This window comes from Stylophora pistillata, chromosome 4 (genome assembly GCF_964205215.1).
Source record: "Stylophora pistillata chromosome 4, jaStyPist1.2, whole genome shotgun sequence".
Lineage (NCBI taxonomy): Eukaryota > Metazoa > Cnidaria > Anthozoa > Scleractinia > Pocilloporidae > Stylophora > Stylophora pistillata.
The window spans coordinates 19,443,230-19,500,729 of record NC_142522.1 but is presented as its reverse complement, the minus strand read 5'-3'; the positions used below and the strand labels follow the sequence as shown (position 1 = coordinate 19,500,729).

The 57,500-nt window shown below is 39.2% G+C and overlaps 5 protein-coding genes, 1 long non-coding RNA gene and 2 pseudogenes across 14 annotated transcripts in view; 3 read left to right on the top strand and 5 right to left on the bottom strand.

The window, feature by feature from the left end:
- The first annotated feature begins 3,439 nt into the window (after window positions 1-3,439).
- On the top strand, window positions 3,440-10,376 carry LOC111344161 (betaine--homocysteine S-methyltransferase 1). 4 transcript variants are annotated; one of them, XM_088759090.1, is made up of 9 exons: window positions 3,440-3,717; window positions 4,405-4,543; window positions 5,729-5,844; window positions 6,517-6,708; window positions 7,260-7,407; window positions 8,060-8,242; window positions 8,780-8,910; window positions 9,126-9,223; window positions 9,584-10,376. In XM_088759090.1, the coding sequence occupies exons 3-9, from the start codon at window positions 5,773-5,775 to the stop codon at window positions 9,783-9,785; spliced, it is 1,026 nt and encodes a 341-aa protein (XP_088615216.1). In that variant the 5' UTR covers window positions 3,440-3,717; window positions 4,405-4,543; window positions 5,729-5,772; the 3' UTR covers window positions 9,786-10,376. The 4 variants fall into 4 exon arrangements, with proteins under 4 accessions (XP_088615216.1, XP_022807109.2, XP_022807108.2 ...); XM_022951374.2 differs by lacking the exon at window positions 3,440-3,717 and adding an exon at window positions 3,846-3,983; XM_022951373.2 differs by lacking the exon at window positions 3,440-3,717 and adding an exon at window positions 4,167-4,327.
- On the bottom strand, window positions 9,908-17,027 carry LOC148732760 (uncharacterized). The gene is made up of 2 exons (XM_088759089.1): window positions 13,006-17,027; window positions 9,908-12,888 (listed from the first exon to the last, which is right to left on the bottom strand). The coding sequence occupies exon 1, from the start codon at window positions 15,520-15,522 to the stop codon at window positions 13,540-13,542; it is 1,983 nt and encodes a 660-aa protein (XP_088615215.1). The 5' UTR covers window positions 15,523-17,027; the 3' UTR covers window positions 9,908-12,888; window positions 13,006-13,539.
- Window positions 17,028-17,092: 65 nt separating this feature from the next.
- LOC148732759 (macrophage-expressed gene 1 protein-like) lies at window positions 17,093-21,447 on the bottom strand (annotated as a pseudogene).
- Window positions 21,448-25,938: 4,491 nt separating this feature from the next.
- On the bottom strand, window positions 25,939-30,506 carry LOC111344166 (macrophage-expressed gene 1 protein). The gene is made up of 3 exons (XM_022951378.2): window positions 28,793-30,506; window positions 27,143-27,437; window positions 25,939-26,529 (listed from the first exon to the last, which is right to left on the bottom strand). Exons 1-3 carry the CDS (start codon window positions 30,504-30,506, stop codon window positions 26,211-26,213), a joined length of 2,328 nt encoding a protein of 775 aa, XP_022807113.2. The 3' UTR covers window positions 25,939-26,210.
- Window positions 30,507-30,623: 117 nt separating this feature from the next.
- LOC148732758 (uncharacterized) lies at window positions 30,624-33,972 on the top strand. The gene is made up of 2 exons (XR_016000018.1): window positions 30,624-30,755; window positions 31,484-33,972. It is a non-coding gene; the product is annotated as an uncharacterized LOC148732758 (long non-coding RNA).
- LOC111344163 (macrophage-expressed gene 1 protein) lies at window positions 33,079-38,694 on the bottom strand. The gene is made up of 3 exons (XM_022951376.2): window positions 36,461-38,694; window positions 34,284-34,578; window positions 33,079-33,660 (listed from the first exon to the last, which is right to left on the bottom strand). Exons 1-3 carry the CDS (start codon window positions 38,136-38,138, stop codon window positions 33,342-33,344), a joined length of 2,292 nt encoding a protein of 763 aa, XP_022807111.2. The 5' UTR covers window positions 38,139-38,694; the 3' UTR covers window positions 33,079-33,341.
- Window positions 38,695-40,386: 1,692 nt separating this feature from the next.
- Window positions 40,387-48,144, bottom strand: LOC148732757 (uncharacterized). 5 transcript variants are annotated; one of them, XM_088756997.1, is made up of 3 exons: window positions 47,999-48,144; window positions 47,107-47,306; window positions 40,387-42,087 (listed from the first exon to the last, which is right to left on the bottom strand). In XM_088756997.1, the coding sequence occupies exons 1-3, from the start codon at window positions 48,041-48,043 to the stop codon at window positions 41,964-41,966; spliced, it is 369 nt and encodes a 122-aa protein (XP_088613123.1). In that variant the 5' UTR covers window positions 48,044-48,144; the 3' UTR covers window positions 40,387-41,963. The 5 variants fall into 5 exon arrangements, 1 of the variants encoding a protein (XP_088613123.1); XR_016000017.1 differs by lacking the exons at window positions 47,107-47,306; window positions 47,999-48,144 and adding exons at window positions 43,180-43,244; window positions 44,011-44,324 and having other exon boundaries at window positions 41,909-42,087; XR_016000015.1 differs by lacking the exons at window positions 47,107-47,306; window positions 47,999-48,144 and adding exons at window positions 43,180-43,248; window positions 44,011-44,323 and having other exon boundaries at window positions 41,909-42,087.
- Window positions 48,145-53,221: 5,077 nt separating this feature from the next.
- Window positions 53,222-57,500, top strand: part of LOC148732755 (uncharacterized) — an 11,025-nt pseudogene continuing 6,746 nt past the window's right edge. The window contains exons 1-9 of the transcript XR_016000167.1: window positions 53,222-54,053; window positions 54,224-54,271; window positions 54,357-54,750; window positions 55,213-55,295; window positions 55,501-55,580; window positions 55,995-56,101; window positions 56,985-57,066; window positions 57,172-57,232; window positions 57,419-57,500. The exon at window positions 57,419-57,500 is cut by the window's right edge and continues 1,173 nt beyond it. The product of XR_016000167.1 is annotated as an uncharacterized LOC148732755 (transcript). The remainder of the gene's footprint in view (window positions 54,054-54,223; window positions 54,272-54,356; window positions 54,751-55,212; window positions 55,296-55,500; window positions 55,581-55,994; window positions 56,102-56,984; window positions 57,067-57,171; window positions 57,233-57,418) is intronic.

Genomic DNA, 57,500 nt, shown 5'->3' with positions numbered 1-57,500 from the left:
AGAAACTTTTCCCCTTTATTTTATGAGCTATTCGCTGTAATACGCGATAGCCGCGGACTTCAGGGTGAAAAAAAAAGTGAAAACAAAAAAAGAAACTCAAAGAAACCTACATTAATTAATTGGATTGAATCGTTACTTCGAACTGCAGATGAGATACTTTTCACGTGTTAAAACATTAAAGGACAAGAAATATCAGGTTATTAATGGACTTTAGTGTCAAAATCCATCACAACATAGTAGAGGGAGCTCTACTAACTATGATCACAAGAAAACAATTCCTGCTGCTCAAATTAGTCATGGCATGCGGACATGTTTTTGCAGTCGTGCTTCTATTGACTATTTTCAGCGTTTTACTTAGCCAATTTACTTCGATTACACCTGAATTCGATCGCTCTACAGTCAGACTCTTCATTGGGAAGGAAATATCTGCTCCACCTACGTTCAACTGTAAGTCAAAGCCTTCGAAATGCACACCTTGCGAATTGAATTTGAAGCTCCACGCGTTGTTGCGGTTCGTCAAACTTGGCCAATTTTGTCTGTGTATACTTTTATCTGGCGATATTGCCGTCAATCCAGGACCTAATAATCTTCAACCTCCTGTAGGCTTCAGAGGTTTATCAGTCTGCCACTGGAACATCCAACGACTGACTGACACCAAATTGGAAGAACTATCGCTAATGCTCACCTCGAACAACAACAGTGCTGCTAAACTCGACGTCTTAATTCTCACTGAGACGTTCGGATCAAGTAAAATTCCAGACAGCTATTACATGATACCCGGCTACACATTACACAGAAAAGATCGAATCGGGAAGAAAGGTGGCGGCATAATTGCGTATGTAAATGAGAAAGTTATGGCTTTACGTCGAAGAGATTTGGAACTGGATGATCTTGAAACTCTCTGGCTTCAAATTTGTCCTCATAAATCAAAGAGACCGATTTTGATATCTGGTGTTTACCGTCCACATTCAGCCAACAATTATAATGAGAGCTTGGGTAAAAATATTGAAAATGCCCATCTCGAAAACAATGAATTGATTATTCTGGGAGACTTCAATTTGGATTATATTGATTTCAACTGTTATTCAAAACATTATCTCGCAAAGGCACTGAACAGTCTTGGATTAACGCAGATGGTAAATGGGGTAACAAGACCTGCCTCTGATGCGTGCTTAGACCATATTTATTCTAGTCATCCTGCTAGAATTAGAGAAGTACCCATAGGTAAATCTGGACTTTCCGATCACCTTCCGGTCACCATCTTGAGGTGCTACAAAACCATGGATGCACAACGTAAACAACATTCCAAAATCAAATGCAGAAATATCGACAAAATCAACAAAGAGTGCTTTCTGCGAGACCTAAGAGAAGCCCCTTGGGATATCTCCTTTGTTTTTCGAGATGCCGATGACATTGTTGAATCTTGGTACAAAATCTTTAATGACATTCTTGATAATCACGCACCTTTGAAGTCCAAGAGTGTGAAGAAAATCAATCAGCCGAAATGGTTCACTAATGATCTATACAACGAAATAAATAAACGTGATAATCCTCTAAAGAGGGCCAGGAGAACACAAAATGAGCAAGATTGGTCTGCTTTTAAACTGGTTAAAAACAAAGTGACGAGGAAACTAAGAAATGCGAAGGAACAGTACTCTAAAACCCAGTTCAGTAAAAATCAAAAATGTCCAAAGAAACTTTGGTCTTTAATTAAAGACCTATCTAAAAATACAAAGAATAACGACGACTCCGTCCCTATTGCTGACGAAAACAACAACTTGATAAAGGATGACCATTCAATCGCTGAACGCTTTAACCGCTTCTTCGTTGATGTATATGAACGTCTCATAAATGCGACACCTGTACTTCATTATGATGCTCTTCCTGGTCCACCAGACAAATCTAACAGTCAAATTGAGAATCTTATTCCGCAAATAACTCCTAGTGAGGTTAACGATTATCTTCTAAGTATACCTACACACAAAGCCACGGGAATCGGTGGGTTTGGTGCCAGAGTTCTAAGGATTGCAGCTCCTGAAATATCATGCTCCATAGCTATAATTATAAATCACTGTATTGAAACTTGTACATTTCCCTCACAATGAAAAATAGCAAAGGTTAAACCTCTATTCAAGAATCAAGGAAACAAGCAAGATATTCAAAACTATCGTCCTATTAGTATTTTGCCCATTCTTTCTAAAGTCTTTGAAAGACACATCTTCAATGCTGTGAACACCTATTTAACAGAAAATTCACTTTTATACCGCTTCCAATCAGGTTCCGTAAAAACCACTCACGGATACTGCTTTGTTGTTTCTTCTTGACCAAGTCCTTCTTGACCTTGATAAGAACAACGTAAGCGGCTTAGTTTTTGTGGACTATAGCACGGTATTCGACTTGATCAATCATGACATTCTCCTGGTAAAGTTAAGATCATATGGATTTCCAGATAATGTTGTAAAGCTATTGCAGAGCTATCTACTCAATCGCAAACAGTGTGTTACTGTAAATAACTCGACTTCGTCACAACTTATGCTAACCAATGGAGTTCCTCAAGGTAGCATATGAGGACCTCTATTGTTTTTAATTTTCGTCAATGATCTTCCCGAAGCTGTTGGATCGGACTCAACTATTCATGCTTACGCGGATGACACCACATTTAAAGCCAGCGCTAATATCGATAATACACCTTTGGAATTGGAACGACGTCTTCAAGAATACATGGATAAATTAAGTAAATGGTCTAGCGAAAATGGGACGGTCCTAAACGCCGTTAAAACCAAAGCATTACTTATCACCGGAAAGAGGCTACATTCATCATTAGCTGATGGCAATCGCCTGTCAATGACCCTTGATGGGACCGAAATAGAACAAGAAACTTCTTATAAATTGCTTGGTGTAACACTCGATCAAGATCTTACATTTAGTGACCACATTTCTAGCCTAAAGGCCAAGCTTTCTCAGCGTATTGGTTTATTGAAAAAGATAAAGAGATACCTTTCAATAAAGGAAAGACTCTTATACTATAACGCCTTGATTAAACCCGTCCTTATGTACGGGAGCATGGTTTGGAATATCTGGAACGCTAAAGAACTCCACTGTCTCCTAAGGTTACAGAAAAGGGCTGCCCGAGTAATTCTTGGAGTGGACTCTTATTCTAGAAGTGTTGTAAACTTTAGTAAACTAGGCTGGTTGCCAAGACCGCATTGTTTTGATCACATATTTCCATTCGATGTTGATTGGTCGATGAAAACAATGCGGTCTTGACAAAACCTCTCGTGGGGACCACGAGAGCTAACTAGTTTGCTTGTCGACTGCAGGTCGCTGGCTACCCTCGCCGGGCTTATTTTTGTTACCCAACATACTGTGCGATCGGCCAATGGGCCCGCAAATGTTTTAAGTAGCCAAAGTCGAAATTGGAAAGCCGATCGATCTGGAGATAAAAGCATCGCTAGTGAAAGATCTGTGGGAGGAATTGGGAATCGAGTGAATGGAAATAAAACTGCAACATCTCTGCTTTGATTTTCTGGAGGAATCGAGACTGGTGGTAATTTTTTGGCGGAATTATTCGCTTCGGGCGACGGACACTTCTAAAATAGGTTTCCGGCCTTGTCTTTCTTTTAGCAGTTGAACACCAACATAGCGCTAACTCGCCGAAGACGCTTCAAAATGGCCTGAGACGCTCGGAATCAACAAATAAAACAACAAAGCAATAAGGTAAGCCCATTTTATTTCAAAACAAGACATTTTTTTCTCTCTTTTAAGGCAAACCGATAACATCCCTTACAAACCTTAAAAAATATAAAACGTTGCGCAATACGGTAAGAGTCACGTCCGCTTTTCTTGTAGTGAGCTTGGGCTGCCTGTGCTTGACGTCGTCGTCGTCGTCCCTTCCGTCGTGGTTGCTTAAGCTCCCTAATGTGCATTATAGCGGCTGAAGAAGCTTGAGTGACATTTCATGTGACCACAAAAAAGTTTCAGACGTTAGGCTCAAGTAAAATCCAATGTTTCTTCGTAACGTGACCACACGAAGAAAACAAAGAGATCACAAGTTTCCCATTCATTAAATCCTTGTTCATCCAGCCACACAAGACAAACTCGACGACGCAGGTTTTGGCGGGCAGTTTGAGCCAATTAGAGTGCGACTTTTTCAGGGACCGGTTTCAAACGGGGCACATACGAGTAAAACGAGCTACCGGGTGTTCACGAGTATTTACTAAACAGAAGGTTACCACGCACGTACTAACTTAGAACGCAACGAATTTGCAGAACCTCTCTGATCTGTTCTCCCTTTTCTTATTACTCTTACTACAGAAAAATGGCACCGGTAAGATGTATTTTTTCTCAGTTCTCTTGTGAGTTCAGTAACTGAGGTTTTTTTACGTCAATTTCATGTCTATTCAGAAACGCGGCATTCTTGAGAGACTTGATGCAGGTGAAGTTGTCATTGGCGATGGCGGGTTTGTCTTTGCACTGGAGAAACGAGGCTATGTTCGAGCTGGTCCTTGGACGCCAGAAGTGAATGTAGAATATCCATCGGCAGGTAAACGAATAAAGTTAGTCATTTTTTAATGTCGCGTCAATCCACCAAATTTAGCGGTTTCGCATCGTGTTTTGTTTTGGTCTGTGATCTGTGTGAACACACAAGGGAGGTAAAGATTACTGGTTTGGGAATACATCGTGCGTTCGCTTGAAAACACGCTATTTGAGACGATTTTATACGCGAAATCATGTTTCTTTAGATTCTTCACTATTTGTATAATTACGCAATGAAAATACCTCGTGTAACTTGAATATGCGGACGGCGCCCTTTTCTATTGTGTTCCAAGGTTACTACACGAGTTCAGATCAACGTCAACACAAGATCAAGTGAGCAAAACTTAATTGAGATTGTGGCGATCGTAAAGATTATCATATTTTCCTAATTCACTTAAACACGCTCTAAGTATGTCCATTTCTTTGGAGAGAATGACTAGGTTACGGGAAGACCAAAACAGTACTTGCGTTAAAGAAAGTCACGCACACAAGAACTCAACGCCAAAGGAAGTTTCGCGTATGGATTTTGGTTAGGGTTTATTTGGGAAACGGCATAATAGAAAATCAAGCGCAATTCGTCAAATTCGTTGTTTCACGACGCAGCAAATAGGTCAATGGTGGTTGGACGCCATAGACGTGGCATAAAATGCAATTTACTCGCAAAACCGGTTATGCCAGGCCGGTTTTGGATAACTAGTTCTGCTCAGCCCCCGAGAAGGTTTTTAGTATTCCAATTTTTTTATATGTTATTTTTTATTTTTTAATTAATATCAGTCATCTTTGTATAATAATGTGGACACGGATAACATTGCTGGCAGTAAGTCTTCAAAACAAACCTGCTACATCCACCAATCTGATCAGCCCAGTTCTTACCTTTCCAGTGATTGAGACAAAAATGTAACAATATGGTGATGTTAAACATCCTAATGTAATTGTTTGCCTTGCCAGCCTCTCTCTTTTCTACATGGACTATTCCACACATGAGATTATTCTAACTACTGGTTAGCTTAGAGAGAAATATGTTTTAGTTGCCATGAATGACCAAGGCTCTCTTGCTGTCAAAATGTTGGATGTGAAAGGTTTCATTTATTAAAATTTCTTTGGTCTTGGTTAGGTAAACCGAATGGTAAAATTGCATTGTGGTTTGAGAAATTTTGAAACTATTTTTATTGCCTTTTATTCTGATTCACAGTCAAAGAACTTCACAGAGAATTTCTTCGTGCTGGAGCTGATGTTATGCAAACTTTCACATTCTATGCTAGCGATGACAAACTAGGGAATCGTGGAAACACTGCTGCACAAATAGGAGTAAGTTATATTGTGCGTAATTATCATGCTTGGGGGATCACTGGGTTTTGAGTGCTCTCTGAAATAACTGCACCTGTGTAAAGGACACCACTCTATAGCTACTTCTGTCCTATCCAATGGTTCCAAAAAATGCTGAACTCTTAAATGCTGTTATGTTGTGGTACCAGGCCAAGAAAATTTACCAAGGCGAGTCTGTGATAGTTGTGGTGAATAAGTTTCCAAACAAATCAATTTTCATACTTAATGCTTCAGTGATGTAATCATTATCAGTGTTAGTGGAATGAACATATAACAGTGATATAGTGGCTGTTAAAGAGGGTCTGTCCCCTCAAGTATTTCAGCTTTTCTATAAGCTCATCATCATTTTAAGGTTTATTACTGAGATATATAAGGTGATATGGTTGAAGGTGCTCATGATGAAGGAAGACCTCATACATTTGCTGTTGATGCTTTGCTGATTATATTGAGACAGTGCCATGTTAAAGCAAGAAATGGATGCCTTGTGAACATGAACTTGCTGGTTTCCCCACTTTAATGTTTCTCTCATTCTCCATTGTATGATGGTACAACTTGTCTCCAACCTACAAACTTTTTGACAACCATGTGAAGGAGAACAAATGTACCCTCTGTGGTTAATAACTACAGCTGAAATTTCTTTCCACTCACCATTAGTGCCAAGCCATCAATCAAGCAGCATGTGACATTGCCTTTGAAGTAGCTAACGAAGGAGATGCTTTGGTGTGTGGAGGTGTTTGTCAAACACCAACATACTTAAGTGGCAAAGGGAAAGAAGCTTGTCAGAGAGAATTTGAGAAGCAAATAGAAATTTTCCTGAAAAATGATGTGGACTTTCTACTTGCAGAAGTAAGTTTTAACACTGAGTTGCAATAGTGGATTCTTCAATTAGAAATGGGTCACATGTAGAACAAATAATCTGTCAAGTTTGTATCAATGTGAAAATGGATGCAAAAACATGCAATGCACATCTTAATATTAGATGAAAAATGATAAAACTGATGGGTTTTAATTTTTGTTTATACTAATGTTTATCATTTGAATTGAACCCAAAAAGGATTATTGTCATGATTTTTGTTGAATATAATACTATAATTGTAACCTAAAATCTCATTGTTTAAAAAAAAAAGTACGTGTCATTGCTCCTGTGGTTTTTTCAAGGGTTTCAAAAACTTTTGAAGGAGACTGCAGAAACTGCAATGTAGGCAGCTAATTTAAGGTCAATTTCGACTAGACTGATTTTAATTTCAGAGGTAGTAAATGGTGATTTCACTCAACATAGAGAGTGAATTTTGCCTATTCCTGGCTCATATTGTAAAACCTTGGTTTTTTGTAATGCAAACATGATTCAAACATGATGATTGCTAAGGCGTGAAATGTTATTGTAAAATTGCTCTTAGTATTATGAACATGTGGAAGAAGCTGAATGGGCAGTGGAGTCATGTAAAGCCACAGGCAAACCTACTGCCGTTTCATTGTGCATTGGGCCCCAAGGAGATTTGCACGGCATTCCTACTGGGGAATGTGCAGTGCGCTTGGCTCATGCAGGTATAGAATGTAGTGATTCAAGAATGTTTAAAGTAGATGGCAACACAACTGCAAATTGTGTCACTGTTTATGAAGAGCCAAAGTTGCTGTTCTTATATTTTCTTAAATTTGGTTAACCTCAAACAGTCTATTCACCTTGAGATTCAAGACCTAGTGAGTTATTATTTACAGATTTACTTGTATTCTTAAATTTTCTCTGAGAATGTTAACAAAAACTTGTTGGTGCTCTAAAACTTAATTTCCAAACATCCATGCAGAGTTTTTGTATTTTTGTGGGCATACTATAGACAAATGTCTTTAAAAAAGTTCACAATCACAATTCAAATGTTTGTTCCCTATGCAAAAAGTTACACATTCCTAGTTTTATATTCACAACTCTTAAGTTTCTGCACAGAATGAACAAAATCTGTTCAAATCTTGTGAGGGGTTCAGTTATCTTTGTTAGATTGTTCTAAAAATCCTTGAAAAAAAAACATTCACTGTGGAAAGAATTCTAGAATGAATTTGATAGTAGACTGCAAGTCAGGCTGACTGCCTAGATATCTGATCAATATCGAACATGGGCTGGCTCTACCCTTTTCTTGTCCTTTCCCTTAGTGAATGCAACAATCTGTTTGCTCACAAGAAACAATTTTTTGCTTTGTTACACCAGGTGCTGATATTATTGGCATCAATTGTCATTTTGGACCTGATGAAAGCATTGAAGCATGTCGCTTGATGAAAAAAGCACTTGATGCAGCTGGGATTAAGAAACATTTGATGGTGCAGCCTCTTGGATACTTAACCCCAGATGCTGGCAAACAGGGATTCATTGATCTCCCAGAATTTCCCTTTGGTAAATACTGAATTGTTTATACCATTAACTCCTTTTTTTTTTTTTTTACATCAGAAAGATGGTGTAAAACAGAAAGGGTGGGTTGTAGTATCTCTTGAATGAATGCCGTACTTGCCATTCTATTAGAGCATGAGATTTTTTTGTAGAGGACCCACTTACATTCAAAGACCTGTCGCAACTTCTGAGGAAGTCCCATAGAGTTGTACTGTAATCCTTCCTCTAGTTGGCTCTTTTCTAAAATCTTGGGTATTGCATAAAGCATGGTTATTAACAAGGACATTTCTCTTGAATTGGTTTTAAAGTTTTTCCTTCATAGTTCTTTTAAAGAGTATGTAAGTCACTGCTGTCACAGGACATATTTTTCAACATACACCAGATACTGGCTGGTAAGATCTGAGTTTTTGATTTTCAGAGTGACGAGAGTAGGCTGGTAAATAGCATACAACATTTGGGTCTGTTTTACATTTCTGAACGACTATGGTTACCGCAACAGTTAAGTTCGACATTGATCAGTTGCAACACTCTTGTTTTGAACAGCTCTGGAACCCAGACTGATGACAAGATGGGATGCTCACAAGTTTGCTCGTGATGCATACAATGCTGGAATCCGTTACATTGGTGGTTGTTGTGGAATCGAGCCTTACCACACCAGGGCAGTGGCTGAAGAGGTTTGTCTTCTGTACATTTTTGCCCTAAATTGGTACTCTAGTTAAATCATTCAAACCCCATTCTTCAGTTTTATTACTTACTGGAAGATGTTAGTTTTGGATCAGTGGAATTTGCTTCAAGGGTTGTGATTTGTTATTTAATCCTGAGACTGAGAACACTAGTTTCATGTGAATAGTAATTTATGAATTTATTTTTTTTTTTTTTATTTATTTAGTTGGCCAAGGAAAGGGGAAAGCTTCCAAAAGCCAGTGAAAAACATGGGCCTTGGGGAGAGGGACTGAGGTTGCACACCAAACCATGGGTTCGAGCCAGGTAAGAAAAAAGGAAATTCATTAAAACTGAATCTTAATTAAACTCGGTAAACAAAACATACTCATCTTCTTAAAGTTATTGAAGCCAATACCAGGGTAAGCAAAGATCTACTTCATGGTTTACATAGAGGTAGATGTACAGGTCAGTGAGAGTTTGTGAGGCATTAGATTGATGGACAATTAAGCCTACCAAATTTACTTATTAGCCACTTGTATGTAACTCAAACACACTGTGGAACCTAGCTAATAGTTAAAGCAAAGGAATGAAACTCCTTCCTTGTATAGAGAAAAAGGCAGCAGTATGGACCTTTATACCATTTGGAAATACCAGTAGTTTCATTTTATTTTGGTCTTCTTGTAGGGCACGCAGATCCTATTGGGAGAATCTCAATCCATCAAGTGGTCGTCCATTTTCTTCTAGCATGTCTAAGCCAGATAACTGGGGTGTTACTGCTGGAGATAAAGACTTAGTACAACACAAGGAATCTACCACCCAAGAGGAAATGGATGCTGTTATTAGTCGAGCAGCAACTAAAGAACTTGTCCTTAATGGAGACCACTGAGAGAGCATTGATAGGGTGGTCATAGATGTGACCATAGTCACTAGCTTGTATATACGCTGTACAATACCACCAACCTGGAGTGCTTCTGATAACTATGTAATAGCAGTAACACTGTGTATATGTACTTGATAAAGGACTGACTAAATTTTACTTGGTTATTTGCATTTTAAATAGACTATATTTTTAGATATGAAATAAGGGGTTAGGAAGACTAAGTGTTAATCATCAATTTTTTGCCTATTTCATTTCCAGCTGTTTGTTTGTTTTAGTGTGAGTCTTCTCTTTTTTTTTTTTCATGATTGTATTTTTCGTACATGTATCTAGGATAAAACTGAGGATATTTGTTTAAGATGTCATCTTCAGATAATTATTGTACAAATCAATTGTACAAATCTTTGTTGTTGATAACCTCTGTGCATTACTCTCAATATTCAAACTTATTTAATACTGGTATTGACAGCTCAGTTCTTTAACTGCAAAAAATGGCTTATCATTCATGTAAAAATATGGTGTTAATAAAGATTAGTTTCAGGGAGTTTCACCTTGAAAATATATTAAACTGGGGGAGCAGAGAGAAACCTTTTGAAAGTATCTGCTTTGATCCAAGTTACAGTATTTTAGTTCTGCCCACAGTGCATTAGCCTTTATAAGTTCCCTCTGTCCCATTCACCATTTCTCTTCTTCTGTTGCCACATCTTCTCATATCAAGCTTTGTTAGGCAATTAAGACTCTTCTACTCTCTTTAGAACAGGTTACTCATTTTACATTTATGCTGTTTCTCAAAAGAAGCACCCATAGAAATAATCCAATCTTGAAAGACATGACAACTTTTTCTAGTGAGTCTAGAATCCTTACTTGCATTTTGCCATTTGAAGCGAAGGAACCGACAGGGACAAGTTTGGGTATGCTTTTGGGGCCTTAAAAACCTTAACCCCGAGTTAGAAAATTAGCTATATTTTAGAAATGAACTTGGGTAAATTGTGGGCTATCAACTACAGTCCTTACAGGGTTATCAACTTTACTTAAGGGTTACAGATTCCTTACTGAGTGTAAAAGTGCCCTTGCAGACCCAGCGCCTTGCTTAGAGTGTGAGTGTTGGCAATGTGGGGTGTGTGCAGCACTAAATGAATTTGAGCAGTTGCATCTGAATATGCCTAACACAGCTTCTCACAGTCAACATCCCACATCAGTATATACCACACTGCCCCCTGTTGTTCAAAGGGTGGAAAACAATATCCACTGGATGAATCTCAATCCAGTAGATAGTGCAATACACTTTGCTAACCCTTGTCTTCTGGATGGTGGTTTATCTGTTGTATAGTGTTCCACCCTTTGAACAACTGGCCACTAGTGAATAATACTCTTTGCCTTTGCTGATTCTTTAGTTCAGAAGTGATTAGCAAGAATTAGTATACACTAAAAGAGTGGATAGCATTGAAGGCGTGCTCTGGTTGGCTAGTCAAACTCCGAATATCCTTTGCTATTTACCTCCGAGCAACTTGGGGAAAAATGGCATCCCAATTTGCATCCGTGACAAGTGAAGAAATCACTCAAATTAATAACGAAGCAGTCCCTGAAAACACAAAGAAAGTGACTATATTCGGTTTGGCCGTGTTTAAAGGTAATGGTTCAAGTTTTTAAACCGGAGTTTATCGATAAAAACCAATGAGAAAGGTTTTGCTTACAAATGCAAATTAATAATGCAAATTGTTGCAACAGTCCTTTCTGCACGTGAAAATTAATGTTGGAATCATTGCTGGAATGTATGAATTAAAATCAATTTTTGGTGGTGTACATTATCTCACTGTTTTAGTATATACTAAGACAACTATTCACCTCAGTGTCAGTGGTTAGCAGTGGATATTTACTGAGCCGCGAAGCAGCTCGGTAAATATCCACTTTGGTGAATAGTTCTTAACTATTCACCTCTAAGCTGCCAGACAATATTTCACCAAATGAGTTTAATTTGTGATCAATTCTCAGTATATTGGAAGGAAGAACTAATTTTCAGGTTTGTCTGTTGTAGACTCTCAGTGTAGATGAAAGAAGTAGATGGATAATTTACTCGCCACTGTACAGCTCTAAAAACGTTCACCACTTTCCACGTCCACCTCGCTGGAATACTTGTTAAATACTGAACAATTTCAAGTTGAACTGAGTAGCAGAAAGAATCTATTTTGCCTAAGTTGGAGTTTCAAAGTCTCTGCAGTAATAACCCACTCATTCAGGTTTAAGACAACCTTGTGGGACCTTTTGTTTCAATTACATAGAGCTCTATGAAATCTATGGAGGTAAGTAAGCATCGGATACAAAGAGCTTGGAAATCTAAGAAACGGGAATCTTGGTTACATATTACCCATGTTAATGGCAATTGAGAAACCTAAAGAAATATTCACAGAAACGAAAACTCTGTTAAAACAGTGAATTTCGACGATAATGAATAGGCAAGTCTCGCCACTACTTCAAATCAAACCATTTAAAACATTGCCTTTGCTAAAAAAATCCTTCGTCTCCAGTCCAAATGAAGGAATCAGTTGCAATTTCCCTTCCATCTCTTGATTCCATTACTGTCGAATTAACTACCTTTAGGTGCTTCATTAATGTTCTCCTCTTTAACACTCCGATTATCTGTACAGTTTCCATCTGTTTCAAAATCCTCGTCATCGTAAACGTCCATTTGTGGAAGGTTGGTTAAAACAGTTGATTCAGAGCTGTTTAGTCTCGCCAAAAATGCGCCCAATAGCCTTCGATTGAGATGATCCGTTTGTGTAATCTGTCTCTTTGGGTCTTCCTCTTTTGTTTCGTTCCCATTTGTTCCTCGAGTCTCCTGTTGAATTTTTACCTCAGCGTTTTCTTCCGCGATGTCCATGATCGAGACCAAGTTGGAGAAGACTGTCTATGTAACCACGCTCAATTTTCCCAAGAGAAATAGGTCCGCAGCGCGTACATGTGTTGGAGAAAAATCGCAAAATTTTCAGACAAAGGGTAAATTTCGCAAACTTTAGCAGAGATTGTTCCGCGTAGAAAGTAATGCCGACGAACTGATCCACCACAAGTCGTATAATTTGATTGTTATTTATTGACGATATTGCAATTATTTGATCTGGCAAAAGGACAATACAAAAACCGTTTGTATCTATGTATAACTAAATTCTCATACAATAATTCTACTCCAAAATAGCTCAAAATATAATTTGACAATCATATCGTGTTTACTTACTTCTGTGGCTGGCCGTTGGCTACAGGTTAGCTTAAAGGCTTCTTTCGTGTTAGCAACTTATACTAGACCTTTCCCTTTGAAATTGATTTACTGACTGAAATGTGATCTAAAGTACAAAGCTTAAATGTCAATCAATGTTCTAAATCACGTGATTCTCATTCACTTTCAACGAAACAGAGATAACATGATAATTTGGTTTTATCAACTGAGTTGATAATGTAAATAGGCCACCTCTTACTTTTTCACGAACCACGAAAAAAACTGACAGTAATCAGGCTTGTACACCCAACTACTCTGGATGACTTCTGGGGCATGAAAAAAGCAAAAGAAAAAAAAAACACCTCAAAGAAGGCAGTAAATAAATGAGAAATATTCCGAAAAAGATGAATTTTAAAATACTTAAATAGGCTAAGAACAGAGACCAGAAAGTGAACTTCAAGTTTAATAACTTACTCAGGATACACTAATCATGTACAAACAAAAATAGAAATACACACAGTTTTGTTGTTATTTTTGAGTGAAAACAAGACTCTTTCAATTAATAAAGTATTGCGTTTCTGATAAGTTTGGACAGATGAGACAGGTTTGATCGTCACACCTGGGTGGTAGCCTGGGCACATTAAGACAGGAGTTAGAACAAGCTACATTTAGAGCCGACACGTCGATACACTTGCCAGACGAAAGGAAAATACTTTCCAGGCCCCTACATTTTACCATTTCCATCTCAGGAGTATGCTTCACGGCGCGTGACATCACTATATTACGCAAATTGTTGCATTCTTCAAATGACACTTGTTCCAATCTTTCTTGTCTAATACGAAGCTCCGCGCATTGTAGATGGTGACAGTTGACCAGTCGTAAACTGTCGATGGCCTTTGTGTGGACCTCTAGGCGTGGTATGGTTTCCCCGTCACTCTCCATGTCACATGATTCCAGAGTTAACCGACCGATGAATCTAGACTGTAAATAATACCGCGAAAACTTACAGTTGGTAGTCGCTACCATCGTAATCTTACCAGAGATAACCTCGAAGTCAAGCGCAGCTTTATTGTCGCTTCCTGCCTCGCTCATCTTCACACTTAAATAACCAAGCTCCTCGCATTTCACAGCAATGGCAGTTGCATTAGGCAAATGTATTGACACATGTTCCAGTTTTTTACTTCGGATAAAAACCGTACATGTGGATCGCTCGTTCGGAAATGCCTCGGGTTCGGTGTGCACATCACAGTGAAAATGTTCCAGCGCAGGACAGTCGATCTTTATACTCCTGAGTTTAAGCGCTTGGCAGAGTAAAATGTTCAACACTTTAAGATTTGGGCACATAGCGCCAAACAGCGTCAGACCAGTGAGCTCTCCGACGATAGAGAGCTTACTGATTGTTTGGTGTCGCTTAAGAAAATTGCGTAAGGTGGTGGTAGGCATAGAGTGGCACCCCACGAACTCCAAATGATTCAAACGTGTGGAAGTGGATTTAAGGTTGTGAATGTTTGCGAGATTACGCAAACACATTGATTCCAAGGAGTTGGAAAAGACAAAAGCAGCCGTCAGATCGAGACAGTTTATCAACTGGAATTCTTTCAATACTGGTGTGTTACAACGCAAACACTGCATTCGTAAGGTCGACAATCCATCTAACATCAGGGTGGAAAGCGAGGCAGATTCAATGGATAACAGACTTTTCCGGTCGCGATGAACCATACCAGCCCCAATAATCAGATGCCGAAGCGAAGCCATGAGCTTTAGCATTATTCGCAAGTGATCGCTCGTAAAAAAAAGTGGGCATGTTTTGAGCTCTAGGCGAGTGACTATAGCAGCGAGGCGCTGAGAAGAAGCAATGGTCTTCAAGCACATGTCTCTGTTATGGATGATCTGCGGGGGCAACGCTGAGCGGAGACTAAACCCAGTAAGTTCCAGTTCCCTTAGGTTTACTTTTTGGAGAAACGCGATGAAAGTAGGTGGTGGGGACGCGATAGAATCCAGTGCAACCTTTAAAACTTTGAGATGGGGAAATCTTAAAAGAAGCATTTGCAGATGTTGTGGTGAAACGAAACCTTTTTCCAAGGAATCTGTTGATTGTAACGGCCATTTGAATTCTGTCAGATCATCACGGGTAGCTTTCGTAAGATTCAACTCTTCCAATACGTTTGCGCACTGCAATGTCTGTAAGAATTGTAGGTCACATTCCAACAAGGGCACATCTAAGCGTGTTAAGTTTTTCAAACGACAAAGAAGTCCTTGAAAAGTTGGGTCGGTGAAAGTTTTTGTGTCATCCCTTAAACATGTGACGAAATTTCCGAACTTTAAGAGGCAATGCCGCAGCTTACGTCTATCCCTTTTGGTGGGTGACAAATGTTGCGGAAAGGAGGGTGTGAAATGAATGCACTTCCAAAGAGACGCTGTATTCTCTATGACGTCCCTCCAACGCTTACACACTATAGACAGCCGAGATAGTTGATCGTAAACAGGATGTAGAAACGCCAAAATATAGGCCAGTAACTCGTTTGGTAGGGCGTCCATTTTTCTTAACTGTCAACAATGGAGAAGTTGAATGCTCACGTCATAACTGTTCGGTTACTTTTCAAAGAAATGAATGCGCGCGCATTGCGCGATATACAGAGCATTTCACTCCAATTCTTTATTTTTGTGCTATGACTTACAGATTTGTTTTTTTTTTTTACTAGCTGGTGGTTAGTAACCAACCACTGAAACTTTAAGACTTAACTGGTTTTAAAGCTTGCGGATTTTTCTGATCGACCTTGATCAGAAATAATAAGTTCCAGCGGAAAACTGGACCCAAAATACAAAACGACGTAAAATTGGTAGCTTTAATCTAGGGATAGGGAGAAAAGGCTGTTTGTTTGATGTTACAATTTTGTCAGCTCTTTCTATAAAAATTATTAGCCAGGATTAAGAGAAAAGTTTAAAGTACGGTGGGTGTAATGAAAGTAAACTCAACAGTTCGACGAAAGTTATCTGGGATTGCTCTGGTTTTGCTTTACTTCACTCTGTGATTGGTCCAGAAAATTTACGGCGCCACTTTAATTCTCAAACAATCAGAACTTAAACCAATCACGACTTGGTTCCCAGCTTTTTCCCGCGCTTTAGATTATCCTCGTTCGATCAGCCATCTATATATAACCATCTCTTATCTAAACCTTAAGAGTACATTTACCAGCAACTGCAAAAATACGTCAGCTAAAAAGCATATAACAGTATTTCAAGTTATTTGCTAAATGTTATAGAAATCAAATTCTAAGAGGGTATTTGTCACACCATGTATCCCTCAAAGGGTAAGATGAGACCCTGAGTGATGTGTAAGATAAGCTAAGCGTGGGAGACATGAAAACTCGTCGTAGAACGGGAGACGGGGACAGGTCCTTAAGTTTGTTCCGATTTCACCAGCATCAAGTGACTAGTAACAGTCCCACTCAACCCAAGACAGGATACCAATTCATTGCAGATTTGTTTTTGCTTACTTTGGTATGTGATGGTCAGTAGTAGTAGTAGTAGTAGTGAACTTTATTTATGTATCGTAAAAACCTATCGCGTAGCACTAATTGGAGACACAGGGTAAAAGCTTTAAAAATAAGAAATCTGGAACCTATTTATAGAATTATTTACCTAACCTTTTAACAGTTAAAATTATTGATCAATGTCCTAGAGTTAAAAATCAACTATTACAGAGCGCACATTTTTTGCATCCATCATCAATCCTGACAGTCATGTCCGTTCTCCTGATTTTTCTCTCCTCCCAACCAATCAGATGCAAAATTAAAATCAATTCATGACTGTGTCGTCCGCGTTTTCCCACGCTTGTGGTAATTTGGTTCTTATTGGCTCTTAAAGGTAATTTGCTTACTTCTGATTGGCTGTTATCATTAATTTGGTTTTGGTCTACGACACTTAATCGAAAAGCGTGCCATCATCGAGTAAATAGGTGTAACTGTACTTTATCAAACATAACCATCACTTCTTTATATTCTCCTTGCCTCAAAAATTAGGGCTATTTCTTTCATGACGCTTACAACAGAACAAGCGCTTATTAGAGTATGTCAATTGAAAAACAGTTATTATAAAACCCATTTATGGCAAAATACCGACTTCAAAAACGTTTAAAGAGACACTAAGCTATGATCTGGACAAATTTCCTATTGACATTCGTTAACCTCGAATTAAAGGAAAAAGTTGTTGCGACATTCAAACTTGTGAACTTCCTTGCTCAGTAAGAGTGCCATACCCAGCGGAATTCAGTGGCTCCATCAAACCGCTGCTCTATCTTTGAATGGTCTTATGGCGACGCCAGGCAATGACCATGGCTGCGATCAGCAATCCAGCCAATGCCGTCACGCCAAAAGTAATACCAGCCGCTGTCCCAGCACCCATGGTATCACTGGAAGTCTGTGAGGAAGACTTTTGTTTGCCATGACTGGAGGCTTTCAAGTTTGCTCGTGCGGGATCCATACCTATTATTGCTGGACCTTCTAGGTTGATTTCAGCTGCTAGTTCTATAACAGAGCTACACGCAATAGATGCAAGAGAAATGTTTAATTAATTCCCTGGGAAGATCTAGCTCTTTGAAAAAACTTGATACCCCCATTCCGTTCCCCCTGAAAACCATGTAGTCCCCGACCCTCCCCACGGGTGATAACCATAACACGGTGCAGTCGTTCGACCGGAAACGACCCCTCACTTTACTCTGATGATGGCTTCATTGTTACCGACAAAATACCGTTTTAATACTACCCTCGCCTGGAAAATCATACTACCAGATTGACTCTTCATGCAGGTTTAAATCGCGTAATATTCTACTCAGTAAGCGAAATTCCCTTCACTTTCCTTTTACGTATATGAGAGCACGATCCTTCGCAGTAAAGCACTATTTGAGCAATAGTGAAAATCAGACCTGAAAAAAATTTCAGGCCTGTACGGGATTCGAACCAGCGCTGCACTAGTATCGCAGAGGTCAGTGGTTCGAATCCCGTACAGGCCTGAAATTTTTTTCAGGTCTGATTTTCACTATTGCTCAAATAGTGCTTTACTGCGAAGGATCGTGCTCTCATATACGTCTCATAACCGCAGTTCACACATAACTTTCCTTTTAGTCGCCAAAACCCAAAGCGAGTTTGATCGTTTAAATCAAATTTGTACAGAGTCATTGTTGATCACGAGCAAGGGCACCGTGTAGTTCTAAATTTTGGGCGCATTCGAGTAAGGAGGTCTTTTGATGATGGGGAATCCCTGGCTGTTGTATACATTCTACTTCACGCAGAAGTTAATCTCACAATTTTCTTCAACGGTTCCCAAATGCTGAGAATAACCAATTGGACAGGTTTTGGGCGATACAAATGGACCAGACTGTTTCACGAAGAACTCCAGGCTTGAGTGACCTGCAAGGTAACAAAGGGTAAAACGGAGAAGCAAAATGAAGGAAGCTTTGGATAGGTATCCGCTGTTTAATCTGTCTCGTTATGTTTGATGATAGAGAATGCAGTCCTCAGTGAGATATGAGCGACATGGACTGCGACGGTAGAAAAAGGATGGTTAAGGTTTTAACTTTTAAAATATTGGTTTGGCCACCCCACAGCAGGGGCGAGGATGAATGACATCATAGGTAAGTCGCATTCAGGCTTTACAGCGAAAAAAAAAAAAGAACCTAAGACTGATGTTGGTTCAGGCGCCTGATAAAAAAATTTCGTGAATGAAATCTTTCACTATGATCTTATTACAGTATATCACTAGATGTCAACAAGCATTCCCTTATGTAGATTCCGTCGATATTTACCTCCGCTGTTGCTTCGTTTTTTTGCACGAATAACTTTATCTTTCGGCACGAGATAGCTTCTGGAGTTATGCAACTCGAAAGGGCACGAAACTAGAGGCCCACTCTGGGACCTTAAGTCGCCTTAAGTTGTGTTAAGTCGCATAAAGTTTCTTAACTTGAAGTCACTGGTTGCGCAATATTTTAAGGGTTCCACCCTTTTAAGTTGATCCCAATTCACCCTACTCCAATCATAGGGTTCAGAAGAAGATGTATGGTGGCCGAATGGTTGGTGCATTAGACTCTAGATTAAGCAATCCAGTTTTGGTCTCCAGCAGAAACCTAGCAGATAGTGTGGGCGTATTTGGCAGAAGGGCTCGAATTTTCGCAGTATAGGCTGAAAGAAGGGAATCTCGCGACGTGTCCCGCTCCTCACTTCGAAGAATGGTGTGACGGGAAGTACTAGTTACGAATTAAGTCTTTAATTAAATGTCCTAGTAAATATTAAAAATATGACCAAATTGTAAAGGAGTCCGTAGTTGATTTACTGTAAGATAGATGTTGTAACTGCACGCGTTTATTCCGCCTAATAAAGAAGGGGAAACGTGCTGTTGGGTAATAAAAATTAAATATTAACTTCTTAGAGTGTTAAGTATTTAATTCTCTTCACAGTCTCACCCCTGGATCAAACATTAAGGTCACGAATATAAAGGAAACTATATTCATCAAAGAAGCTCGTGTTCGTTTAACACTATCTTATTCTTGTTACCATGTAAATGTCTGAGGACAAGTAGGAAGAATATGCTCACCGATGTAGGGGTGTAAAACGGGAAAGGGAGGTTACATACGGTTTGATCCTTTGGCACTTCTGGCATATGTCTTTACACCAAGAAGATTGCCAGTATCACAACTGAAGAAGCCACCAAAAGGTACAGACTCCTGGAAGCCTAACCCGTAGTCATCGCTCACACAGACATGCATGGTGGCCCCAAAGCGCAGGACGTAAAACTTTGGTGGACATCTCGATCTTGTGTGACTGGGTTCTTTAACACATTGCTGTAGAGTCCACCAAAGAGATATCCTGTGTTAGGAGTCACCGCACCCTTCGCAACACATCAGTAGGTGTAGTAATTGGCAAATCCACAATAGGTGTCGCAGCTTTTAAATATCCTTTGAAGCCAATTATGGTATACACGATGGCAGGTTTGTAGTGTGCGACCTTGATGTACCATGACTGCTTCATAACCATTGCTACAGGTGTAGTCGGCTGTGAGAGGGTTCTTCTGAACAAAGGACCCACATGGATTACTGGATGGAGAGCCCTCACATTGGCACGTTTGATAGACACCCCCAAACGTGTAGTTATTGGTTGGGCTCTCGCAAGATCCATCATCAAGGTTGGCCTGAAAGCTGAAGTCCGGAGAGTTCAGTTTGGTGCATCCTCTGGTGTTGTGCTCATAGTACTGCTTGATGGCTTTTTCGACGACGTTGGCTAGTTTAAAGACCAGTTCTTCAGACAGTTCCGGTACACTTCCAGGTGTAATTGCAAAATGAAGTGGGTCACCTGATCGATCAATTGCGACCAGCTCGTGTGCCAGTTAGTCTTCCCATTTATCGATGGTAAAATTCGCCCTGAATGGGGGTCCTCCAAATGTATATACTGTGGAACATGCAGTGTTCTGTGTATATTGATCCAAAACTTTTTTGTCAGTTGTCTGAGTATAGCTAATACTGGCTCTAAACACCCCGGAAAAAGAGGCAGTCGCTGCTACTGTGATCTTACCGTAATCTTCATCGAAATCAGCCAAAAATTTCTTTGTCAAGTGATCGACTTTAGCCAGGGCTGCTCCAGCCTTTACAGTTGTAACATAGTGCGTTCCGAAATCTCGAATCAATACCTGCGCGAGAAAACTAGCATAAGCAGTATTGTTGTGCTGGAAGTGAAGGACAATTTCAAGCAAACGTGACTTGAACGCTGGCTGTAGAGGGGCATCCGATTGGAGTTTCACCGTGTACAATTCATGGCGTAGTTGCGCTCGTGTGGTTATAGTCTTATATCTTTCACTTGATGTTTCTTCATTGATTCGAACTCAGAACAGAACGAACCACTTATGGTTCTAGAATCAAAATTTCCTCAAGCTTCGGCATTGATAGACTTCGTTGTGGTGGACGAATAGTTATTCCAGTGATCGTACATTTCAGCAAATAAATACCTTTTGCTTTCCTTGATGGGATATGGAAACACATCATCGGGAATGAGATACTTGACGTCGTCCGAGGTCTTACATTTGGAATAATTCATCACTGAAACAGCGCCAATATGGACATTTCTTAGGTTGTCCCAGCCGCCCCCCGGAAGAACCTCGAAGTGATAAACTCCGCTTGTAAGAGGACAGCCGGTTTCGTGGATCGCCAACTGGAAATCGGGTTGAAGAGTCATTTTCAGCGGAAACAAGACTACATGCAAGTAGGACCAACGAAACTTATAATAATAATAATAACAGATTTATACCGCGCCAGTATCCTACTGTTCAAAGGCGCCTACAAGAACTTTAAAATTAACGCTTAAGACAGCTAATATTAATTATAAAAGGCTTTTCTAAAAAGAAAAGTTTTTAATCTACTTTAAGCATCAAATCTTGAAACAATCCAAATGTTTGGTAAAACCCAGCCGAGAGCGCCATCACAAATAGTCTATTGGCCAAGTCTTTACAGCTTGGATGTGGTTGCTCAGAGACGGAATACCGCTGTACCCTTTATCGACAGTATGAGAGTTATTCTAGAAAGTATGATGATCATATGAACCACCGCAACGGAAACGTGATAAATCATAAGACTTTACAAGCACTTGTGCATGTTTTTCAACATTAGCCAAGTGTTCTCCGTAAAAAAACTCGAAATCACTTAGACTGCTGTTTGTTTAATTGGTTTTTTTGTTTGTTTGTTTGTTTTTGCCGAAAGTGATGAGTCCTTAAGAGTCTTAAAGAAAAATTTCTGTACTCATTTAATAAACACGGAAAGCACATGACAATCTAGATATGACATGACACGATGGTCATATCAATCACATGATGGAACTTTAGGCATCAAATCTATAAACATCGATAACTCATAAGAAAAAGAATCCCCTTGTCAGTTTCAAATTATTTTCGTTTTCTATTGATTTCCTATCCTATTTTCAGTAAGATTAAGCAAATACTGTTTTATTTCACTGCATTTCCATTCATACTTAGTGGAATTAAGGTATGGGAATAATCGGTGATGATCATATGAACCACCGCAACGGAAACGTGATAAATCATAAGACTTTACAAGCACTTGTGCATGTTTTTCAACATTAGCCAAGTGTTCTCCGTAAAACAACTCGAAATCACTTAGACTGCTGTTTGTTTAATTGGTTTTTTTGTTTGTTTGTTTGTTTGTTTTTGCTGAAAGTGATGAGTCCTTAAGAGTCTTAAAGAAAAATTTCTGTACTCATTTAATAAACACGGAAAGCACATGACAATCTGGATATGACATGACACGATGGTCATATCAATCACATGATGGAACTTTAGGCATCAAATCTATAAACATCGATAACTCATAAGAAAAAGAATCCCCTTGTCAGTTTCAAATTATTTTCGTTTTCTATTGATTTCCTATCCTATTTTCAGTAAGATTAAGCAAATACTGTTTTATTTCACTGCATTTCCATTCATACTTAGTGGAATTAAGGTATGGGAATAATCGGTGGCCAGCAGACTAAACCAGGCCAGAACAGCTGGGCTAAAGGAACACAGCGGTCTTCGTGCATGCGAATAGGTGCTTTCAGGTAGCTTTCAGGTTGTCAGGATCAAGTTAGTTTTTTTTTTATTTTTTAATTTTTTTATGCACACTTATTCTACTAAAAATACAACAACGAGAAAGAGAAAAAGAAGAAAAAAAAAAGAAGAGAGGTCTAACTATACATGAATTTACACAAAGCTTTCGAGTTGGCCACTACCACAGAGCAGTTACAGATGGGTGAAAGTTAAATACACTTAAGGAGATAGCACATATACTAAATAGTTAAAATAGTAAAATAGAGCTCTATGATAGGCTAAAGTTGTTCAAGATGTCTGCCTGCCAAACAGGAAGAGTTTATATTCTTTTTTAAAGCTTTTGGCGGGGAGACACTATTTTAATAGGTATCGTTTGCCAGATCTGTGATGCTACCACACTAAATCTTGCTAGACCATGATTGGTTCTAGAGAATGGTCTGTACAAGTTTTGATTAGTGGCGTACCTAGTAGAGTAATTATGGACAGCTGAAGCTGGTTGGGCCAGATCATAGAGGACTGGAGGTATATTCTTTTTTCGATATTGAATTTTATGCACAAGAGAGCCAATTTTTAATTTAAAAATATTTTCTAATCTTAAGATTTCTAGTAGTGTGAAATATGGTGTATAACTTTCTCTTTTGCTAGCAAAGAAGATGCTGCGGATACCTTTGTTTTGACTTATTTTGATTTTATTTAACCTGGCTTGGTATGCAGTTCCCCAGCACATCAATCCATATGTTAGATATGGATATATGAGAGTATAGTACAGTTTTTTGAGCGTGCTCACACGTAAATAATGTCTAAGCTTAGATAGAATTCCGATGTTTTTTGTTATTTTATTGTTTATGTGCTGGAGCTGAGCATCCCATTTTAAATGTTCCTCAATAAAAACCCCCAAATATTTTATCTGAGATTTTTGTTCCATATTGCAAGCTGTAATTCTGATATTTGTTCTCTTTTAAGTGAAGTAATAATCATATAATTAGTCTTCTTGAAATTAATTGACGGCATATTTGCAGCACAGTATTTTAAGACCTTTCTAAGTTCTTCATCAATAACTGATTGGAGCTGTTCAGGGTCTTTTGAAGAATAAAACATATCTGTATCATCTGCAAAAATCCTAAAAGCTAATTTCTCTGAAGACCTAGGCAAATCGTTAATATACAACAGAAACAGCAACGGACCTAGTGTGGAGCCTTGGGGTACACCGCATGTAATAGTTTTCAGGCTAGATTCTGTATTACCAACTTTGACATATTGCTTACGATTAGTTATAGTTATTAGCTCGAAAACCATGCATGGGGGACTCCTCGGATCGGTTTCCATTTTTTTCTCACGAGTTACAATCAAACACACTCGCCAGTAAGTCACGGTGTTTTAAAAGCGTATAACATGTTAGTGAAGCTCAAAAAAGAATTGTAAAAAAACAGGATACCCTTTAAGTAAGCTTTGTGTTCGTTAAGTCTGGGAGTTTTCTTTCCCCTACTTTTGTTTTCCCTTTACAGATTTCTGTGAACGTTTCAAATTTCTTTCGCTTTTTTTTTTTCTTTGCGAGACAGTGGTTTGTAGAAATGAAAATAAACAATTTAAAAAATCGAGTTTCCAGATGGGATTTGAACCCACGACCCTCCGTGATCTAGTCGGATGCTCTAACCACTGAGCTACAGGAGACTCTATGGTGAGCAAGGGTCAATTAGTGGGTATTGACTGGAACCGCATCACGCGGCTACACAGCCAAACATCAGCTAGCGCATAGAAGCTCACTAACAGCATCACGCTGTCACATTAAAGCATCACATGCATTAAAGCATCACATGCAGCCAACCAGCCTCCAAAGTGAGCATGTAGAAATGAAAATAAACAATTTAAAAAATCGAGTTTCCAGATGGGATTTGAACCCTTGCTCACCATAGAGTCTCCTGTAGCTCAGTGGTTAGAGCATCCGACTAGATCACGGAGGGTCGTGGGTTCAAATCCCATCTGGAAACTCGAGACAGTGGTTGTTTCTTTTTTGTTTTCTTTTTCTTGTTCAATTTGTGTTTCTGAGTGATTGTGTCTCACGGCCAAAAGCAATTCCAATTTAAAATAATTTCTTGCTTAGTGTTATGAGATGGCTTTTCTCAGTCGTTTTTTACGCCTTTTAATTTTAATTAAATGACGGTATTTGGTCTTTCAAAGTCAGCTATTTAAGAGGAGCCATAGATAGAACCAATCAGCAGTTTCGGGCTCCAAGTCTGTGGAGTCAAGCGAATGACAAACAGCGCGAAGGGGTGGGGAGGCGGCTTAATATGGAGACTAGCTGTGATCTCTCTCGCGGTAACAGGTTTTCCGGAAGCTGGTGAGTTAGGTGGAATGAGGTATTGAAAGAATACTTACGCCATTTTTTGGGCTGGGTGCTCCTTTTCACTCACCGAGAGCCTTGCACAGGCTAAGCAATCAAAGGTGAGCTGAACCACAGGGTGAATATTGAATATGGGCCGACTGCCTTCAAAATGCACGCAATAGTTACCAAACCAAAGGAGCTTTCCCTCCCATCCAAAACACCCCAACAACTTAATAAGAATTTTAAAAAAGAGTATCGTGTACTTGTTATCTTCCTAAAATTGCAGCCCTGAAATAAAGGTTAACATTATAAAACCCTAAGGTGCATGATTTGTATCTGGTAAGCCAACTGTATGTCTAATTGTTGGAAAACCTCTTTTTTTTGATGCTTGAAATCTCCAGCGATTTTCGTTCTCAAAGGATTGGGGAGAGAATGACCTTTGCAAACAAAAGGGGGTGCTTGCAGGCCACAAGTAACTCATTCAGAGAATGAGAAAATCTCGCGGTCAGGTTTGGAAGATTCTCTCCTTCTTTGTATCTGAATTCTAACTTCGTTAGAAGGTCTCTACCAGCTCACTTAATTAATTATTCATGTATTCATTTATCTAATTATTTGCCAACTTATTAATTTCTTTAGCGTGGTTCAATGCGAATAAAGTTATTTAAACCGACTACTGAAGAGACAGAACACCTTTTTGATAACGTTAACGACACAGTTGTAGTTATGAAGTTAGAGAGCTCAACATAATGATCCAGTGTATGTCCGATTCGATATGGAGGAATTGCCAAATGAGTGTCGAAAGTAATCCAGAATTGCTTTGTTTTTGCTTATTTCGATCTGTGATTGGTCTAGAAAACTTACACCACTCGTTCAACCAATCAGATGCAAAATGAAAACCAATTCATGACTGTGTCGCCCGCGTTTTCCCGCGCTTGAGGCAGTTTGGTTCTTATTGGCTCTTCAGTAAAGGTATTTTTCTTACTTCTGATTGGCTGTTATCATTAATGTGGTCTTGGTCTACGACATTCAATCGAAAAGCGCTCCATCACTGAGTAAATAGGTGTAACCGTACTTTATCAAACAACCATCATTTGTTTACATTCTTCGTGCTTCAAAAAATTAGGGTTATTTCTTCCATAACACTTACAACAGAACAAGCGCTTATGTTAGAGTATGTCAATTGAAAAACAACTATCATAAAATGCATTTATCGCAAAATGTCGACTTCAAAAACGTTTAAAGAGACACTAAGCTATGATCTTAACAAATTTCCTGTTGACATTTGTTAACCTTGAATAAAATGAAAAAGTTGTTGCGTAATTTAAACTTGTGGGCTTCCTTGCTCAGTGACAGCGCCATACCCAGCGGAATTCAGTGGCTCCATCAAACCGCTGCTTTCTCTTTGAACGGTCTTATGGCGACGCCAGCCAATGACCATGGCGGCGATCAGCAATCCAGCCAATGCTGTTACACCAAAAGTAATACCAGCCGCTGCCCCAGCACCCATGGTATCACTGGAACTCTGCGAGGAAGACTTTTGTTTGCCATGACCGGAGGCTTTCAAAGTTGCTCGTGCGGGATCCATACCTATTATTGCTGGACCGTCTAGGTTGGTTTCGGCTGCAAAGACAGCGACAGAGCTAGACGCAAAAGATACATGAGACGTGTTTTATTAATTTCCTGGGTAGATCCAGCTCTTTGAGGTAATGAGGAAAGTCAGTTCAGTTGTCTGTGCAAATAAAGTTAGTTCCCTTGTCTCTTAATTCGTTATTACTCTGTTCGATTGTTGATTTGTTGATGCTGTCTTCTGTCCAAAACCACCTTCAGAGACCGGCATTATTTATTGCGGGGGATGGGGCGGAAGAGTGGAACTCGAAGGATTTTGGTTGTGTCAAGATGAAATTTAAATGATCTGCCCCATAAGGATCTGTAGTAATCCGACGATCCCCCCTCCCCCCCCCCCTTTACTGACAGTCAATGTTCTTTAGTCCCCCTTTAAACTCTTTTACAAAAAGCCTGACCCCTGAAAACAAAGTAATTCCCGACCCTCTCCCCAGTGGTAACGAAAACACGATGCAGTTATTCGACTGGCAAACGACACCTCTCTTTACTCTGATGATGGCTTCATTGTCACTGAGAAAAGGCCGTTTTAATACTATCCTCGCCTGGAATATCATACTATTAGATTGACTCTTCAATGTAGGTTTAAATCGTGTAATATTCTACCCAGTAAGCGAAATTCCCTACCCTTACCTTTTGGTCGCCAAAACCCAATGTGGTGAGTTGGATCGTTTAAACCAAATTTGTCCGGTGTCATTGTTGATCACGAGCAAGGGCACAGTGTACTTGTAAATTTTGGGCGCATTCGAGTAAGGAGGTCTTTTGATGATGGGAAACCCCTGGCTGTTAAATACATTCGACTTCACGCAGAAGTTGATCTCACAATCTTCGTCAATGGCTCCCAAATGTTGAGAATAACCAATTGGACAGGTTTTGGGCCATACCGACGGACTAGACTGTTCCACGAACAACTCCAGGCTTGAGTGACCTGCAAAGTAACAAAGGGTAAAACGGATAACCAAACAACTAAAGGAAGATTTAGATGGGTAACCGCTGTCTTTACCTGTCTCTGTGTTCGATGATAGAGAACGCGGTCCTTAGTCAGATATGAGTAAGACTAACTGAGACATTTATTAACGGCGATTAACTGGAACGCGAATGATAAAGATTTTAAGGCATTGGTTTAGCCACCTCGCAGCAGGGGGCGAGAATGAATGACATCATTGCTAAGCCATGTTCAGGCTTTACAGCGAAAGAGAAAGAGCTTGAGAGCGATGTCGGCTTTGTTCCTCGAACAAACAAATTTCGCGAACGATCTCTTTCACTACGATCTCATCACAGCCTGTGATATACTGTATATCGCTAGATGTCAACAAGCATTTCCCTTATGTAGGTTCTGTCAACATTTACTTCCGCTGTTGCTTTATTTTCTGCACGGATACTTTTACCTGTCGGCAGGAGATGGCTTCTGAATTTATGCAACTCGAAAGCACACGAAACTTTCTCGCTCATATTTGTTTTCGTTCTCATGAACTCGGTAATATTCACCCGTGTTCTAAAGGTCGGGTATGAAAAGAAGTGTCGTACGTTTTCACCAAGCTGGAGGAAAAAAAAAAGTTATCGGATCACACCGATAAGGAAGTTATTGGTAACGCGACACAATCAAAGAAGCTGGAAATTACTTGAATGGAACAAAGTTTTAAGGGAAAATATGTAATAAAAGGTAAGCGAAAGAAACAACCTTACCAACGTTGGAAAACAAAGCGGCCCGAAAATTGTTAATGAGCTGTAGGTCGGCTGTTTGGTAATTGAAACCAAAATGCTAAGCTCCACATTCATCATGCCTGTAAAGCTTTCTAGAGGTCCTTTCATATAACTTTGCAACAAAACGATACATTGAGAGAACCCGGGCCTCGATAGACACAACTTTTTCAGAATTGTAACCATGAAAAAGCAAGAATAGAGTGCGCGTGCTGACCTTAAAGCAATTAGGCGTTATTTAGGTTTGAGAATTTGTAGCAATCAACAAGGATAAAAAAAAACCCAGTTCTTTAGAAGGAAAAAATAAAAACAAGGAAGAAAATAAAGCCATTTAGCTCAAAGGGTCTAGTTCAATGTAGCCCTTCAACCTTTAAAAGTGCTAAGTATGTAACTTCTCTTCGCAGTCTTAGCCCTGAAACGAACATTAAGGTCACGAATATAAAATAAATTGTCATTTATCAAAGAAGCTCTTGCTCGTCAAACAATTTCTCCTTGTCGTTACCATAGTGAATGTCTAGAGGAAAGTAGGGAGAATATGCCTACCGATGTAAGGGTGTAAAACGGGAAAGGGAGGTGACATACCGTTTGATCCTTTGGCACTATCTGCAGATTTCTTCACACCAAGAGGATTACCAGCATTGCAACTGAAGAAGCCACCAAAAGGTACAGACCGCTGGACGCCAAGCTCGTAGTCATCGCTCACACAGACATGCATGGTGGCTCCAAAGCGCAGGGCGTAAAACTTCAATGGGCAGCTGTGATCTTGTGTGACTGGGTTCTTTAACACGTCGCTGTAGAGTCCACCAAAAAGATACCCCGTATTAGGAGGCGCCAAACCCTTCGCAACACACCAGTAGGTGTAGTAGTTGGAGAATCCACAAAGGTTGTGACAGCTTTTAAAAACAAACCATCCGTGGCATTCGCGATGGCAGCTTTGTGGTGTGCGACCTTGATGTACCATAACTGCTTCATACCCATTACTACAGGTAAAGTCGGCTGTGAGAGGGTTCTTCTGGACAAAGGACCCACAAGGATTACTGGCTGGAGAGCCCTCACATTGGCACGTTTGATAGACACCCCCAAACGTGTAGTTATTGGTTGGGCTCCCGCAAGATCCATCATCGAGGTTGGCCTGAAAGCTGAAGTTCGGAGAGTCCATTTTGGTGCATCCTCTGATGGTGTTGTGCTCATAGTACTGATTTATGGCTTTTTCAACGACTTTGGTTAGTTTAAAGAGCAGTTCTTCAGACAGTTCTGGTACACTTCCAGGTGTAATTGCAAAATGAAGAGGGTCACCTGATCGATCAACTGCAACCAGCTCGTCTGCCATTTGGTCTTCCCATTTATTGATGGTAAAATTCGCCCTGAATGGAGGTCCTCCAAATGTATATACCGTGGAATAAACCGTGTTCTGTGTATATTGATCCAAAAATTTTTTGTCAGTTGTCTGAGTATAGCTCGCACTGGCTCCAAACACCCCGAAAAAAGATGCACTCGCTCCTGCTGCAATCTTACTTTTGTCTTTATCGAAATCACCCACAAATTTCCTCTTCAAGTGATCGACTTTAGCCAGAACTGCTCCAGCCTTGACAGTTGTAACATAGTGCGTTCCGAAATCTCCAACCAATACCTGCGCGAGAAAACTGGCAAAGGCAGTATTGTTGTGCTGTAAGTGAGAAGCGATTTCAAGCAAACGTGACTTGAACCCTAGCTGTAGAGGGGCATTGGGTTGGAGTTTCACCGTGTACAAATGATGGCGTACTTGCGCTCGTGTGCTGACAGTCTTACCTTCCACTTGATGTTTCTTCACTGATTCGAACTCAGAAGAATACGAACCACTTATTCTTGCAAAATGAAATTTTCCCGAAGCTTCATCATTGATAGACTTCGTTGTGGTGGACAAATAGTCATTCCAGTGATCGTACATTTCAGCGAATTCATGCACTTTGCTTTCCTTGACAGGATACAAGAACACATCATCGGGAATGAGATACTTGCCGTCGTCCGAAGTCTTACAATTGGAATAATTCATCACAGAAACGGCGCCCATATGGAGATTTCTTAGGTTGTCCCAGCCGCCTCCCGGAAGAACCTCGAAGCGATAAACGCCGCTTGTAAGAGGACAGTTTCGTGAATCGCCAACTAGAAATCGGGGTGATGAATCATTTTCCGCGGAAACAAGACCACATCCAAGTAGTACCAAAGAAACTTGAAACAATCCAAATGTTTGGAAAAACCCAGCCGCTAGCGCCATCACAAATAGTTCATTGGCTACGTAGAAGGTGGCTAATAACATCTTTACAGCTTGGATGTGGTTGCTCGGTGAAGGGGAATATCGCTGTATCCTTTATCAACAATGTAACAGATCTTCTAGAAAGCATGATGATCATCACATGAATCATGGCAACGGAAACGTGATGAATCATAAGACTTCACAAGCACGTGTACGTGTTTTATACAGTAGAGTAACAGTCAACCCAAAATCTACCAAATCGCTCAAATTCGCCATTTAGAACCACAGAAACGACAATACACGGCAAGTGAGGTAGGTTTACATTTATTTTGAGCCTTAACATAGACATTCCTCGATATAAGTCTACGATATTACGACTCTTCAATATTCTCCCATACATTTATTTTTATTTCGAAGAAACGACCAGACACGCCGCTTGTGTGGGCCCCCTGTGTCTTTATCAACAGTATAATTATTCTAGAAAGCATGATGATTATATGAACCAGGCCAACGGAAACGTGATGAATCATAAGATTTTACGAGTACGTGTGCATGTTTTTTCAGCCTGCATTGTGGATCCCTTCAAATTTGTTAGCGAAGTGTTCTCGGTAAAGCAACTCGAAATCACTCAGAGTTATTGTTTATTTGTTTTTGTTTGTTTGTTTGCTTGTTTGTTTTGTGGGAAGTGATGAGTCCTTAAGAGTTTTAGAGAATATTTTCTGTTACCATTTAAACATGGAAAGCATAAGATAGTCTGGATATAACGTGACGTGATGAAAATATCAATACGGAGACTAGCTGTGATCTTTCTCGCAGAACCCTACACTGCACATTTGACATGTTTACACGGTAACAGGTTTTCCGGAAGCTGATGAGTTAGGTGTGTTACGTGCACGAATGACCAACAAATGTCCGCTAACAAAGCATATATGAAAATAGACTCCCGAGTACGATATATGGCACGCAACAAAAATGTAATAACAAGCAGTTACCCATTTTAACTATTATTTAATTAGTTTTACATTGTCTAATTGACTTAGGTTAAAGATGAAGTTAAGCAGTTCATAAAGCAGGCTTACAATCCTTCATGCCGTGTAAGTGTTCGTCGTCTTGATCAACTTCCAATTCCAACATCCACCGACTGAAGACCACAGCGCTTGGCTTTCTTGATTCATGACTTTCTTTCCGTGTACACAAATTCTTCCGGAGGACTCCATAGTAAACTCTGTATTCTCTATCTTCTTCCTCTCTCGACTATCGTCTTTTTCTTCTCTTTCTTCTCTCCGGATATCGCAAGGTCAAAAGGTCATAGCCTCGTCACATCATAGCTTCCAAAAGTTCAGTCAGCAAGCCACGAGGGTAAGCCCTCGGGAAAATCTCTTTTGTACTTCTCACAAGCCAGCTTTTACACATTTACTTTAGTTATCTAGAATGTTCTATTACTATTTATAGCGTATCACAAGTTGTACTATTTTTGGAAACTGCTGAGTCACATGAAAGAAGTTTCTGGAATATTACAGATCATAGATAATTCTAGAAAAGTCTGGGATTGCGTGACAGATTCAGTAAAAATAATTCAATCCTCGTAACAGGTGGAATGAGTTATTGAAAGAATACTTACGCCTTTTTTGGGCTGGGTGCCCCTTTTCACTCGTTTTTATTCACCGAGAGCCTTGCACAGGCTAAGCAACCAAAGGTGAGCAGAACCACAGGGTGAATATCCATTATGAGCCGACTGCCCTCAAAAGGCACGCAAATAGCTACCAAACCAAAGGAACTTTCCCTCCCATCCCAAGACACCCCAACAACTTGATAAGAATTTTAAAAAGGATTATCGAGTGCTTGTTATCTTCCTAAAATTGCAGCCCTGAAATAAAGGTTAACATGATAAAACCCTAAGGTGTATGATTTGTATCTGGTATGCCAAATGTATGTCTAATTGTTGGTAAACCTCTTTCTTTTGATGCTTGAAATCTCCAGTGATATTTGTTCTCAAAGGTTTGGAGAGAGGCTGACCTTTTGAAACGAAATGGGGGTACTTGCAGGCCACAAGAATCTCATTCAGAAAATGAGAAAATCTAGCGGTCAGGTTTGGAAGATTCTCTCCATCTTTTTATCTGAATTCTAACTTCGTTATATGGTCTCTACTAGCTCACTTAATTAATTATTCATATATTCATTTATCTATTTATTTGCAAACTCATTAATTTCTTTAGCGTGGTTCAATGCGAATGAAGTTATTTAAACCGACTACTGAAGAGACTGAACACCTTTTTGATAACGTTAACGACACAGTTCTAGTCATGAAGTTAGAGAGCTCAACATAATGATCCAGTGTATGTCCGATTCGATATAGAGGAATTGCCAACTGAGTGTCGAAAGTAATCCAGAATTGCTTTGTTTTTGCTTACTTCGATCTGTGATTGGTCCATTGAAAACTTACACCACTCTCTCAACCTATCAGATGCAAAATTAAAACCAATTCATGACTGTGTTGCGCACGTTTTCCCGTGCTTGAGGCAGTTTGGTTCTTATTGGCTCTTAAAGGTATTTTTCTTACTACTGATTGGCTGTTATCATTAATTTGGGTTTGGTCTACGACACTCAATCGAAAAGCGCTCCATCACTGAGTAAATAGGTGTAACCGTACTTTATCAAACAACCATCATTTGTTTACATTCTTCGTGCCTCAAAAATTAGGGTTATTTCTTCCATAACACTTACAACAGAACAAGCGCTTATGTTAGAGTATGTCAATTGAAAAACAACTATCATAAAACGCATTTATTGCAAAATTTCGAGTTCAAAAACGTTTAAAGAGACACTAAGCTATGACCTGGACAAATTTCTTGTTGACATTCGTTAACCTTGAATAAAATGAAAAAGTTGTTGCGTAATTTAAACTTGTGGGCTTCCTTGCTCAGTGACAGCGCCATACCCAGCGGAATTCAGTGGCTCTATCAAACCGCTGCTTTCTCTTTGAACGGTCTTATGGCGACGCCAGCCAATGACCATGGCGGCGATCAGCAATCCAGCCAATGCTGTTACACCAAAAGTAATACCAGCCGCTGCCCCAGCACCCATGGTATCACTGGAACTCTGCGAGGAAGACTTTTGTTTGCCATGAGTGGAAGCTTTCAAGTTTACTTGTGCGGGATCCATACCTATTATTGCTGGACCGTCTAGGTTGGTTTCGGCCGCAAAGACAGCGACAGAGCTAGAAGCAAAAGATACAGGAGAAATGTTTGATTAATTCCCTGGGTAGATCCAGCTCTTTGAGGTAATGAGGAAAGTCAGTTCGGTCGTCTGTGCAAATAAAGTTAGTTCCCTTGTCTCTTGATTTGTTATTATTCTGTTCGATTGTTGGTTTGTCTATGCTGTCTTCTGCCCAAAACCTTCAGAGACCGGGATTATTTATTGCGAGGAGAGGGGGGAGGGGAGGCGGAAGAGGAGCACTCGAAGGATTTTGGTTGTGTCAAGATAAAATTTAAATAGTCTACCCCATAAGGATCTGTAGTAATCTAATGACCCCCCCCCCCTTATTGACAGTCAGTGTTCTTTAGTCCCCCTTTAAAGTCTTTTACAAAAAGCCTGACCCCTTCCTTTCCCCATGAAAACCAAGTAATCCCCGGCCTTCTCCCCAGTGGTAACGAAAACACGATGCAGTTATTCGACTGTCAAATGACACCTCACTTTACTCTGATGATAGCGTCATTGTCACGAAGAAAAGGCCGTTTTAATACTATCCTCGCCTGGGAAATCATACTACTAGATTGACTCTTTAATGTAGGTTTAAATCGTGTAATATTCTACCCAGTAAGCGAAATTCCTTTCACTTGCCTTTTAGTCGCCAACACCCAATGTGGTAAGTTGGATCGTTTAAACCAAATTTGTCCGGTGTCATTGTTGATCACGAGCAAGGGCACAGTGTATTTGTAAATTTTGGGCGCATTTGAGTAAGGGGGTCTTTTGATGATGGGGAATCCCTTGCTGTTAAATACATTCGACTTCACGCAGAAGTTGATCTCACAATTTTCTTCAATGGCTCCCAAATGCTGAGAATAACCAATTGGACAGGTTTTTGGCCATACCGACGAACCAGACTGTTTCACGAACAACTCCAGGCTTGAGTGACCTGCAAAGAAACAGAGGGCAAAACGAATAAGCGAGCTTGCATGCGAGCCTGCACAAACTTCTTGTTGACAAAATCAACAGAGATTTGGAGGAACTGTGAGTGACCGCTTCAATGAAACATGCTTTTCCCTCGTGGAGTAGATTGACATTCAGGCTAGCTCCAATCTTTCCAATCTACACCTACAAAAACAGTCCGCCTTGACTCTATTCGCTGGCTACCTTCTTGTAGTGAGGAAAGACAAATCATCACAGCGACAAAATTCGAAGTAGAGTAAAGGAAATCATGTTTCCTTACAATTCATCCATGTTTTTGAGGTTGCCATGTTTTAAAGTTAGAGTTAAAAAGGAGTGTCATTCATTTTCATCAGGCAAGAGGGAAAAAAACTAATTGGTTAACACCGATGAGGAAGGGAAAATACTTGGACTGAACAAAGTTTCAAAGGAAACATGTCTGTAAAGGTAAGCGAAAGAAACAGCCATACCTACATTGGGAAACAAAGCGCAAAAATTGTTAATGGTTGTGGGTTAGCGGTTTGGTAATTGAAACCAAAAGGTTAAGCCCCACATTCATTGTCTGGTTAAATGCTCTTAATGCCAGTGAAGCTTCCTAGAGGTCATTTCAGATACATTTGCATCAAAAAGATACGCTGGAATAATAATAATAATAATAATAATAATAATAATAATAATAATAATTATAATAATAATGATAATAATAATAATAACCGCCTCCCGGTTAGCTCAATTGGTTAAGCGCCGGACTGTTGTGCGGGAGGTCGAGGGTTCGAGCCCCGGCCGGACCAATACTCAGGGTCTTAAAATAATTGAGAAGAATATGCTACCTTTCTATGACATCGATCAAGAAACGGTTAGATATTCTAGTCTTCTCGGATAGGGACGAATAAATGGAGGTCCCGTCTCCTGCATCTATTCATTAGTTAATTTGGTTAGGCAGGGGACGTTAAAGAACCCACTTCACGAGATTACTGTGATGTGGTCTGGCCTGGTTACTGGGAATTGGGGGAAGGGGGCATCTGTTATATTCGCCTTCATTTGATTGTAAACTGCTTAGCAGTCTGGTAAAGTCCCCCGCACAGTGTTGTAAAGCGCCATGAGTTCAAGATATGAGCGCTATATAAATACAAGCTATTATTATTATTATTATTATTAATTATCATTTATCAAAGAAGCTCTTGATCGTTAAAGTGCCCATAATGTCAAAAAACTTTTTTCGCTCATCTAATTCTACATTTCCCCAAATGAACTTCGGTGAATAATTTTTTCGATTTGGATAAAACGCGATTTTTTTTACGAATTTTTACAAAGTTCAAAATTCTATTTTCTTACGGTCGACTCCTGCCGCTGATCACAAGAAAAACGTGCTCAAAATGACCACGTGACTGATGTCTGTGACGTAGGTTCAGGAACCTCACTTTACCTTAAAGTTCATATAAATACACTGGTCGAGTGCGGGTCGTTTACGATACTGTGAGCTTACGATATTGTGACCACACTGAAGCAAATTCCCACTCGTTTTCAAGTCAGATAAGTCACAACCTAAAATCACGTGTTCCTGAACCTACGTCACGACTCCCTTTAAACCGAGGAAGACTGGTGCGAATGGTGGACAAAAATGGCGGCAAATTTGAATGTCTTTAAAAAAATCATAAAAAAATTGCGTTTTATCCAAATCGCACATTTTTTTCGCAGAAGTTCATTTGGTGAAATGTAGAATTAGATGAGCAAAAAAACATTTTTTGACATTATGGGCACTTTAAACAATTCCTCCCTGTCGTTACTATTACTAGTAAATGTCTGAAGAAAAGTCGGGAGAATATGCCTACCGACTTAAGGGTGTAAAACGGGAAAGGGAGGAAACATACCGTTTGATCCTTTGGCACGGCTGGAAGATTTCTTCACACCTAGAGGATTACCAGTATTACAACTGAAGAAGCCACCAAAAGGCACAGACTGCTGAAAGCCTAGCTCGTAGTCATCGCTCACACAGACATGCATGGTGGCTCCAAAGCGCAGGGCGTAAAACTTCAATGGACAGCTGTGATCTTGTGTGACTGGGTTCTTTAACACATTGCTGTAGAGTCCACCAAAGAGATACCCTGTGTTAGGAGGCACCGCACCCTTCGCAACACACCAGTAGGTGTAGTAATTGGCAAATCCACAATAGGTGTCGCAGCTTTTAAAAATCCACCAACCGTGGCATTCGCGATGGCAGGTTTGTGGTGTGCGACCTTGATGTACCATGACTGGTTCATAACCATTACTACAGGTGTAGTCGGCTGTGAGAGGGTTCTTCTGAACAAAGGACCCACATGGATTACTGGATGGAGAGCCCTCACATTGGCACGTTTGATAGACACCCCCAAACGTGTAGTTATTGGTTGGGCTCTCGCAAGATCCATCATCGAGGTTGGCCTGAAAGCTGAAGTCCGGAGAGTCCATCTTGGTGCATCCTTTGATGGTGTTGTGCTCATAGTACTGCTTTATGGCTTTTTCGACGACGCTGGCTAGTTTGAAGACCAGTTCTTCAGACAGTTCTGGTACACTTCCATGTGTAATTGCAAAATATAGAGGGTCACCTGACCGATCAACTGCAACCAGCTCGTCCGCCATTTGGTCTTCCCACTCATTGATGGTAAAATTCACCCTGAAGGGAGGTCCTCCAAATGTATATACTGTGGAATATGCAGTGTTCTTTGTATATTGATCTAAAACTTTTTTGTCAGTTGTCTGAGTATAGCTCGCACTGGCTCCAAACACCCCGAAAAAAGATGCACTTGCTGCTGCTGTGATCTTACTTTTATCTTCATCGAAATCAGCCACAAATTTCTTTGTCAAGTGATCCACTTTGGCCAGGGCTGCTCCAGCCTTGACACTTGTAACATAGTGCGTTCCGAAATCTCGAACCAATACCTGCGCGAGAAAACTCGCATAGGCAGTATTGTTGTGCTGTAAGTGGGAAGCGATTTCGAGCAAACGCGACTTGAACGCCGGCTGTAGAGGGGCATCGGGTTGGAGTTTCACCGTGTACAAATCATGGCGTAGTTGCGCTCGTGTGGTTACAGACTTGTCTTCCACTTGATGTTTCTTCACTGATTCGAACTCAGAAGAGTATGAACCACTTACGCTTCCAAAACCAAATGTGCCCGAAGCTTCAGCATTGATAGACTTCGTTGTGGTGGACGAATAGTTATTCCAGTGATCGTACATTTCAGCGAATACATGCACTTTGCTTTCCTTGACAGGATACAAGAACACATCATCGGGAATGAGATACTTGCCGTCGTCCGAAGTCTTACATTTGGAATAATTCATGACTGAAACAGCGCCCATATGGAGATTTCTTAGGTTGTCCCAGCCGCCTCCCGGAAGAACCTCGAAGCGATAAACGCCGCTTGCAAGAGGACAGTTTCGTGGATCGCCAACTGGAAATCGGGGTGAAGAATCATTTTCAGAGGAAACGAGACCACATCCAAGAACGACCAAAGAAATTTGAAACAATCCAAACGCTCGGTAGAACGTTAACCCAGGCAATAGTGCCATCACAAATCTGATTAGAAACGAAAAGGCTCTGTTTCTTTTAACGAGTGTTCTCGGTTATTTCCGTATGTATGATTCTCATGTGATCCAAGGGGGATTCTAATTTTCGGTTTCGTATTATCTTTCACCTGCGTTCCATCCCCGTTACAGATTCGTTCAAGGTATAAACAATGGTGTCACATAAGGAAACTGAAACCTGAACGTGCTTCGACGTGTCTACAAAATATACTCTGTGTTACCCCCAGTACGTCGTTCTATGGCTTCATGTAGTTATGCCGCTGACAATTATTTCATAAAGAGGAAGAAACAAGCGTTTAATTAGGTTGGGTACGTTGTAATTATGCGTGTCAGAAAACTGAGTTATCGAAAATAAGGATCATTATCAATAGCTGGGAACAGACCCTTATATAAGACTACCATGACATTTTATTCAAAACCCCCTTATGTAAATCATCATCGCTACATAGCGACAATATAGAGGTACAAATATAAAACCCCTGGATGTCAACTACGGTTCTGACCTTCACGATCGACGATCGATATCAACATCTGCGCGCAGACTCCTAGATGTAACATTTTACCATCGCAATAAACAACTGGACACACGTTTAACGTGGATGTGACAGTTTAAGTTCAATTAATCAATATCAACATCTGGGCACAGAATACGCACTGTATGTAAAGAGTCACGATCAACACAGACCCCTAACCGTAAGATACTAAGATAAGTAGCAACATCTGCCTACAGCCCATCATGTAAGACACATTGATTAAAACCCATGGATGTAAGAAACAACGAACAATATCAACATCTGGGCACAGCCCACTCGTGTAAGACACACTAATATAAACCCCCGAACGTAAGGAGCAACGATCAATATCAACATCTGGGCACAGCGCTGTCGTGTAAGACACACTGAAGCAAACCCCTGAACGTGGGGAACAACGATCAATATCAACATCTGGGCACATTCATTCATATAAAACACACTGATATAAACCCCTGAATGTAAGACTCCTGATTGTAAGAACCCCTGACTGTAAGATCCCTGATTGTAAGAACCCCTGATTTCAAGAACCCCTGACTGTAAGAACCCCTGATTGTAAGAACCCCTGAATGTAAGACCCCTGATTGTAAGAACCCTTGATTGTAAGAACCCCTGACTGTAAGACCCCTGATTGTAAGAACCCCTGATTTTAAGAACCCCTGACTGTAAGACCCCTGATTGTAAGAACCCCTGATTTTAAGAACCCCTGACTGTAAGACCCCTGATTGTAAGAACCCCTGACTGTAAGACCCCTGATTGTAAGAACCCCTGATTGTAAGAACCCCTGACTGTAAGACCCCTGATTGTAAGAACCCCTGATTGTAAGAACCTGACTGTAAGACCCCTGATTGTAAGAACCCCTGACTGTAAGAACCCGTTTGTAAGAACCCCTGACTGTAAGACCCCTGATTGTAAGAACTCCTGACTGTAAGAACCCCTGATTGTAAGAACCCCTGACTGTAAGAACCCCTGATTGTAAGAACCCCTGACTGTAAGAACCCCTGATTGTAAGAACCCCTGATTGTAAGAACTCCTGACTGTAAGAACCCCTGATTGTAAGAACCCCTGACTGTAAGACCCCTGATTGTAAGAACCCCTGACTGTAAGACCCCTGATTGTAAGAACCCCTGATTGTAAGAACCTGACTGTAACACCCCTGATTGTAAGAACCCCTGACTGTAAGAACCCATTTGTAAGAACCCCTGACTGTAAGACCCCTGATTGTAAGAACCCCTGATTGTAAGAACCTGATTGTAAGACCCCTGATTGTAAGAACCCCTGATTATAAGACCCCTAAATGTATGGCAATCCCTGAGTGGAAGGCTTTGATCTGGTTGTAAGGTATAAATTAGAAGCTCAAACATAAAGCAGAAATTTACAACTCTTTTATGATATGTATTAAGACCCTTAAAGATGTGAATTCAACATAAAACCCTGAAAGTATGGTACACATTTTAGGACCAATGGGTTGAATACAATCACTTTTCATGTATTTGTTGAGAGGTCAAGGTTTAACAATAGTTTAAAATGTATATGAAAATGTTGCATATTCAAATCCATTGTTTGTAATATTGAAAAGCACAGAAACCCATTTGGGATCATAACTATTGTCAGTAGCAAACCTGCTCATTCCCACAGTCTATCAGGCAAAAGGCAAAGAGATTGGAATAAACCTAGTAAGTAATTAAAAGGGTCATTGCAAATAAGTTTCCAAAGTTTATTTGAAATTTATTAAAAAATTACAGATATTGAAGACACTTTGCCTAGTGCTAAACCTGGACCTTATTCACTTTGATTATATTTGTATTGACAGCATTAAAATACATGCAAATAGACAAACTATTAATAATATATCTCATCACGTTTTCTGAAGAAAGAAAGGGAAACAAAGTTTAACTTGGATAAAACACTCATCTACCACTTGCATTACAACTAAGTTTGTTTGAAAAATTTATCCATGCAATATAAACAAATAGAGTTTGATGTTTTCTACAGATTAATATTGAGATGACGACACTCAATATAGGCACAGTGCCTGCTTCCTAACAACCTATGAGCCACTCATTCTTTAAGACACTCAACAAACTCCTTACATCTGAAATTCATGTCATTAAAAATAAGCAAGAGGTAAATAGTTAATGCTTTAAAAAAATGTGTGAATTACAATATGTGTATTGAATAAATATTTCATTAAAAAGAAGTACAAGGGTTAATCAAAATCAAAAATTGACAACTTCTTTAGCATATTTTCCACTATAATAAAATTTCCACTCTTTGAAATTATGGGGCTACCTTGAGAGACCTTTATGATGGATTACAAATTTGCTTCTATTCTTCGTAATATATATGTATTTATTGATTCTGGAGAATTAAGTTCCTAGCTTTTACATCAATTATGGATAAAAAGCTGTCTCTGTCTATGTGATATATAGACTTTATCAACAAGTATTTTTGAGTTTAGCACATTTGCAGTTATTGACAATACACATAATTTCCACCCCTCTCCAACCAGATTTAATTACATGTATTTGACTGATTTAAAATTTGATAAAATCAAATAAGGCTGAGGAGTTAACCAAACACTAAATTTGGCCTGTCCTATACTGTGGATGTAACATTAACGAGTATAAATTAAAATGAAATGAAGGTAGCTTTAAATTCAATCATGTCAGGGAGGTATGAATTAGCTTAGTGTATTGCCAATTAATCCAGCCAAATCATCGTGCTCACATTCTGGATACAAATCTTATTAAATTTGATGCAAAAATTTTGTTAGGCTTTTGACATCATCTCAATATTTGTTTTCAATTTTTTAAAGATTTCATAGAGGGATGCAGTCTCATTATAGAATTGCATAATTGAATAAAAACTTGCATTTTTATGGTTCATAAAGCGAGGGATTTAGCGTGGAATTGTGAGTGGAAAACGAGGCTCAGTGATACTGTTTTGCATCTTTTGTTTTGCACTCAGGATAAAAAAAGTATATCATTGCTGTTTTCTTTACTTCTTATTACCTTTTATTCATCCATATGATTCAAGGAAAAGCCGTACTTGACTCACCAATTCCACATCAAATTGCATGCCAAAAACTAATATTGCACAAATTGCAAATTCCCTTATCAGGCAATTAATTCTCCTATAGTAGCACTTTCTAAAACTGAGGAGTGAAGAAATTCAATTCAATTCAAATAGTATTACAAGCTTCAATTCAAATAGTATTACAACTTTAGGATGAAATTTCTTTAATCCTCAACAATTTCGGGTACTAGCATCTCTAATTTCATGTTGCATGTGTTGTGTTTTGAGGCATTTTATTGGCAAGCCTCACCATCTTGCCTTCTGACAGTTTCACCACAGGCACTATGTAAATTCTTGCCTTGTCACCAGCTTTCCTCAAGGTACAACTGTTGATAAACAAGATAAATGCCGTTACATGACAATGAAATAAGTGTATGAAACGTTCCTAATGACATAGTCTGTCAATTAATTGCCTTGAATACAAAGCATTTAAGTGATTACATTCATTCCTAACAAGCCACCTTTTGAACAAACCAGGGCACAAATCCACACCCATCCCTTAGCACAAAAGTGCTCTTTACTTATTTCTCCCAATTCTGAGGATATTTTCGGGCAAATCAGTGCTCCTCGCTTCAATTTATGTTTACAGTTTTATTTCTTGCACATACCATAACCACTATCTAATACTGTGAAGTTTATTTCATAGCGGGGCTCCCACGTGCATGAAGCGTGTGTGGGGCAGACCCCCATACCCATGGAATATGGTTAACCTCTTTTCGTTTGTTTTTCACGTGACTGACCGAGCATACGTACGTACATGCATACGTGCCTTCAGCTTCCACAGGTAGGGTAGGGGAGACTATCAAAACGAAGGGAGGGGTGTCTCAGGCGAGTTTTGGCAAATGCACATCTTTTATGTTATCATTAATATTACGAACTTGGGAGCTCCACTTTTAGGCTTGGCTAAATTGATATATTACGAATAAACGGATCGGGAGTGAGAATGTGTATTCTCAAGTCTAATTTTGCTCTTCTTACCAGGCAATTATGTAACAACATGTTACCCTTTTTGAGAGACAAAAATGAAATGTATGTGTAATTATGGCACTAAGGTCAGTTGGGGGCCCTCTCCCTCCCCTAAGTCTCCTAATGTATCTGATGTTCTTCAACAATATCAAGGTTCTCAAGTCGTTGATAATAAACTCATAAAGGCTGAAAGTTTCTTAAGAAACTGTTTGGGGCTGTGTCGGTGGGGGTAACGAAATAATTTGAATATATCAACAAAGTTGAAATGGTAAATTGGCCACCATTACGATTATAAAAGCCGACGTTTCGAGCATTAGCCCTTCGTCGGAGCGAATAGAGGAATTGTGGGTTGTGTGCTTTTGAAGGTAGAGAAAGGAGCTACATGATTGGTGGGAACATGGCAATGAGAAAAACACAAATAAATTAGTGGAATGAAAAGCGTTCGTTGATACCTGTGGGATTTAGACTGCCGGTTTGAAAGATGAGCTTTTGTTCAAGAGTTTTCTGGCTTTCCGTGCTACCTAAGTGTAAGGAAAGACCGCAGATTGCCCATGTGTTGCTTAGAATGATTAGGTAAAAGCAACGTAATCGTAACGGTGGCCAATTTACCATTTCAACTTTGTTGATATATTCAGCTGATAAACTCAACCTGTTTTAATTAAATAACTGCAGTTCCTGAAGTTCAAATTTTGGATGTGTCAATTTTTTTCATTCGATCAATCACATTTTATACTGGTTATAATAGAATTAACATAAAATCTTCTAGGGATAAGAGCAAGACATTAAAGTCCCTTTTTTGCTGCTTGCAAACAAACAAGGTTTGGAGCCCATTTCTCTTGGTGTCTGAAGATCGTTCTGAGAAAGGGTGTGGACAAAACGTGGCCTACCCTGTGGCCTACCCTATGGCTTACCAGTGGTCAGATCTTTAAAAACATAGCATTGCTGGAAACCTTTCAACGTTTTCCTGAGTACTATCCTACCAACGACTTTCTTCTGCTGTTTTGGGGGCCACATTCCTATCAAAATTTCTTAACCTTCTGATAGAATAACGAAATCGAAGAAGTCGATTAAACGCAACTTTTGGGCAAATATCATCATGTCAGCTCTCCTTTCAAATTAGTGCAATACTGGCCCTTTCTTTGGAAAAAGCAAGTAAAGTTTGCGAAATGTTTACGACGGCGATGCGTGCGTGTCCCGGGGTGCTCGTTGCAAATTCAATACTCTCCAGCACTTAAGAGGCACTTAAAAAATTGGCCTGGCACGTTATGTTTGCTTTTTCTTACCCGGATATGCTCTCCGATTAACGCCGTTCCTGATTACATTTTTACACTAGCACTCCACTATATGTCACCAACTGACCGCCATTTTGCATATCCTCTGCGACACAATTCTCCCTTTCGTAAACGACCGTTGCCATTTTGAAACGGTCGTTGCCATTTCCGAGAACAGTCGTTTCCATTCATTACAAAATGGCAACGACTGTTTCAACAAATGACAACGACCGTTTCAAAATGGCAAAATTGGCCGTTTCAAATGGCAACGGCCGTTTACGGACGGTCGGCATTAAATAACATAGTGTGAAATAGACCCGAATGATTAGCATTTTCCGATCATAGTTGTGACGTCATCTTCCGACCGCACTGTAAACTTCGGAAGTTAACATGGCGGTGTAAGTGTGAAACCATTAGTTCGTGTTGCGCACGATTGCAGGCTGTAAGCTTAGACTAGGCCAGGCATCTTTTTAGTGTACGGAGTTGCAGACTAATAAGCATTTCGCTGGACAAGCAGAAGAATGTTTCCGGACCTACTTACTTAAATGAAGGACTCTATGCTACCTCACCCAATGTTACTTTTCAGTACCACTGGACAATATATAAGTACATAACATAGGGTGAGGATTATTCGTAATGATGTCTGAAGCAATACGATAAAGCCAAGCCATACTTTTTTTTGCGTTGAAAGAGGGTGTTAGTAATGAAGTCCTTAAAAGTAACATATTAAAAGGAAGCAACTTTGAGCGAAGTCACATTTATTCATGATTATGTGCTTGGGCTACATGTGTACTTTAAAATCAACTACTATCCTTACTATCCCATCGAAGGCTAACATCAGAACCAGTATAAAATAGAATTGCGAGTGTTGAGAGTATCTTTGAGGTTTACCGTTTTACGCAGTACGAAAAGCCAGATTTACAAATAAAAAGGCTATAAATAAAGAAGAGTAACCTTCCCACAAGTGTAGCACCCAGGCAATGGTTTATTCCAGAGCTTGGCCCAGTGTCTGCACTGCACTGATGAGACCCATATAGGTCGAAACAGTGTGCACTGTCTGCAGTTATATATATATATATATATATATATATATATATATATATAATGTACATGCATGACATATTCTGTGATTAATATGCTTTACAAAAAAAAAAGAAGAATTTCTATATGTTTATTCAATGATGAAACAGGATCATATTCCTATGGAAGAATGTTATTATGTCGTAACAAGAATTTTCTCTTGAGCTGTTTATTTGGAATAAGGTTTGTTCTAGTCTGCATGCAGACATTTTTGTGTTTTCTTTGTTTCACTTTTTCCACACTAAGACATTTCGCCAGTACAATCACAACAACAAATGGCACACATGAAGTACTTGTCACCTAGCTTCTTTACACCATTTTGTCCATAAGGTCTCATGTGTGGGGTAAGTTGATATTAAAAATATTGCACACCAGGCCCTGGTTGTTCAAAGGATGGATAACGCTATGCACTGGATAAATCTCTATCTGGTGGATAGCGCAGTACGTTTTGGTAACACTTATCCGCTGGATAGCGATTTATCCGTTGGATAGCGCTATCCGCTCTTTGAACTACCGGAGCCAGAAGGTTTAAGTTCTTATTATATGACTGAGAAAATTACCTCTTTATGATTGACTGATAGCAGGCAAATTTATCACTAATTCTTAATTTGAACTGCATTGCTAATGAATGCAAGCATGTTTGTAATTTTCTCAGTCATATAATAAATGAGTGATCGTAACAGAAAGCTATAATGATAAAGGATTTACACTACTTGCAATATTTGAAAATTCTTTAAAATTGCACTCGCTTAAAAGCTCATGCAATTTTGAGAGAATATTTAAAATATCACTTGTAGTGTAAAACATTAATTGCATTATGTAACATTCACATACCCCAGAGACATAACAATACATCCAGAGACATACATACCCCAGAGACATAACAATCAGTTAGATTCAGGGTTGCCCAGAGGGCATACAATCAAGGTGAAGAGGCAATGATTTGATTGGTACATAACTTGCATAACATATCCAGAGACAATACATACCCCAGAGACATAACAATCAGTTAGATTCAGGGTTGCCCAGAGGGCATACAATCAAGGTGAAGAGGCAATGATTTGATTGGTACATAACTTGCTCTGAATTTGTTGCTCTTAACCAATTTTTCAAAAAATGTTCTTCAAGTAATTAATATTATTAAGATAACCGTAAACTTCTAAAATTGACGGAAGTTTTGGCATAGAAAAATAACACTAATATTGCATAAAGCTCCATCCCTTAAACAAAGAAGGTCAAAAACAGAGTGTATATGATAGACACTGAACTACATAACTTAGAATTCTCAAAATAATAACAATAATCCTCACCCTATGTTATGTACTGTGCAAAAGGTCCAGATAACATCGGGTGAGGTAGCTCGAGAATAGGTCGGCTCGTGAGTTCCTCCGGAAACAACCAACTGTTTGTCCCGCGAACTGCTTATTAGTCTACAAACGTAAACGAAAACGATGCGTGGCCTGGTCTGAGCTCACAGCGTACAATCGCCCGCCACATACTGGTTTCACGCTTACGTCGCCATGTAATTTCCGAAGTTTACAGTGCGGTCGGGAGATGACGTCACTACGATGATCGGAAAATGCTAATCATTCGGGTCTACTTCACCCTATGTTATCTAATGCCGACCTAAACCTGGGAAATACGCCTTTGCGACCACGCAATATATTGGCCCCTCCTCTCCCCTCCCCCTTAACCTACAGGTGTAGTTGAGTGCAGTGATATTTGCAGTGTTTCGTTCCCTCGGACGTTGAAAATCGTTTTAGCGACCTCTTAGTATACCCTTTTGTACGCCAGCGTATTCGTTTGACTCTTACTGATTTTATTTTTATGTTCTTAAAAATCTGCCTACCGGTAGGCCATAGGTTAGGCCATAGGGTAGGCCACAGGGTAGTCCATGGCCTAGGCCACGTTTTATCCACACCCCCTGACAGAAGTTTATTTGCTCTCAGTAATGAAACTAGGATACATAGGGTCTAATCTGCAGCAGCGAGACTCTGATATGTTCATTGTCAAGATTTAGAAACTTACCTTACAGATATGCACGCTGAATCAGCACCTTGGGAGTACTGAAGATAAGTGCAATCATTGGTGTCGACAAGGATACACCACTGTCTCTCCCACTTTTCAAATATTGGAGAGCGCATTACTGCATTCGGCTTTGCTGCGGGTAATTTCCAGGTGAATACAGTAACCATTCCATTTGGTGTTGGTTTTATGTTTTGTGGTACCTGAAAAAAGAAAATAATATACATACTTTTGAGATAAAACATATGAAAAACATTTAATGTAAAGTACTGTGCCTGGCGAGTTTCGTAAGGATTTTGGTATGTTCCCAGGCGCTCACTATTTTTACGAGCTCTGTAGACTTAAAGGCGAGGAAAATCTAGAGCGATGAGCAAAATGTACCACATGTTACACCATGGAATAAGAGATTAATTATTCTATCATTATTTCAAACCAGTACTTTTGACTATTAGTTCTCGTAATAAAACCCTAAGCCTTTTTGCAGTATTGCATCGATCGCCTAGGGCGTGGGCGAAAGACGAAAACGACGCGCACAAAACCACGTTATTATGGTAAACAAAATGGCCAACGAAACGGCTCGTTCCTTACAAAAGCGAATTCTAAAGAAACGGGGGCAAAAATTGATCCTAATAGTAGCTATTTTATTTCTTAGTTCGTGGGGGAAGAAGAACGTCTGCGTAGAAGGCTATTGCAACGCGAGCTTTGTTAAAAGTGACTGAAACTGTTTAATTATATATGATACATTTAAAGGAAACAAATTTCTATTGCATTAAAAAACTCCAACCCAAATTATGGCTTTTTTAAGTTAAGAGCAAAAAGAAAAAAGAAAAAAGAAAAAAACGCTAACAGCCGATACCCACCCCTCCTTTATTTGCAAATTTTGTCATCCACCTACCTTAGCGAGGACGTTCCAGAGAAGTTTCTGGCGTTCCTTGGTCATTAGGGACAAATGTTATCTTTGGTTTCCCTCCATGTGTTCCTCCTTGTTTTTCCTTCGTATTGCCTTTTCGCAACCTTTCATGGGGCAGATACACAATCTTTCTCCACAATCAATCGAATGAGATGGTATCAAACTCCTTTTGAAATAAAAAGAAACCTTGTCAAAAATGACATGCAGTATATTAATCATCTCACATCCTTATGCCGTGTTTTGCTTCTTACTGGTACAGCTTGTAACACCAGGCTGTTTGAGAGCGCAATGATTAATACAAATGAATAAAGGCTGATAGTTTTCAGAGGAATCCGGGGAAACTCGTCGAAAGAACTGCCTTCTCTCAGAGACTTTTTGCCTCTACAGCCTTTGCATCTCCTTATAAAGAAAATTATTTAATAATTATAGACAAGGATCGATTGTTAGTCATTTTGCTTAAATTGGAAAAGGGAAAGCAGTGGTCTAACTCGTGAAGAATTCCGATTTATGATGATCACTTATTTCAATGCTAAACTACCTAGTAGCATGTCAATGATAGAAAGTAGATATTTAAAAAAGTTTAGTATTGGTACTGTCTATTCTTACCACACATATCCATCTACGTGGTCTGGATTTCTCTCTACTAATTCCATTCCTCTATTGCATGGCACGCATCTCAGAGGACTAGCTATCAAGTTCTGCCGCTGTAGCCAAGTTATTACATTGAGGACTGGACCATCAGTAAGCCTGTTAATGTCCATGAGATTCATCTTGATGCTCTTCGGATGCTTGATTTGCTGTATTTTACTACTTATTTTGTGACTGCTAAGAAACCGCTACTGCTGCAAAAACGAGAGGCGGAACTGCAGCCCCTTGTTCTGTCGTTCTTTGAAATAAAATTTTCGCACTTTGTTTGTGGCCTTTTCACAATAACCATAGAAATTCTCATGCCCTCATTGATCGAGAGTCATTTTCAATCTTCGCCACGAAGGCTAAACCATTTCTCTCGTGAAACAAATGCACATTTCTGGGATATGGACAATGACGAGTGTCCGAGTTCCAAGATTGGCATACTGGGAGAAATTTTTTAAGAGGAACTTGTCGAAGTGAAAGAAGTACGTGGCGAAAGAAAATTTTCAGTAAAAAAGTGCCGGTTCTCGGTTCGCAAGGAGGAAAGAGGGCGACCTTGTGAAAATACTTAGAGATGCCGAAGTGAAGGGCACAAAAACAAAAATGAAATGGGTGATAACAAAATTCAGGGTAAAAGATTCTATCAATTCACCACTTAACACGAGGTAGTGAGTCTCATCGCCTCTTTCGTTACACTGTCAACAACACACACGTGAAAAAAGCAACGATCGATCATGTCACGTGCGGATGATTTTCGGAAAACCTTGGCGCTTCAACTGTACCTAAGAGATAATAATCTATTTCTACATCATGATAGATTGTGCTCAAAATATAGGTTTAGAGCACATATCAAGCGCGAAAACGTCAAAAAACTTAAATTTATGCAAATTTCTTGAATATTTATCAACTACTAATAATAATAACAACAATGATAATAATAATAAACTTTATCTATATAGCGTCTATATCACTAATTGCTCTAGGCGCTTAACAGTATCATAAAATGCAATTAAAAACACTGAAAAATCGAACAACTACATTATCTAAACATGGAAATTAAACAGAAATATATTTACAAATCAAAAGAGCTTGGCGAATTACATATGTCTTTTTTTAAAGAATTCAAGGAATCGGCATTTCTTAAAGATGCGTGTATGCTGTTCCATAATTTAGGTCCTGGAGTAACTTATTCGAACAAGAACGCAAAGAGTAGGAGCTGGTAAAAAAGCTGAGAAAATTGGACATATTTCTTGGTGAATCTCCAAGGGCCTCTAGGGATATCAGTTTTTGTAACTGTAGGAGTAACCCTAGCTAAATAAAAGTATCTACTACTACTAGATTACTACAGTTAAGGAAATCCTCCCCTCCGAAAGCAAAGATCTCCAAAACTCAAAGTCGACGGTCAAGTAATAACTGAAAAGAGCTCAATCGCAAATTATTTCAACAATACATTCGTAAATACAGCTGTCAACCTTTGCAAATCGTTTGTAAATGCTGCATCGAAACTCTCGGGAAGTACATCTTTAACAGAAGCTACGAACGCTACTTTTCTGTTTACTGACAGTTCTGAAACTGCTGTTCAGTCGGAAGGCCGACGATTTAAATCAGGCAAAGCAGTGGGCTTAGATAACATTCCACAAAGACTTCTAAAGGACGCTTCTTCAATAGTCACAAAACCTATTAACAGTAATAATTAATGCTTCACTCTCTCAGAGCAAAGTTCCTGACGACTAGCTTTTGTGGACTTGCGTAAGGCATTCAACACAATAGATCATTGTATTTTGTTGAGGAAACTGCGCTATTTTGGAAAAAAGCAAAGAACTGAACCGATTTGAAAACTATCTGTCTGGCCGCACCAAAGTTTTAGCAATGCCGGACTTCTGGATAATTTTCAAAGAAGGGCATCCAAAATTTTTTCAAAATCTAAGGATAGTGGTCAAGCTTTAATGGATCTTAAATGGCCTTACAGTAAATGTTATTACAGTCGAGAAGAGACGAACATACTTTTAAAGTATTTCTGGTAATTGTCCTCTAAACCCAACCCTAACCCTAATAATACCAGAACAAGATAGGGAAATTTGCTTCATTTGCCTCGCGCTAGAACTGAAACAGCCAAGAAATCTTTTTTTGTTATCATGGATAGGTTGTTTATAATAGTCACGTTAATTATAATTTTCTGTAATATTATATTGAATAAGACTTTTTATTATTTTATATTTATTTTTGGACCCTATTCACCAGGGCTCCTATTGTCGGCAGAGCTTTAAGTTCTGATGGGATTACCCTGATGTTGAGATTCTATTTATTTTTATTTTTATCTATTAAAATGGGAGTTATATGTTCAAACTTCTTTGTAAATGTTACAATTCCCGCTGCCCTATTCTGCACTAGCTGTAGGCGGTTTAAGAGAACTTTAGGTAATCCATATAAAATAGCAGTACAGACAGTAGTCCAAATTAGTGGTCACAAAAGGATGAATAATTGCTTAAGCAGATTCACGATCCAAATATGTACTGATCTTACTGATATCAATTAGTTAGATGGAAATGACATTTTTCGAAAATCTTTTTAATGTGGTCTTCCATATCAGCACTGAGATCGAGTATCACTCCAAGATTACGAACAGAAGAGGAGCATTGAATAGTTTCATCCCCACTGCAAGAACAAATTCCAATTTCGCCAATGTCAGTGCGAACCGAGCTCTGTCTAAGTTCCAAGCTATTTTTCTTGACTGTTGTTAAAAGTTATTGTGATGAACGAAAACTAAAGTTTTATTTTAACGTTGATATAAAAGTATCCAACATTTATGTGGCGAATTTTGAGATTTAGGTAGCCGGACAATTTTTTAGAAAGTTTTCGGCATTTCAATGAGGGACTTTCCAGCAACTTTACTAACCCAATCGAGACAAGCTTAGTTTGTCCTCCTACCATTTACCAAGTGTAATTACAAGGTGCTACATCTTTTCGTTTATTACAAAGTGAGATGGTCTGTTCTTACCACCTATTTCCACACTCCCCCTGTTGGGGCAAGGCATTGATAGGTGTATCAACAGTAGCTGTATATTTCATGAATAAAAATTGTGCTGCAAGATAAAAGTTTACAGCAGTGATGAACATGGCTGAAAACTGCAAACTATATCCGTCATCAGCAAATGAAACAATTTTATGATCGTCATAGTACCCGAAATGTTTTTTTGACATTATCAATTTTGTTAATTAAGAAACTAAACGTTTTTACATCTGCCTGTGGTGCATCACAATATATGAACTTCATATATTCATTGTACGTGATTTATCATCACGGGTTTATTACGAATCAACTTAACGGCCTGCTCCCAGTTGGCTTGTTAACTTAATTGGTAGAGCGCTGCACTAGTATCGCAGAGGTCAGTGGTTCGAATCCCGTACAGCCCTGATTTTTTTTCAGGTCTGATTTTCGCTATTGTATAAATAACGCTCTCTATTGCGAGGATCATTGCATGTAATAAAGTCTGTTACTACAAAGTGCAACAGCTTTTTTATTACAAAGTGTGACAAGTGTAATTATAAAGTGCGACAAGTGTTATTACAAAGTGCGATAGATATAGCAAAGTGTGACAATTATTGCAAAATTGCGACAAAACAGCCCTTCAAACACCTTTTTCACGATCCTATGAAGCTGAATAATTTGACATTTGGCCATACCATCCGAGAATCAATTGTTTTCTAAAATATTGAAAGTTGAATAGAGACTCGAATTAAAGAGCCAGGTGAACAAGGAATGCACTAAAATAGAGCATTCCGGACCGTATATTCCATCCGATGGTGGAAAAAAAAAATGTTGATACGTGCAGGATTGAACTTATAAAAATTCTCATCGGAAACAACTGACGGTGTATCATAATTCATTAAAATATCAAGACTATCAATTGTATGTTCTCGTTTGAAAGTGGCAACTTTTATATGATGTGCATCCTAAAAAGGAGCTTGTTTCTCGACCCATCCTTGATCGTAAAAAAGCATTCAATAATGTGGATCACAATAATTATTATCCAAACTGATCGCAGTTTTATTTTATTAAACGGCCCATTTAAAGGTGATTGTTCACAATGGAACGTCTACATGTGATCCCAATGGATCCAGATAGCCGTCAAAGTGAGAAAATATTATTTAGCAATTATGAGATGTAAGTTTTCAAATGTCATGTCATTTACCGATGAGTACATTTAAAGGGCTTCGACTCTCTTTAATTTTTAATTTATTTCGACCGTTTTTGTTGATAAAGTACTCAAGTAGCAATGTCGACGGACAGGACAAGACGATCAAGAAGTATGAAACGTTCTTTCATATTGCTACGCTACTGCGATCAGCTGAAGGTATCGCGTCCCAATATCCAGCGGGTGTTGGAAAGTAGTGGAAGAGTCACCCAGCTGGAATTTCCGAACAATTCCACTACAGCCAATCTGCAAGAGATCGTATTAAATGGTTTCAGGCAGCATCTAAATAGTAGGGAGGCGTCGAGGTAAAGCTGACAAATAGTTAATAGGAAGTAACAGATTTCTGGCCTATAAATATGTATTACATAGCGATTAACCGTTTTTATTTTTAGATTGCTCTTTTATCGAACTGTCAGTGATTCTAACCTGTTGACCCTGGCTGGCACATGGGATGATATGTGCGGGGATACCATGAAGGCAATGTTCAAAAGCCGCTCTAGAGTGTTCATGCGATTAGATCGAGGTAAGATAACTCTTAACGAAAAGGGCAAGTCATCTTCATAGTTAGAAAAGGCCCTAGGGAAAAAAAAAAAACATTTGCATAACGACAAGACATGTCCAAGCCGCAACAGCAGTCCCGATAAAATTTTAACGAGGATTACTGGAAAATTCGAACCAAGTTTTCCGACATAATTTTGAAAAGTATGCTGAAGTTTGGAGATAGAGCACGTTGCGGTACTTCATGCTTCAACCCGCGAGAGGATGACACGCGAGCTCCACGCGAGCGACGATGCGCAAGTGGCGGGGTCTGGCCCGAGTTTAATCGCGTCTTGACTCACTTGTGCACGGTACAAGTGCTGAAGAGATCTTTAACTTACAACGTAGAAAATGCATTTTTACAGTGTATTCGGAAAAGTTCGTTTGTTCACAGGACTGAAGAACAACAATGTCTAGTAGAATTATGGTTACGAATATCTGTCTCATTCAAGGAGTACTCATGTTAATCTGCACCATATTTAACTATGTCTGCACTCGGCTCGACATCAGACAGTGTCTTTTAAATTTAATGAATAACGTCGTCGTTCTCTCTTTTTCAGATAGCACGAATCTTTGTAATCATTCAACCTAAGTTGTTCTCAATTTCCTAGAGTCAATAGTCACATGCTGTCCTATGGCAATGGATGGCCACATTTTCGCTGCACATGCAGTAGAAGGTAATAGTGTAATCCAATAATTATATACAAATTTTAAAGGTCAAATCTTGGCTTGTCAATCCTAGTTCAAATTATATTTCAAATGATAGGTTTTGAACATGAATATTGTAAAATAATGTAATAGAAGAAATGGAGATTAAGTTAAAAAAAAGACGTGTAATGTTTTTCAGTGGGAACAGTGGAAGAGGAGGTGGATCATCTGGTTGGTGCAGAAGCGAGTAAGTAAAGACTTGAAATGAATCATCTTAATTTGGTCCTGCAAAGAAGTTATGTGCCCAATTGATTTTACATTCTTACTGTTAGACCCAAGATGTGGACCAGCCTATGATTTACAGCTTCTAAGAAAACCAATGGTAGCACACGATGTGCCCCCAGTGCTACCATTCCTGTGCATAAATGCAGGAGATGTAAGTGTGTGAAGGTTTGTAGGGATGATTTTTAGATAAGAGTTGCGTACAAAGTCTCTTCAGGTTATGATGGACAAGTCACAGTTGGCCTAGTCATAAACATGTGAAACTTCAGATTGTTTTGCAGTCAGGTTCATAACCTTGCTATATGTCAGGGGGTTTTGTGTTTGGATGAAAATATACATTCTTTCTCAAAGTGCCTATTTCCAGCCTGCACCACTAATGACCAGCAGAAAACTTGCAGGGAAACCTGATCAAATGCTGGGGATTAACCTCTTAGGAGCCAACAGGTATACATGACCTTGTTTCTTCATGGGACTCACACTTCATTAATTCTAAGGTCTAATGTTGCAATTTAGAATCAAGTTTAGTATTACAACTGACTGAGGTCTATCTTGGGTTCATAGTGTTTTTACATAATTGTATAAAATGTACATGTAACTTTGTGTTCATGTTTAGTTTTTTTAGCGCTTTGCGTCCGATTGTAGTGTTAGAATTGTGACATAAAACGCGTCACCTAATGTTTTGACATTTCTAATCAATTCTTCCCATTCCCTAAATTATACAGATGAGTCATCACTAGTTGAAGGTTACATACATCAAAATACACTGAAATGAAATGCATGTCTTATGAAATTAGAGGTTCTGCATGATAATGTTTGGAGGGGAAAGACAAATGTGCATTTATACAATTAAAAGCAATTATTATTATAACATTTTAAAAAATCTTATTATCCAAAAAATGAACTCAGATGAGAAAGCAGTGCCACCAGGACTGTATTCCTTTGGTGCTCATCCGCTACAAAGCTTCGCAAAAGGCCATGGATACCTTAAGGTACACCTCCTATAAATTTCTGCAATATAACTTCATAACAATCAGAGCAAAGAATTATACAGTGGTCATGCTTTGCATTTCCTTTCATTAGGGATAAGTGATTCTAGTTAAACATATTTCAATAATAGCTGAGATGTACAAGTCATATAGTAGTATTGTATCCATCAGTTCATTGAATATAGTAGACACTACTGGTTCGTTTCAGAGCTTTGCTGGATATATCAGATGTGTTGGGAACCTGCTATCTGTGTGCCTCCCTTCAAGGCAGCAATTTTGATAACAGTGGTAAGTGTTTAGGCTTGATTACCAACCTCTGTTATTATTATTATTATTATTATTATTATTATTATATTATTATTATTAGCTGTTGAGACACTGGTGGTTCTCCTGGTGACTCACATGATTATCAAGCTGTATCCCAAGGAAATCATTTTTAAATTTTTTCCCACTTTTACCATGAAACAGCAGTTTATTGGACAACAAAAGTCAGCTCTCAAAAGGCATGTAACCTCAAACAGATTTTTCCATAGCTCCTTGTCAATCACAACATTGTCTTGGAAAACAAAAGTTAGGAAACAAACACAAATTAGTTGTTCAACAAAAATGCATGCAAAAGTAATATGTTTTGAACAGAACCATCCAAAAGAGACATTGTCATGTCCTCAGTAATGTAATGAATTAACTGTCTTATTTGCATAGCTTGTGGAAACATCAACAATCTCAACAATCAATTGAAGATGTGGAGATCAGGGTGATGCACCCCACATTAACTTCCAACAGGATGATAGTTGGAAGTTTGATAGCAGGTCAGTGCAGGCATCTGAGCTTCCAATTTGTCACTCAAATTGTAACCTATCAAAGGTATCCCATACATGGTAATCCTGTAGCTGATAATCATAATTTAGAAAAATCTCAAATCTCCTGATTTTCTTCTGATTTGGGAGTTTTAAAAAACATTTACAAACAAACAAACAAACCAAGAAATGAAAAAAATGCAAGTGTATGATGTTCTGTTAAAGTGCCACTATGATCAAAATTTCGCATTGCCTTTTCTTTACACTTCTGGAAACTAGAAGTAAGAAACACTTACCATGCCAAGGTTAATCACAAAATCCTCATGGGAAGTATGATTATTTCAACCTTGTTTTTCGTTGTTGGTCACCCGCCATTACTCAATTCAAAAATGGCCGCGTGTGGCAAAAACAGTTGGCACTAGTTGGAGCCTTGTGGAAGTGACGTCATATGGGCAGCTCAACCTAAAAACGTGGCTAAATTTGTATGCCATTTGGAAGAAGAATTCGAGGAAGAATACATCTTACAAAACACCTAGAATTTCCACTGTCGAATCTCTCACAACACATGAAGCACGATGCGAAAGTGCGCATATGACGTCACAGGCCAGCTCATGTGTAAAACCGCTTCTCAGTTCAGTCACTGGCTCTCGGTTGCGAGCTGAGTAATGGTGGACAGGTTTTTTGTGAATTTCGGCCAGCTATATCAAGGCGTATTTTGCTTCCATCGACCTAAAAAGTATCACATAGTACAATTCTAACCATATTAACTTGATTGGCACTAAAAAATGTGAAAACCAGAGACAAAAATTTTCGTCGTAGTGGCACTTTAAATTATGCAATTTAACACTGATAATTATCTTGTTTTGTATTAATGGTATGGATGACTGTCTTTAAGGAAATGGAAGTAGCCTTACAAGAGAGTTGGTAGGAGCAATACACCAAGGCAAGGAGGCTTCAAATGCTCTAAAGGCTCACAGGTTAATGTTGCAGTGTACTATAACTAATTATTGTTCAGGTTGATCTCATTATAACCATAATGGTTTAAGTTTTCTAACTCAAACTACATTAATTTGAATTTACAGGGACCTCTTGGAAAGGGACCGAGCTATAAGATTACAGCAGGAAATTGAATTGCAAGCTTCTGTAAGTTTTGTAGATCACAGATAAATTGGCAACCATTAAATACACTGTAGATTCAAAATTGTGTACCAAAGACAGTTAAATCTGCATATACCACACATACAGCACAAGAATGCCAATGCATGTACATTAGAAAAAGAAATGTAAAGTGCTTATAGAAAGAACTCATGGTGTATATCTTTTTAGTAGAAGAGAAAAATTAAAAAATACAAAGAATAAGGAGGAAATTAACTGAAAATACCATTGCTGGCTTTAAAACTGTGGTGGCATG

Coding starts and splice junctions, on each gene's coding strand:
- LOC111344161 (XM_022951372.2), top strand. CDS start 4,393: ATGTCTATTCAGAAACGCGGCATTCTTGAGAGACTTGATGCAGGTGAA. Junction 8,243..8,779: donor TCTCCCAGAATTTCCCTTTG/GTAAATACTGAA, acceptor TGTTTTGAACAG/CTCTGGAACCCAGACTGATG. Junction 9,224..9,583: donor AAACCATGGGTTCGAGCCAG/GTAAGAAAAAAG, acceptor GTCTTCTTGTAG/GGCACGCAGATCCTATTGGG.
- LOC148732760 (XM_088759089.1), bottom strand. CDS start 15,522: ATGGACGCCCTACCAAACGAGTTACTGGCCTATATTTTGGCGTTTCTA.
- LOC111344166 (XM_022951378.2), bottom strand. CDS start 30,506: ATGTTATTAGCCACCTTCTACGTAGCCAATGAACTATTTGTGATGGCG. Junction 27,438..28,792: donor TAGTGCCAAAGGATCAAACG/GTATGTCACCTC, acceptor GTTACTTTGCAG/GTCACTCAAGCCTGGAGTTG. Junction 26,530..27,142: donor TGGGTTTTGGCGACCAAAAG/GTAAGGGTAGGG, acceptor TTTTGCGTCTAG/CTCTGTCGCTGTCTTTGCAG.
- LOC111344163 (XM_022951376.2), bottom strand. CDS start 38,138: ATGGCACTATTGCCTGGGTTAACGTTCTACCGAGCGTTTGGATTGTTT. Junction 34,579..36,460: donor CCGTGCCAAAGGATCAAACG/GTATGTTTCCTC, acceptor GTTTCTTTGCAG/GTCACTCAAGCCTGGAGTTG. Junction 33,661..34,283: donor TGGGTGTTGGCGACTAAAAG/GCAAGTGAAAGG, acceptor TTTTGCTTCTAG/CTCTGTCGCTGTCTTTGCGG.
- LOC148732757 (XM_088756997.1), bottom strand. CDS start 48,043: ATGACCAAGGAACGCCAGAAACTTCTCTGGAACGTCCTCGCTAAG. Junction 47,307..47,998: donor TCTGGAACGTCCTCGCTAAG/GTAGGTGGATGA, acceptor TTCTTTTTTCAG/GTACCACAAAACATAAAACC. Junction 42,088..47,106: donor TCAGCGTGCATATCTGTAAG/GTAAGTTTCTAA, acceptor GTTTATCAACAG/TTGTACCTTGAGGAAAGCTG.